The following is a 72,089-nucleotide window of genomic DNA, read 5'->3' on the forward strand; positions in this document are numbered from 1 at the left end:
CTCAGGGAAGGGAATTGTGAAGCTTGACTAGAGGGAGAGCGAGGAGTTGTAATTTTAAAAACATGAATAGTGTTAACCCAAGGAAAACTTGTTAGAAAAATAGTAGCATTGGAATAATTTTTTTTTAGCTATGATGAGATCAATACATTCAAAATTCAAAATCATTCCATAAGCAACGTATTCTTACATAACTAGTTTATTGTTGTATGTTAGCTTTTTAATATGTAAGGATTTAGGTTTATGCTTTAAAATGTGTAGGGTTGGTGGTGTAAAAATATCACGAGTTTACATCATCGAGTTTCTGGTAAATTTTATTTTGTAAATAGTCACAAATAAGATTCTTCTTTACTCCCTTCCAATTGACAAAGATTTCCAAAGGTTCCCAAGGGTTTGAGAAGCAATAATGATGATAATGTTAGGGCGTGGCTTCTTTAGAATATTTTATAAGTCAATTAGAGTCTTCGTCCACATTGAACTTCATTATTACAATCATTATTCAAAGTTTTTGGCTTTGGAATTTACATAAATTCATATTTTGTCCTTCCATGGAGGCTTGGCCCCTATATTCCATGCCACACCGAGAAAAGTTTTTTTTCCTGTAAACATTTCAATTCAAAAACTTTGCACACTTGAGTTACTACTATGGTGAGATTGTCACTGTGTAATTATATATTTTTAGAAGAATCTGGCCACACACTAATATATTCAACTTGACAATGCAGATAGCCTGAATGTAAATCTATATTCAATTTCATAATGTCCAACTATGTTGCTTGTGAACAAATTTAAGTTAAAATAAGTCTAAGAATTGAAATAATCTAGGCTTGAAGTAGATAGAGAGATTTATCAATGAATAAAGGGAATACTCCATATACTGGAATTATTTTTAATTGTTTGACGTTGAGGAAAGGGTGTCGTAGAAACATGAAGATAACTAACCTTATTTTTTGTTGTGTGCTAGGAAGAGAGACAAAATTCCTCTAATGCAGACCAATTGCACAACCTCTTCCAGAGGCTAACAATCTTTCAAAAATAAAACACAAATCACCAAAACAAATCATGATAGAAAAAATCGACAGGAAAAAAAGAAAACAAGAAATCGACTCACGATATACCTTCAAAAATTCCTCCAATGCAACAACTGCCAAAACAACTGCGAACAATTGTAGAACAACCGCTGAAAAGTCTGAGTACTCATGGTCTATATATATATATATATATATTTTCGAACCAAAAATTTGCTCGGCCGCGAAAAATCTAGTCATTGGATTTCCCCCACCAGCCAAAAATCCATTGCACCACTGTCATTAGTTTAAACAATCAATTTTTCATCCAAAAAACAAATTTAGTTTTTTGGCTAGAAAAATATTTAGTTTGGTCGAAAAAGTACAATTATGAATTTTTCATGAGCAATTCTCACAAAAGTGTAATCCAACTTCACATTTTCTCCCATATAATGCATACACATACTCTTTTCAAGTAACTAACATCATAGCTATTTTTTTTTGCACCTCAACAGATATTCTTTTCCAAAATAAATCATAATAGTTATTATTTCTTACATGCAAATGCATATCTTCTTTTTCCAAGAAATTAAAAGCATAGTAGTTATAACCTACGATATGCCAAAACATGTTACTTTTTCCAGATTCAAATGGGTGGAGCTAGTTTTTCTCTTGTGTGCAAACATATACATCTTTCCAAGAAATTCAAATGCATAGTAGTTAGTTTTCTTGCATTCAAACTTATATGTTATTTTTCAAGAAATCTATCTCAATATTTACTCTGTCAATGCATGCAAAATACATTTCTTTCCAAAAATATACACTATGATTTTATGCATACATATTCTGTTCAGAATTATATTATTTTTTTCGTGCAATGCAAGTGCTTATTCTTTTCCAAAATAATACTATTCATACTAGCTACTCTTTTATGCATTCAACTACATGTATATATATTTCCTTTCATGTAAAATCAACACAACAAATGCATATTCTTGTTCAATAAAATTGGAAAATAATACTTATCTTTTTTTCCCTATATCTTGGCCAGGATAAAGCTACAACGAAACTGAAAGTTGTTAAGAAAAAAGGATGTTCCATTCCCCTTCCTGTCTCCACCAATCTCAAAATGTTTGCAACACTTGATTGCATAATAATAATTCTTGCAAGAATGATATGAAATCTGCAACATCATCTTCTCTGTTATTTTCCCTTCTTATAAAACACAGGGTTTGTTTGGCCTCCATACCTCATTGTTTCCAATCACACTGACATTTCCCTTGCGAAAACAATCATAGTAGTGCTTACCTTCCCTAGGGAGACTATCCCTCACTTTCTTATAGTGAGTAACCTTATAAACAAAATTTCTCTTGGTCTTCTAAGTATTGACCATTGTGATCAAAGGAAATAAGCAACCCAAGTCTAAGGGAATGCCATTCTTTCCTTTCTCGCATTAATATACTCAGCTTCTCTAACTTTTCCCATAAGATGTTGGTAAAAATTTTGAACATTTTAACATTTTGTGATATCCCCAGACCATGTAAATATTTAAATTTACTGTAGATCAAACAAACTATTTATTATTTTAGTTATAAAAACTATTTCTAGAATTTATTTTTTTGAAAAGAGAAATAGCAGTTATCTGTAAATATTTTTTTACTTGCTAAGTAGTTAGAGAGACAATTACCTATCCCTAACTGATTTCTTGAGGATTTATTCAAGAAGATCAAGAGGATAGGGGTATCTAAGATTAGGAGGCAGGAAGCAAGAAAGGCAAGGAAGAAAATCTGTGCTGGTTTGTCAGACAATTTTCGGTGGCTACGTTTGGTTAGGACCAAATAGCTGAGATTATTGATACTAAAAGAAAGAAAGGTTCCTCTAATCAGGAACAGCTCAGGGGAAATTCATTGATACAATAATCTCAAGGTTTGGAGGCAAAATAGTGAGCAGGTCTATTGGTAGACCAAATCTGGAAAACAATGTAACCTAGATAAGTGAAAATTCTTGTATTAGTAAGGATAGAACATATACCTCTATACAAGTTTATGTTTGAAGCTTGCTAACAGATAATAGCACTGGACTAGTTAATTTATGGAAATTTGTAAGTATATCATTTTGTATATCTATAAGAAGTAGATTTACTCCGTCAGCATTCAGTAAGTAGTATAATTAAAAATTACAGTGGAAAACTGAAAAAAAAAAAAAAAACTAATAGAGCTATCTTTTATGCTCATGACTAGCATAGTTAAGATTCCATTAAAAGAAAACTGAAAACTGATAGCGCTTTTCGTTTATGACTCCGTAAAGTAGCATATTTAAAATTACAGTGGAAATTTGAAAGGTAAAAAATCTTACCAATGTATTCAGTATAATAGAAAACTGAATATTGACAAATACATAACATTTATACAGTATTAAGGAAAAACCCTAAATCCTGACAATATAGAGATATACATATAAATCATAGCGAGAACCCAAATTCTCAAGAGTGGAAATCTAGTCAAGAGTTCCACTTCATATAGATTTAATCATAAAAATATTGTACGACAAATCAACACTGTAAGAGAGAAAAAACCTGAACTAGGTTAAGCAGACAATCGAACACTGACAATCATTTAGCATTGTAATATATACCAAAACAAGAAATAAAATAGAGTCTCAGAATCATCGAGATTTCTAAAAGAGTTAAAAAATTCATAGGGCTGAGATAAATAAATCATCGACTTTCTCTTTAAAATTTTACATAGTCCAGACTATGCCCTCGCGGGACAGACTCAATTTAAACATCGACGCGTTTAATGAAACACAAGTAAATGAGATAAATATAGTCTTATCAAGGGACGCAGAATTTACAGAGTTGTTATTTCTTCTAGTAAAAATAGCTAAGTAACTTAGGAAAAATTCTTTACAACATCCATAGCCGTCCTTACAAAAGTATGCAAAAGAAAACATCGCAGTGGCGCGAGGCTGCCCAAAATCCTTGAAAGAATGGAGATGGGTTGAATCCTTGGACCCCATATTTCTTTACTTATACAAAACTACATACTGCCCTTAAGGCTTAACATAATACATATAGTTAAGACAAATACATGAACAATGTGTAAACAAAGTCTACCTCTGGGCTCTCAGACTCGAGAAACTCTCAACAAAACATAATAGAAAGATTTAAGTACCCGGTGGTGAGAGTGTTCTGCCTTTCCACATGTAGAGGACCAAATGAGCGTTTCCCCAGTGCATCACCTAAATATTCAGTACCTGTGAAACCCTCCATCCAAGCTGGATGGGTAACTGAAATTAAAACTCGTATAATGCACCTGTAATAAATTTCAAGAGTGATGGAAGGGAAGTTATCAACCGAACTTACCCAATGGGAGTCTCTGGTAGAAACCCTCTCCGAGAAATGTCGGAACTAGATTCCAATTAAGCTGACAAAGAAACCACAAGAAAACAGAAGTCATACATGCTGTGGGAGAACGAATAGACCTCAGCTAGAAATAAACCACTGGAAGAACCTCTGCAGGGAAAGGAAGCTTTGGCAGAGTAGGCAGCATTCCTTCCCTGAAAGAGCACAGTGACCGAACATTGTCGATACACCCCAGGCATAGAATCCCAAGGTTCACCATCGTCGTCTGATCCGAGCCACATTCATAGACCATCGATAAGGAGTCGATACTAATGATGAAAATGGAGTTGTACCGCAGCAAAGCCTCTAGACCGCCACCTAGGATGATAACATCGAGAGAAATTAAATACACATGCAAGGGTTGAGTGGTACAGCTGGAGTAACTTAAATACACATGCAAAAAATCAGATGGTAAGCAATGATATAGGCTCAGAGTTTGGAATTATTAAAGACCAACATTAATTGTAAACTCAAGACTGGTCCTGTTTTAATTAATACAAATCATAGCATAAATATCAAGGTTGGAAGTGCGTCTGTTGGCTCGTGTGACAAAACTATCCAAGGTTAAATTACCCTCAAAATTATTGCCATGAGATTACATACCTATAATATGGTTGATCCAAATAATCATGTAATAATAATAAAGAAATGTCAACTGTCTAAAGTTATGTTGTTGTCAAAGTTAGGATTCTCCATGGTAAATAATCTTAGTTTAATTAATTTTATTTTATTATGATTGTTTTAATATGTGGATGTGTGACATATGGTATCAGAGCACTTAGGTTGCCCAAGTGAGACCTGTGGAATAAAGGAAATAACAACCTTAGTGATGTGCACAGAGGAAGCAAGGAGCAGTTAGCATGAGGAGATCTGGGAATTTGCCACACAGGTTAATAATGGGAGCAGGACCGACATCATTTAAAGGAGGCAATCCAGAGGTATGGTTGCATTTGGGAGATGAGCCGCAAAACACCAATAAAACTACCATGGAAATTGTACAAGGATTGAAGGACAAGATGGCCCGACTATGGGCAAGTAATGAAAGGTTGATGTAGGAGCAGGAAACGATTATGAAGAGTCTATTCGATAGACATAATCATCGGCCCCTAGTCCCTAGCCCTGAGCACGGAAATATGACAGGAGAACAAGAGTTTCGAAGTAAGAATGTGGAAATGAAAGGTGGCGAAGAGAATCATGAAGAAGAATTAGATAATGTGTCAGATCACAAGACACAAAAAAGACAAAAAATGGAACTTCAAGGGGAGTTTCGAAAAATAAATCCTCCTCTCTTTGATGGTGAACAGGAAGAGGCAGTAGAAGCATGGCTCATCAATATGAACAAGTACTTCCAACTTTACGAGTATGACCATAATATAAAGGCTCGTTTGGCCATTTTCCAACTACCAGGAAAAGCCACGCTGTGGTGGGAGGAAGTAAAAATAGTTCACGGAGTAAATGAACAAAGTATAAATTGGGAAAAATTTTAAAGATATTTTAAAGAAAAATATCTAACAGAAAGATTTTATGACGAAAAAGAAAAAGAGTTTCATGATCTCCGACTAGGACAAATGACCATGGATGAGTTCATAACAAAGTTTACATCATTACTTTGTTACGTTCCTTACATACCCGAAGAAAAAAGCAAAAGTAAAGAAGTTTATCAGCAGTCTTCCATTGTTCATGAAAGAGCGATTGGAGTTTAGCAACCCAAAAACTATGGATGAAGTAATATGTAAGGCGCAGATATGCTACCAACAAAACAAACTGAAGGGAGATATGGGAAAGAGATGGGCCAACAAAAAGGGAAGTAAATTTACTCCCAATCACAAGGGTAATCAAGGTACAGGTACTAAAGTTGTGTATAGAGGTCAACCTAACCGAAATATGAGTAGGCATCAACCCAAATTTAAAGTACCAGGTGAAAACAGGATGAAGCAGAACTGAAACAGAATCAAACAATAGACCACCTATACAGTGTTAAGGATGTGGAGACCCACATTATGTCAAAAAATGCCCACACCATAAAGGAGTTGATTAGATCTCACAAATACAAGAAGCATCTACTGTGGGAGAAGTGGCTAGAAGCATTCCTAAAATTAATGATGCCCTTGAAGACCATCAGATAGAATTTCAGCCAAGCATGGTTGAATTCAAAGGTAAAATTTTTGATAGAACCATATTCATTTTAATTGATCTTGGAGCTATCTTGAGTTATATTAGCCCCAATATAGTGGAACAATGTAAATTTCAAGTTGTTAAGTTTAAAAATCCTTTGTTAGTACAACTAGCCACAAGAGCAAAACAAAGAGTTTTATCCAAAGTCAGTAATTTCCCTCTAATGTTAGCTAATCAGTCTATTATGGCATACCAGAATGTGTTACCCCTGGGGTCATATGACATCCTTATAGGTATGGACTGGTTGTAGAAACATGGGTCCCTCATTAACTGTAAAACCAAAACTATTAATTACCGGGATGAGAAAGAAGAAAGACAGGAAATTCAAGGTATTCAAAAACCTTTGCAATTAAGGCCTGTAACAGCTTCCCATAACAAAGTGCATCAGAAAAAGCTACCAAAATTATGCAATACAAGTAGGGTATGCTGACTCTAAAGAAAATATTGTTTCATTAGAGAATATACCAGTGGTACAAAATTTTCTAGATGTATTTCCTAAGGAAATCTCGGGCCTACACCCTAAAAGAGACATAGATTTCACCATTGAGTTAATTTTGGGTGCTGCCCCAGTTTCCCAAGCCCCTTACTGTATGAGCATAACAGAGCTAAAAAAATAAAAAATGCAACTATAAGAGCTGCTAGATAAAAAGTATATCCGTCCCAGTGCGTCCCCTTGGGGAGCTCCAGTGATTTTTGTTAAAAAGAAGGAAAAAACCTTATGAATGTGCATGGATTATCATCAGTTAAATAAGATGACCATTAAAAATAAATACCCCTTTCCCTGTATAGATGAGTTATTTGATCAGGTGAAGGGTGCAACCGTATTTTCAAAGATTAATCTCCGCTCGGGTTATCATCAGATCATAATAAAAGAAGAAGATATAGCAAAAACTGTGTTCAGGACCCGTTATGGACATTATGAGTTCATAGTGTTGCCTTTTGGACTAACCAATGCCCCAGCAACCTTCATGTGCCTCATGAATAATATATTTCATCAATTCTTGGACAAGTTTGTGTTAATATTTATTAATGATATACTGACCTACTTTAGAAGCATAGAAGAGCATAAGGAGCATCTCCATGTTGTTCTGCAAGTTCTAAGAGAACACCAGTTGTATGCTAAGTATAGTAAATGTGATTTATTTAAGAAGCAAATCGAGTACTTGGGACACGTCATCACCAAATATGGAAGCGCAGTGGACCTGGAGAAAATAATGACTATCTTGGAGTGGTTGCTACCAAAGGATGTAGCTGATATAAGATCGTTCATGGGTCTAGCCAGATATTATAGAAGATTTGTGGAAGGTTTTTTCTAAAGTGGCGTATCCTATTACCTCTCTACAAAAGAAAGGAAAAGCCTTTAGGTGGACCTCTGACCGTCAAAGGAGCTTTGATCAGCTCAAACATCTACTTACCACCGCGCCCATTTTGAGCCTTTCCTGTCCCAATAAAGAATATAAGGTTTGTATGGATGCTAGAAAAGAAGATGTAGGTGGCGTATTAATGCAAGAAGGAAAGGTTGTAGCTTATGAGTCAAGGAAGCTTAAGGAGTACAAACAAAAGTATTCGCCCTATGATTTAAAGCTGACGGCAGTTATCCATGCCTTAAAGATATGGCGACATTACTTGATGAGTAAGAAATTTCTTTTAATGACTGATCATCATAGTCTAACAAATTACTTCAAACAACCCACTTTGAATGCTAGGCAAGCTCGTTGGGCTGACTTCTTAAGAGAATTTGATTTCAAAATCAAACATTTGAAGGGAAAAGAGAACCAAGTTGCATATGCCTTAAGTCGAAAGGTAAATTGTTTGTATGAGATTTCTTTCAGTGAATCACGAACTACTTTTTATGAGCAGATTCGCAAAACAACCATGCAAGATTTAGCATATAAACATTTATGGTAGCAAGAAAAAATTTTGAATAGCCATGAACAACAATTTGGATACGAGGTAAACTCAGAAGGATCACTGATTTATAAGAAAAGGTTATATGTGTCTAACCAGAAACATCTTAAAGTTTTAATTTTAGATGAATATCATAAGATTCCTTATGCAAGCCACCTCGGATACCAGAAAATGATTTCTACCCTTATATAGGAGTTTTTCTATCCTAATATGAAGAAGGAGGTAGCAAAATATTTGGCCTGATGTCTGGAATGCTAACAAGTAAATATGGAGCACCAACACCTAGCGGGATTACTCCACGCACTACCTATTCCTGAATGGAAATGGGAAACCATATCTGTCGATTTCATTACTAGACTGCCTAAGTCTAAAAGGAAAAATGACTCAATCATGGTGGTAATGGAAAAATTGAGCAAATATGCTCATTTCATACCGCTACAGTCAACTTATAAAGCGGTACAAATTGCTAACATTTTTATGCGAAACATCTTTAAATTACATGGAATACCCAAAATGATCATTTCCAACTGTGATGTGAAATTTACATCAGCCTTCTAGAAAGCCCTTTCTGAATGATTGGGCACACAACTACACTTCAGCACTGCGTATCATCCTCAAATGGATGGACAAATGGCGCGAGTAAATCAAGTAGTTGAAGACATGTTGCGAACTTACATAATGCAACATCCATTTAAGTGGAAGGACTACCTGGACTTGGTAGAGTTTTCCTATAACAACAGATACCATACATCCTTACAGATGAGTCCCTTTGAAGTGTTATACGGGCATAAGTGCAAGACACCCTTGAGTTGGAGTGGCCCAGAAGATAAGTTGATGCTAGGATCAAATGTGTTATAGGAAATTGAGGAGATGGTGAAAAAGGTACGAGTCAAATTGAAAGCCGCTCAGGACCAGGAAAAGAACTTTGTTGATCGGAAGAGAAGCTTCCGAGAATTCCAAGTGGGGGATCATGTTTACATTTGGGTACGAGCCAAGAAAAGCACCTTTCAATGGATCGGATGTGCTAAACTAGCACCCCGATTCTGCGACCCTTTCCATATTTCAGCTCAAATTGGTCCAGTGACTTACTAGCTTGCCTTACCGAGCCATATTCATGTACACAATGTCTTTCATGTTTCTCTACTTAAGAAATACATATATGATGCTAACCACATAATCAATTGGTAAGACATTCAGGTAAAGTATATAATAAGCATTTTCTTTTTAATTCAAATTTATTAAACAAGCTGGTTGACGATTTAAAGTGTTTTATTGCTATTTATAGGTCGAACTAGAATGCAAGTTCTTGGTCTAGCCCCTGGTTATACCCAATTGGATAGAAGTAACGTTTCGGAAATGAGTTATCACCCAGGTTAAAGTGCAATGGCAACACTATGGGCCAGAAGAGGCTACCTAGGAAGATGAGCAGGTTATGAAGGAGACCTTTTCGAATTTATTTTCAGAAAAAAAAACATTGGGACAATTTTACATCTTGGGGGGCGGTGGTGTGATATTCCCAGACCATGTAAATATTTAAATTTACTGCAAACCAAACAAACTATTTATTATTTTAGTTTTAAAAAATATTTCTGGAATTTATTTTTTTTGAAAAAGTGAAATAAAAATTATCTGTAAATATTGTTTTACTTGCTAAGTAGATAGAGAGACAGTTACATATCCCTAACTGATTTCTTGAGGATTTATTCAAGAAGATCAAGAGGATAGGGGTATCTGAGATCAGGAGGCAGGAAGCAAGAAAGGAAAGGAAGAAAATCTGTGCTGGTTTGTCAGACAGTTTTCGGTGGCTACGTCTGGTTAGGACCAGATAACTGAGATTTTTGATACTAAAATAAAGAAAGGTTCCTGTAATCAGGAACAAATCGAGGGGAGATTCACTGATAGAGTAATCTCAAGGGTGGGAGGCAAAATAGTGAGCAAGTCTAGTGGTAGACCAAATCTGGAAAACAACGTAACCCGGATAAGTGAAAATTCTTGTATTAGTAAGGATAGAACATATACCTCTATACAAGTTTATTTTTGAAGCTTGCTAACAAATAGTAGCACTGGACTGGTTAATTTATGGAAATTTGTAAGTATATCATTTTGTATATCTATAAGAAGTAGATTTACTTTGCCAGCATTCAGTGAGTAGTATAATTAAAAATTATAGTGGAAAACTGGAAAAAAAACAAAAACAAAACAAAACAAAACAAAAAAAAAAAAAAAAAACAAATAATACAAAACAAAAACAAAAACACACACACACTCACATAGCTATCTTTTATACTCATGAATAGCATAGTTAAGATTCCATGGAAAGAAAATTGAAAACTGATAGCGCTTTTCGTTTATAACTCAGTGAATAGCATAGTTAAAATTATAGCGGAAAGATGAAAGCTAACAAATCTTACCAATGTATTCAGTATAATAGAAAACTGAATATTGACAAATACATAACATTTATACCCTGTGAACAGTATTAAGGAAAAACCCTAAATCTCGACAGTATCAAGATATACATATAAATCATAGCAAGAACCCAAATACTCAAGAGCGGAAATCTAGTCAGGGGTTCCACTTCGTATAGGTTTAATCATAAAATCATGTACACCAAATCAATACTGTAAGAGACCAAAACCCTAAACTAGGACAAGCAGACAGTCGAACACTGACAATCACTTAGCATTGTAATATATACCAGAACAAGAAATAAAATAGAGTCTCGGAATCATCGAGATTTCTAAAAGGTTTAAAAAATTCATAGGGTTGAGATAAATAAATCACCGACTTTCTCTTTAAAATTTTACATAGTCTAAATTGTGCCCTCGCAGGACAGACTCAGTTTAAACCAATAACTTGTTTAATGAAACACAGGCAAATGAGATAAATATAGTCTTATCAAGGGACATGAAATTTACAGAGTTGCTATTCCTTCCAGTAAAAATAGCTAAGTAACTTAGGAAAAATTCTTTATAGCATCCATAGCCGGCCATACAAAAGTATGCAAATGAAAACATTGCAGTGACGCGAGGCCGCCCAAAATCCTTGAAACAATGGAGCTGGGCTGATTCCTCGGACCCCATATTTTTGTACTTATACAAAACTACATATCACCCTTAGGGCTTAACATAATACAGATAATAAACACAAATAAGTTAACAGTTTGTAAACAAAGTCCACCTCTGGGCTCTCAGACCCGAGAAACTCTCAACAGAGCATAGTAGAAAGATTTAAGTACTTAGTGGTGAGAGGGTTCTGCCCTTTCCACATTTAGAGTTCCGAATGAGGGCTTCCCCCAGTCCATCACCTAAATCTTCAGTACCTGCGAAACCCTCTATCCAAGCTAGATGGGAAACTGAAATTAAAACTCGTATAATACAACTGTAATAAATTTAAAGAGTGACGGAAGGGAAGTATTCAACCGAACTTACCCAATGGCAATCGCTAGTAGAAACTCTCTCTGCGAAATGTCGGAACCAGATTCCAATTAAGCTTAAAGAGAAACCACAAGAAAAAAGTTGTCATACATGTTGTCAGAGAATGAGTATGGAGAACGAACAGACCTCAGCCACAAACAAAACCACTAGAAGAACCTATGCAAGGCAAGGAACCTTTGGCAGAGCAGGCGGCATTCCTTCCCTGGAAGAGCACAATGACTGAACGTTATCGATACGCCCCAGGCATAGAACCCCAAGGTTCACCATCGCCATCTGATCCGAGCCACATTCGTAGACCGTCGATAAGGAGTCGACCCCAATGATGACAATGGAGTTGTATCGTAGCAAAGCCTCCAGACCGCCACCTAAGCCGATAACAACCAGAGAAATTAAATACGCATGCAGAGGGCCGAGTGGTACAGCCAGAGTAACTTAAATACACATGCAGAAAATCAAATGGTAAGCAACGATATAGGCTCAAAGGTCAGAATTATTAAAGACCAACGTTAATTGTAAACTCAAACTTAGTTCTATTTTAATTAATACCAATCATAGCATAAATCTCGAAGTTGGAAATGGGTCTCTTGGCTCGTGTTACAAAACTATCCAAAATTAAATTACCCTCAAAATTATTACGGCCACACTACATACCTATAATATGGTCGATCCATATAATCATGTAATAATAATAATGAAACATCAACTATCTAAATTTATGCTGCTGTCATAAGTTATAGATTCTCTATAGTAAAAATCTCAGCTTAATTGATTTTTTTTATTATGATTGTTTTAATACGTGGATGGGTGACACTTTCCTTTTCTCGCATTAATATGCTCATCGTCTTTACCTTTTTCCATGAGACATTTGTAAAAATTTTGAACATTTTAACTTGTTTAAAATAAGATTCTACGTCAAATGGAAAAAAATTCACGCCTTGTGTATAATGATTAACCTAAACCCTCTTTACTTCAATTAAATTTTCAATTCGATAGGTTTTTTTTTACTCTTGGAAAATGCTTATAGTTCTGAAATATTTATATTATAATTTGATATTTTTAAACTATTTTAATTTCTGTTAGTAAATAATATATTTATATTATAACTTGAAAATATGTGATAACATGGTTTTTTTTTAACTATTTTAATTTTCTGTTAGTTAGTAAAAGGTATTGGGATGTGTTTAAGTTTAGTATATGGGTGAGTATATAGTTTTTAAAAATAGAATAAAAAATAAATTTAATTTGATATAATTGATTTTTTATTTTAATAAGAAATATATTATGATAATTTTTACTTTATTTTTAATAAAGTAAATGTAATTTTGGAATTATTTTATTAACATATTTTAATTATAAAAATAAAATTTTAAAAAATTAAAATCAATTTAATTTTTCTAAACATTATTTTTCTTCATCATGAAATATATTTCTAAAAATATTTAAAAATAAAAACGAAATTTACTATGTATATTTTATTATATTATTTTTTAAATATAACATGTTTTTATTATTATAATTAATTATTTTAATTTTTAATTATTAATTTTTTTATATTTCTAACTTACTTATATGGACTTAATTATTGCACCCTAAACGTATCTCAACCAATATTTTGACTTTTTGACTTTTTTAAATGGGTAAATGTATCTCCACCAATATTGAAGTTTTTAACTTTTTAAAATAAGATTCTAAGCCAAATGAAAAGTAAGTTGAATAAGTTGAAGACTTTTGTATACAGATTGACATAAATCTTTTTTACTTTTTAATTAAATTTTCAAACCTAAAAGTAAGATAAAAAATGCTTTAAGTTCAATATTGGTGGAGAGACATTTAGCATGTAACGGTGATAATTACGCCTATATAAACCTTAGGTAAATTGGAAAAAATTGAGATTTTAATATTTCAAAATTAAGATAATTAATTATAGTAATAAAAGGGTAAAACAAAATATGTAAATTTTATTTTACTTTTAGTTTTTTAAATATTTATAAAATATATTTTATTATAAAAAGGAATTGAACTGATTTTTTGGAAGGTTTTTTTTGGGTTTTTTTGGTCTAATTATTTAAAACTGTGTGAAATTTATTGAAATCATAGCTTGATGGGTAACCCCCACAATCCAAGTGTCTTAGGGATTTTTCAAGGTGTTGAATCCATATATACAATCAAAAAACTAGTTTAAATAACACAAATCAAAAAATCATACGCAAGACAACTCCAAAAAAAATAATATTTAAAAAAGTTATGTTAATTATTATTATTATTAAAATATATAAAAAAAGAAAAATTCAAAATTACACTAACTTTAATAAAAAATAAAAATAAAAAATTATCATAATAATTTCCGTATTAAATAAAAAATCAATTATATTAAATTAAATTTATTCTTCATTCGATTGGTGAAAAATAAAAATAAAAAATTATCATAATAATTGTAATGACCCTGGTAATTTGTAATTCTGGATAATTACTGTGGTGAAAACTGTATGAGTGGTACTTGTTATTATTAAAAGACATTGTTAATTTTGAAAGTGAATATAATAGACTATTTTGCACATGTGTATTGATGAAATGCTGGCAGCCTCCAAAAAGGAGGATTTTCTATTAAAAGAAAAAGTAATCAGTTATGAAACTGAAAAACAACTGCCTCTCACCCAGGGTAAAGTCCTGGGAGGAAAACCTCTGGGCTGTTGATGAACAGGCAGAGGAGAGATTTCCAGAGAGAGAGAGCAGAGTGGAAAAGAGGGTTAAGTCTGGTTGTGATCAGATAACCCAGCACAATAGTGCAGGAGTCTTGTTGACGGCTGCAGGCCTGCAAGACGGCTCGGGGGGAGAATCCAGTGCAAGTGGATCTCAAGGTTGGGAGGACAAGAGCAAAACGCTGCAGGTGACCTCTGGTAGAAAGGACATCAAGTAAGAACATCGATTGCAGGAATATCCAGGTATGCATACTTAATCTAGTTAGTGAAGAAAGAACAGGTAGTGAAGTGTTCCTATAGGACACAGAACCTGTATTAATTCCTGTAGATTTCTGGTTTATGTTTCCAAGTCAATGCATACAGATCTGGAAATGTGTATAAATGAAAGTTGTGTGACTGTGGTCACTTCTGCAGTTAGTGTTAATAGCCAATGGTTATTTGGTTACTTTATGCTCAGAACAGAGACAGATTTTTAGAACTGTTGAGAAACAACCAGAGTGCTAGGGTAAAATAGAACCCTTACACAAAGAATGATATCGAGCCGAGTGTTCTGTAAGTACTGGGTAGAAACCGAGTTAAACACTCATTCATTTAGTGCTTGTGCATAAGCGTATTCGCTTTAAAACCACTGACAGATGGGAGAGATAAACTGTGTAAACCTATCTATTAAGTTATTAGAGCATAAATGAGAGAGAACAGTAAACTGTGTAAAGCTATATACTGAGTTAATAAAGCTTGAACAAGAAGAAATGGCATAGTCGGAAACTGTACATTTTATAAACTTAACAGAACGGCATGAACGGAACGCTGTATATACAATGTATCGAGACAAGAACAAAGTACTGTATAAACCGGAAGCATTATATATGAATCCACACTGTATCGTTACCAACATTCACGGTATAGTGCTGTAAGGATAGTGAAATGCAGATATTATTACAATATTAGTCAAGCCATACTGATAACCCTGATGAGGGTTTGCATCTTCTGTAACAGACCCGGAAACAACTAATTATTTCGAAGCAAGAAAATAACGTATTGTTCCAAATAAACATTTAAGAAGTATCCATAGATTCTATAAACTGAAAGCGTGTTCCCATTAAAAGGGACTGAAAAACACAGTATAACTGTAAGAGTTATTGACATGGAAACAGCGGCAAGCCGCAATATAACATAACCAAATAGCACAATCAGTACAAAATCCGGGACTGCATAGAACTGTCAATAGCTCGAGAGAGCTTCCATTACTATTAACGATTCTTAAAAGTCTGAGACCCTATCACAAACAAATGTGCAGAAATACAAAGGTATGGTGGGACAGCTGTATGTAGAACCCATCTAAACCCTAAGGGTTCACGCGGATCAGGCCTGACATTGGAGAGGCCGCCTGTATGAGCCACCAGGGTTTCAAACAGGGTAATGGACCTGAGACAGGTAAGTAGGACAACATAAACCTTGACTCAGCCAACATTCAACGCATACAATATAACAGTAAATCAATAACCAGGAAGGACCTGTAGTCGGGTAACATACCTGTGAGTTTCGTTAGCTGCCCAAGTTCTTCAGTGCGTTGTGGAAAGAGCCGAGGATGGTAAGTCGTCCTGCACAAACCCTCGAAGTGAGCATTCAATCACAGTTAAATGACAGAGGGTTTCCATAAAATAACCGAGGAGATGACTGTAAATGTTTATCGAATGGCAAACAAACACCATTACCTGAAACGCAGAGCAGGAACCGGAAGATTGCAGAGAAGACTGACGGAGTAAGGGAGGAGCTCGGCCGCAGCAGTGGTAGCAAATGAGCCAAATCCGATGAACCCGGTGGTCTTATATCCTTTGTCAAACCCTGAGTAAACCTGAACCGTCCGATTAAATGGAATGATCTCCATCGTTGCTTTAGGCGGGATCATCTGGCGCGAAACCCCGTGTGGGTCAGCCCTCCGCTTGGCACATGACTTCACGTGAAGTTGGCCACTGTAGGGGTGAGTTGGGTTCTCATTCATCCGCCACTTGGCACCTAAACCACGTTTCATAAGTCGGGTATGACCACAGGACGTCCACACATCAAACAGTGCCACCGTAACCTTAAGGAAGAGGAGAACCATGCTCAATGGGTATGGGATGATAATAAGGTTCTTATAAATATTATTATTTATGTGTAATAGTTGAACCGGGTGGGTAAGGTAGGTGCATATGGGTATATGCGTATAGAGTTAAGTGAGCCTACAGATATCCAAATGAACGTGTTAGTTAGGAAGGGTATTAAGAGTTGACCCATTAAATTTTTTTTTAATTATGCATTTAAGATTAATGAGATCGTGACAATGTGGTATCAAAGCAGAGGTTTCAAAACTGTGGCCTCTGGAACAATAAAGATTACCTTATAATGTATATATGAGAAGACGATAATGAAGCTAAATGATTTTTCTTGTGTACCAATTAGGAGGTCATACAGAAACAGTCAACTGTTAACAGTCAATAAACAAGATGGAGGAAATGCAGGGAGCTGGCGGCATCCCTCAAGAAAATGCTGAGCTGTGGGTACAGCTTGGTGCTGAGACACGCAGTACCAATTTGGCGATACTGCAAACTGTCCAGGAGCTGAAGAGTGAAATGGCGCGTCTGCGAGAGGACAACGCGCGATTAACAATGGAGCAAGAAAGAATATTGAAAAGCTTGTCAGACAAACAGAATCCACCCTTAGCTAACCCCAGCGCAGAACAGCAGAGGGGAACTGAAGAACGGAATTATGCACCTGAAATTTCAGAAGAACAGGAAGACCATTCTGATAATGTGCAAGAACAGCAAACCTCAAAGAGACAGAAAATGGAATTACAGGGAGAATTCCGAAAAATCAAACCTCCCCTCTTTGATGGAGAGCAGGAAGAAGCAGCAGAAGCTTGGTTGATCAACATTAACAAATATTTTCAACTGTACGAATATGACCAAAATTTGAAGGCACGGCTGGCTATTTTTCAGTTGCAAGGCAAAGCCACCTTGTGGTGGGAAGAGATTAAAATTGTGAAGGGAGTAAGTGAGCAAAGCATAACCTGGGAAAATTTTCAGAAATATTTTAAGGAGAGGTATTTAACTGAGCACTTTTATGATGAGAAGGCGCGAAAATTCCACGATTTACGACTAGGACAGCAGTCCATGGACGAATTCATAAATCGCTTCACTTCTCTGCTGCGTTATGTGCCATACATAAAAGAGGAGAAGGCCAAGGTGCAGAGGTTTGTGAGTAGCTTACCAGCTTATATAAGGGAACGAATTGAGTTTGACAACCCCCGAACTATGGATGAGGCAATTCGGAAGGCTAGAATTTGCTACCAGCAGAACAAACAAAAGGGAGAAATTCCAAACAGGAAATGGAATGAAAGAAAAGGTAGCAGGAATGCTGGAAACAACAAAGGCAGCCGCGGAAATGGTGGTAAAGGAGCTGGGAAGGGGCAGTTTAACAGAAGCACAAACAAGGGTACCTTCCGGCCTAAGCCAAGCGAGAGCAGGATTAGTGAACTCCCTGCTAAATCGGAGATTGAGGGAACCAGACCTCCAGTTCAGTGCTGGGTGTGTGAAGGACCGCACTATGCTAGAAACTGTCCACAGCGTAAAAGAACTGATCAAATATCTCAAGTCCATGAAGCTTCAACTGTTGGGGATGTGGCGCGCAGCGTACCAAGGATCAATGCAGCATTAGAGGACCGGCAGGCAGAATACCAACCTTCCATGGTGGAATTCGAAGGTAAGATTTCAAACCTTTCTGTAGCTGTACTTATTGATCCAGGAGCTACTTTAAGTTATGTTAGTCCAAAAGTAGTGGAACACTGTAAGCTACCACCAGAAAAGTTCAAAAACCCATGGTTGGTCCAGTTAGCTACGGGAGCCAAAAGGCGGGTTCTAGCTAAAGTTAATAACTGTTCTTTCAGTATAGCTGGACAGCCCGTAACAGCAGACCTGAATGTACTTCCGTTGGGCTCCTATGATATTCTTATTGGCATGGATTGGCTGGAAAAGCACTGGTCGTTGGTGAATTGCAAAACCAAGACCATATACTACAAAGATGATTTGGGACAGCAGCAGGAATTACAGGGAATTAAACATCCTGTTCAGATCCGACCTATCACTGCAACTCAGTTAGCCAAATGTATAAGAAAGAAATGCCAGATCTATGCCATACAGGTTGGCTATGCGAATCAGAAAGATAAGATGTCTGCATTAAACGACATTCCAGTGGTACAGGAATTTACAGATGTCTTTCCTGAAGAGGTACCGGGTTTGCCTCCAAGAAGGGACATAGACTTCACTATAGAACTAATACCAGGGGCAGCACCAGTATCGAGGGCACCGTACCGGATGAGCATACCAGAGTTAACGGAATTGAAAATGCAGCTCCAGGAACTGTTGGAGAAACAGTACATTCGACCCAGTGTGTCACCCTGGGGAGCTCCAGTATTGTTCGTGAAGAAGAAGGATGGGACCCTTCGCATGTGCATAGATTACCGGCAGCTGAATAAGCTCACGGTCAAAAACAAGTACCCTCTACCCAGAATAGATGAACTCTTTGATCAAGTGAAAGGGGCAAAAGTGTTCTCCAAAATTGATCTGCGATCTGGTTATCATCAGATCAGGATCAAGGATGAGGACATTGCCAAAACTGCTTTCCGAACACGCTATGGGCACTACGAATTTGTAGTGCTACCTTTTGGTTTAACCAATGCACCTGCTACTTTTATGTGCATGATGAATAGCGTGTTTCACAGGTTTTTGGACAAGTTTGTACTGATATTCATTGATGACATATTGATATATTCTCGTTCCCAACAGGAACATGAGGAGCACCTTAGATTGGTGTTGCAAACTCTTCGGGAGCATCAGCTATATGCTAAGTTTAGCAAATGCGATTTCTTTAAAGAGGAAATTCAGTATTTGGGTCATGTGATTACGAAAGAGGGAATTGCAGTTGACCCCGAGAAGATAAAATCTATTATGGAATGGCCTATACCCAAGGACGTTGCTGATATCAGATCCTTTATGGGGTTAGCTGGCTATTACAGGAGGTTTGTGGAAGGCTTTTCAAGGATAGCCTATCCTATTACCTCATTGCAAAAGAAAGGAAGGGCATTCAAATGGACAGCAGAGTGTCAGCAGAGTTTTGACCGCTTGAAACACCTACTCACCACCGCACCCATCCTGAGGATCGCGGATCCTAATAAGGATTACGTGGTGTGCACCGATGCAAGCAAGGAGGGCGTGGGAGGAGTACTAATGCAGGAAGGAAAAGTAATAGCATATGAATCAAGGAAATTAAAAGAGCATGAGCAGAGATACTCTGCTTACGATCTAGAGTTAACTGCTGTGATTCATGCACTTAAGATGTGGCGACATTACCTTCTCGGAAAGAAATTTCTGTTGTTAACAGATCATCACAGTTTGACGCATTATTTCAGCCAACCCACCTTGAATGCGAGACAAGGCCGTTGGGCAGATTTTCTAAGTGGGTTTGACTTTGAAATAAAGCATTTAAAGGGAAAAGAAAATCGGGTGGCAGATGCCTTAAGTCGAAAGGTTCATTGTTTATGTGAACTTTCAGCCAGCAGGTGGCGGAGTTCGCTGGTTGAACAAATAAAAGCAGCAGCCAGTAACGACTTTGATTATCAGCATTTAAAACAGCAGGTACAGCAATCTGATAATGGAAGATTACAGCAAGGGTACACATTAGATAGTGCTGGAATGCTGTGTTTTAATAAGAAAATGTATGTACCTTACCCAAATGACCTTAAGAGGCTGATTCTAGATGAGTTCCATATCAGCCACTACACTGGCCACCCAGGGTACCAAAAGATGGTCACGGCACTCAAGAAAGAGTATTACTGGCCAGGAATGAAGAAGCAGGTAGTGGAGTACTTGGCAAGGTGTCTGGAATGCCAGCAAATTAAGGCTGAACATCAACACCCAGCGGGACTGTTGCAGCCTTTGCCTATTCCGGAATGGAAATGGGAAACCATTTCCATGGATTTTGTAACCGGATTACCACGAACAAAGAAGGGTAATGATTCTATTATGGTCGTGGTTGATAAACTGAGTAAAGCAGCGCACTTTATACCTGTGCAGTCTACTTACAAGGCGGTACAAATCGCGCATCTCTTTATGCAAAATGTGTTCCGCTTGCATGGAATGCCAAAGGTAATCATATCGGACCGTGATGTGAAATTCACTTCCACCTTCTGGAGAACATTGTTTGCCGAGTTGGGCACTCAGCTGAATTTTAGCACAGCTTATCACCCACAAACCGATGGTCAAACTGAGCGAGTCAATCAGGTATTGGAAGATATGTTGAGGGCGAATGTGATGCTAAAGCCTAGTCAATGGGAAGAGTATTTGCATCTGGTCGAATTTGCCTATAATAATGGGTATCATACCTCAACCCAGTTAAGTCCCTTTGAGGTTCTGTATGGGCGAAAGTGCCGCACACCCTCAAGTTGGAGTGGGCTGGAGGATAAGCTGAGTTTGGGTCCGGAAATGTTAAAAGACATGGAAGATATGGTGAAGAGAGTGCGAGCAAATTTAAAGGCTGCACAAGACAGACAGAAAAGTTTCGCAGACAGGAAAAGAAGATTTGCAGAATACAATGTGGGTGACCATGTGTTTGTAAGGATTCAAACCAGAAGGAGCACACTGCAGTGGAGTGGGTGCGCCAAGCTGGCTCCCCGCTACTTTGGACCGTTTCAGATTCTAGCTAGAGTGGGGCCAGTGGCCTACCAACTTGCTTTGCCCAGTCATATTAAGATTCACAATGTGTTCCATGTTTCTGTCCTAAAGAAATATGTATATGACCCTAGACATGTTATTCAATGGCAAGATGTGCGGGTAAGAATTGATCCGGTTGGTTTAATTATACAACTATATTCAATAGGAAATTGATTAAGTACTGGTTGTTTGTAGGTCGAACCGGAAGGCGGGGTCCTAGTCGAACCACAGAGCATTCTCGACCGGAGAGAAGTGCGGTTGCGGAAACGGGTTATTACCCAAATTAAGGTGCTGTGGCAGCACTATGGCCCTGAGGAGGCTACATGGGAAGAAGAGGAACTTTTCAGAAAGGCTTACCCGAATTTATTTAACGAGAATAGACATCGGGACGATGTCCAATCTCAGGGGGGGAAGATGTAATGACCCTGGTAATTTGTAATTCTGGATAATTACTGTGGTGAAAACTGTATGAGTGGTACTTGTTATTATTAAAAGACATTGTTAATTTTGAAAGTGAATATAATAGACTATTTTGCACATGTGTATTGATGAAATGCTGGCAGCCTCCAAAAAGGAGGATTTTCTATTAAAAGAAAAAGTAATCAGTTATGAAACTGAAAAACAACTGCCTCTCACCCAGGGAAAAGTCCTGGGAGGAAAACCTCTGGGCTGTTGATGAACAGGCAGAGGAGAGATTTCCAGAGAGAGAGAGCAGAGTGGAAAAGAGGGTTAAGTCTGGTTGTGATCAGATAACCCAGCACAATAGTGCAGGAGTCTTGTTGACGGCTGCAGGCCTGCAAGACGGCTCGGGGGGAGAATCCAGTGCAAGTGGATCTCAAGGTTGGGAGGACAAGAGCAAAACGCTGCAGGTGACCTCTGGTAGAAAGGACATCAAGTAAGAACATCGATTGCAGGAATATCCAGGTATGCATACTTAATCTAGTTAGTGAAGAAAGAACAGGTAGTGAAGTGTTCCTATAGGACACAGAACCTGTATTAATTCCTGTAGATTTCTGGTTTATGTTTCCAAGTCAATGCATACAGATCTGGAAATGCGTATAAATGAAAGTTGTGTGACTGTGGTCACTTCTGCAGTTAGTGTTAATAGCCAATGGTTATTTGGTTACTTTATGCTCAGAACAGAGACAAATTTTTAGAACTGTTGAGAAACAACCAGAGTGCTAGGGTAAAATAGAACCCTTACACAAAGAATGATATCGAGCCGAGTGTTCTGTAAGTACTGGGTAGAAACCGAGTTAAACACTCAGTCATTTAGTGCTTGTGCATAAGCGTATTCGCTTTAAAACCACTGACAGATGGGAGAGATAAACTGTGTAAACCTATCTATTAAGTTATTAGAGCATAAATGAGAGAGAACAGTAAACTGTGTAAAGCTATATACTGAGTTAATAAAGCTTGAACAAGAAGAAATGGCATAGTCGGAAACTGTACATTTTATAAACTTAACAGAACGGCATGAACGGAATGCTGTATATACAATGTATCGAGACAAGAACAAAGTACTGTATAAACCGGAAGCATTATATATGAATCCACACTGTATCGTTACCAACATTCACGGTATAGTGCTGTAAGGATAGTGAAATGCAGATATTATTACAATATTAGTCAAGCCATATTGATAACCCTGATGAGGGTTTGCATCTTCTGTAACAGACCCGGAAACAACTAATTATTTCGAAGCAAGAAAATAACGTATTGTTCCAAATAAACATTTAAGAAGTATCCATAGATTCTATAAACTGAAAGCGTGTTCCCATTAAAAGGGACTGAAAAACACAGTATAACTGTAAGAGTTATTGACATGGAAACAGCGGCAAGCCGCAATATAACATAACCAAATAGCACAATCAGTACAAAATCCGGGACTGCATAGAACTGTCAATAGCTCGAGAGAGCTTCCATTACTGTTAACGATTCTTAAAAGTCTGAGACCCTATCACAAACAAATGTGCAGAAATACAAAGGTATGGTGGGACAGCTGTATGTAGAACCCATCTAAACCCTAAGGGTTCACGCGGATCAGGCCTGACATTGGAGAGGCCGCCTGTATGAGCCACCAGGGTTTCAAACAGGGTAATGGACCTGAGACAGGTAAGTAGGACAACATAAACCTTGACTCAGCCAACATTCAACGCATACAATATAACAGTAAATCAATAACCAGGAAGGACCTGTAGTCGGGTAACATACCTGTGAGTTTCGTTAGCTGCCCAAGTTCTTCGGTGCGTTGTGGAAAGAGCCGAGGATGGTAAGTCGTCCTGCACAAACCCTCGAAGTGAGCATTCAATCACAGTTAAATGACAGAGGGTTTCCATAAAATAACCGAGGAGATCACTGTAAATGTTTATCGAATGGCAAACAAACACCATTACCTGAAACGCAGAGCAGGAACCGGAAGATTGCAGAGAAGACTGACGGAGTAAGGGAGGAGCTCGGCCGCAGCAGTGGTAGCAAATGAGCCAAATCCGATGAACCCGGTGGTCTTATATCCTTTGTCAAACCCTGAGTAAACCTGAACCGTCCGATTAAATGGAATGATCTCCATCGTTGCTTTAGGCGGGATCATCTGGCGCGAAACCCCGTGTGGGTCAGCCCTCCGCTTGGCACATGACTTCACGTGAAGTTGGCCACTGTAGGGGTGAGCTGGGTTCTCATTCATCCGCCACTTGGCACCTAAACCACGTTTCATAAGTCGGGTATGACCACAGGACGTCCACACATCAAACAGTGCCACCGTAACCTTAAGGAAGAGGAGAACCATGCTCAATGGGTATGGGATGATAATAAGGTTCTTATAAATATTATTATTTATGTGTAATAGTTGAACCGGGTGGGTAAGGTAGGTGCATATGGGTATATGCGTATAGAGTTAAGTGAGCCTACAGATATCCAAATGAACGTGTTAGTTAGGAAGGGTATTAAGAGTTGACCCATTAAATTTTTTTTTAATTATGCATTTAAGATTAATGAGATCGTGACAATAATTTCCGTATTAAATAAAAAATCAATTATATTAAATTAAATTTATTCTTCATTCGATTGGTGAAAACTATATAGCTCACCCATTTACCAAACTTAAACACATCCAAACAGCTTTTAACAACCAACAGAAAAATATAATAGTTAAAAATAGCTTTATTAACTAACTGTAAATTAAAATAGTTAAAAAAATTAATAATAATTAAAATAGTTTGAAAAATTACAATTGAAAAAGGAAATTATCATTTTTAAAATGTTATAAAATATTTTTAAAATATAATACAAATATTTACATAATTTTATCTAATTATTTTCTACGCTTTGTGATTTTTGTTTAGTTTATTACAGCTGTGTTTCGTAAGTTCCATTCGCTTCGCAGAGTGGCCATTGCCCTATTATTTTGGCATCGGCCATTTTGCCTGGTTTTCCTAGTTATTAATTGACAAAATGTATTGAAGCAGAACCACAAAACAAATATGGTGCGCCAGATTCCTCCTTCACATTTGATTCTGGTAGAAGCGTCTACTCTTTTGTATTAGGCTATAAACCGTGTTTTTCAACTATATTCAAATGTTTTAAAAAAAAAATTATTATCAATATATTTTTCTCTAATTTGTAAAAATATAATGTGTTATTTTTTATTATTTAAATTATATTTTTGAATGTTAAATAAAATATATATAATATTAAATAAATAATTTAACCATTAAAATTTATTTTTTGTGATATATACATCATTTTTTAAAACGATATATAATATATATGTAATCTACATTTAAATATTTTAAAATAGTTTTTTTATTGTTAATATATTTTTAAGTATATGTCAATATTAATCTGTATTAAAATATTTTATGATAACCTATTTTGAATATTTTTTCATATAACATTAAAATATTTTATTTTAACAATTTTTTTTCTATATATAGATATATATGAAGTTCATGTGGACAAAAATATTTTTGAAAAATATAAGATTTAAACATCTTATTTATACATTTTTTTGCTTTTAATTATTTAGAGCATATTCATTTTTTATTATGATGGACATTATTTTTCAATTTAGAATATAATTTTTAATTTTAATTTTTATGTTAAAGCCCAAGAAATAGATAAACAAACTTATACATCCCCTTATACTAGATTGTAAAATAAATCTTTGAATTCAAAAAAAAGTTAAATAATAATTCAATTATCAAACTATTCAAACATTCTTCGAAATCATTTAAAAAACTCAAGAGACTCTTTCATCATTTTTAGGCTTTTTAGAAAAACACATTATATTCCATATTTTTTGGATTTTTTAAGCTCAATATGAAGTGAACATAGCAATAGCGAGTACACACTCTATGGCTTCTTCATGAACACCCTTGTAAATCAACTCATAGTGAAGTAAACATTAGTATCAAAGAAATTTGTCACCATCTAATCATCATTCATAAATACCATACATTACAGCATTAAATAGTAATCTATTTTCACTTGAGATAGAATGCATGGACCCTCCCTAAATTGCAGCATTTTTTCCTTGTAATTCAAGGAATGCAAATTGTCATGCTAAACATCATATGTTAAAATTTCATCTAGCTTCCAGCTCCCCTCGAGATTAGACTTTAACAAAAACGTCATATATTTTGCAAAGTAGGTTCCAGTTCCATTTTGGAGCCTTCAAGGACCTGTTTGAGCGCCTGCAGAAGCAGTCCCTGCGCAGTGAGCTGGGGTAAATGCCCTCCGCATCAAGTATGTTAACTGAATTCATCTTCCCTCCAAGGTTTTCTTGCATGTGGTATGTGACGGCTCTGGGGACGACTATATCCTTAGCAGTCTGGATAATGCTACATGGGGTCTTCACATCACATAAAATGTTTCTCACATCACTCTGGAAGATGGTTTTGGCCACTGCAACTGCAATTTCAGGCTTCATATTCATCATTGTTCTCCTGAACTCTTCCACTGCAGAGGGCTCATCGACTCCAACTGCTAGAGGAGCAAAACCAGAAACCCACCCTCTATAGTCAGATTTCATGGCACAGTGAAAACTATCAACTTCCCCACTTTCAAATCCTCCATGGTAGGATTAATCATTCAGATATCTGCCGAAATAAGAGACAACTTATCAGACTAAGCACTCATTAGGTAAATGGCAACCACTTATTTAGTAAATGATAACTTATATTTACAAGTCTATGGGACAGTAGAAATAAGAGACAATTTATTAGGAGTACTCATTAAGTAAATTGCAATTAATATTGGGCAGTAGAAATAAGAGACAATTTATTAGAAGAAGTACTCATTAAGTAAATTGCAATTAATATTAGTCTATTAAACCATAAATATTATAAATATGTGGTAGTATATGCTCACAATTAGATTTAAACAAATACATTATCTAGCAATAATTAGAGACAACTTATTAGACGAAATATTCATTAAGTAAACTGCAACAAATATTTACAAATCTGTTAAGCCATAAGGGTGGCAGTATATGCCCACAATTAGATTTAAAAGCACATTTTCTAGCAGAAATAAGAGACAACTTATTAGGCTAAACAAGCATTAGGTAAACTGCCACTAATATTTACCATTCTATTGAGCCATAAATAAGCCTGGCAATATATGCCTACAATTAAATTTAAACGAGTACATATACTTCCCCGCTTATTAAGACATGTTGACACCTAATCTTCATGATTGGGGAATTTGTAAATAAATAAATCAGGAATGTGAACAGTCATCGGAAGATGAACTGAACAATCACTCCTAATGTATATCACAATAACCTACCTATGCAATAATCAGACGAATCAGTTTTTTCTGCCTTTGGAGAGTTACTGCCTGGCCTGACATGGTATCATAAACGTTTCAAAAAAAAAGGGGCGCTATTCCTCTGATTATTCTGTGTACATTCCGTTGGAGAAACGATTTGTTGCACTACGTGAATGAATCGATTGGGTTAATTTTCCAGACATTGGCTCTCTGGAAACTGCAGCTGTAGACCTAAGCATTTCCTTGGAATGCAAAGATCGATATTCTATCCTTCTTCGTTCTGCATGTTGATGGCGTCTCTCTGCCTCACCGGTGGTGAATCATGATCTATGGAACGACTTGTAGCTGCGTGAAGACTTGAAGCGGATGAGGGCGACGGTATTTCAATATGCATAAACCATGGTCGTGATCTATGGAACGAGTTGTAGCTGCATGAAGATTTGAAGCGGATGAGGGCGATGGTATTTCAATGTGCATAAACCGTGGACTATATTAATGTGCATAAACCGTGGACTGTATATTGTGCATAAACCGTGGACTGACATGGTATCTAGTAATGCATGTGTGTTGGCATCCATTATAATTACCCGCAAACCCATGTGCCCACGAATGAAGCCTGGTAAGTAAGTTATAACCTTGTCCTTTACATCAGTTTGGATTTGGCGATCATCGTTTCTAGCGGTGTATGGAAAGATTCGTATCGTCTGTTCAGTCCTATAACTAGGAGCTACAGTCGATAATTGCAACATCGATTTTGGTTTTTTTTTCAAAATTGTAAAAGGAAGTTTTTACTATCCGCTGCATATATAGTAAACGATTTTCTGCGCCTCTTGAATAAGCAGGGCCGAGGCTGGGGCTCCACTGCATGGTATCATTGTAATAAGTATAAGGTGAAACCGAGTTTGTATCATTGTAATAAGTATAAGGTGAAACCGAGTTTGCATCAATGTAACAAGTATTCAGATAATCTTGTAAGTATTGAAGTTATGTATGGATGAACAGCTGGTATTATTCTGGATTCTTTTATCTAACAGGAGAGGGATTTGAAGAAAATATAGTGCATAAAGTTGTAGCGTAAGGAAGAGATTTGAAATCCTTTGAGAATGCCTTTTTTAGTGCAATTTCACTTTTTTATCAGCAGAAGTTTTTTTATTAGCAGAAGTAATTTTTTACAGAATGCATTCAATCATCTCTATGGTAGGAATAGTTCTCACTGGCAAGGAGAACTATCCTGAATGGTCCCGGATGATAAAACACACCCTCATCTTCAATGAGTTGTGGAAAGGAGTGTGTGTCGGAGAAGGAGACAATGACCCAGTGCAGCCTACATCAGACAAAGAGCTCATCATTTGGGAAAACAAGAACAGCAAAGCCTATGCATTAATCGCAGCATTTGTAAATGAAGAGGTGAGTCGCCATATTTCATCATATTCAACTGCCTTTGAAGCTTTACAAAAGCTGAAAGAACTCTATGACTCACATTCTCCACTTGAAGTTGTTCAGCTCATGATTAAACTCTTCACTCTTGAACTGAAAAATAATGATCCTCTTGCTCTTGCATCTGAAGTAAAGTCTATAATGCATGATATCAAATCCACTAAGGTTGAGCTGGATATCCCTCTTATTGCTTTTCTCAAGGCACTCTATCCTACCTACTCCAATTATCTTGAGTCTTTACAAGCAAATGGAAATCTTAAAGATATAACCTTTGACTCTCTTGTGAAAAAGTTTGTTGAAAGAGAGAAAACCTTTGGAAAGAAGACAGTCCCTAAATCTTCTGAAGAGACTGTGTGCCTTGCTCATAAAGAAAAGCATCCTGCTCAAGACTCTACAAGAGGAAGAGGTGGATGAATAGGAAGAGGAAGATACTTCAGAGGCAAGGGGGGCAGACATTCTCAAGGAGAAAAGGCAGATCTGCATTGCATTCGCTGTAAACAAAATGGATCACATGATGCTTCTACATGCAAGCTACCATGGGACAAAATTGAGAAGAAAAGAAACCAGCAGAAAGGTAAAACTGATGATACAGACAAAGGTAAAGCACCTGAATCCGCTCACTATATTGAGGCACAATGTAACATTGGAGTAAATGAAGATTTGTTTAATGCTTCACTTGCTTCTTCGAAAAATGATTGGTTTCTTGATTTATGAGCAACTTGTCATATGACTCATAGAAAAGATTTTTTTGAAGATTTCACTGACAATGTTGATGGAGCAGTATACTTTACAGATCAGTCAAAAATCAAGACATCAGGGCTTGGCACAATCAGGCTTAAACTGCCTGGTCTTCCAGACTTTCTTCTGGATCATGTTCTATATCTCCCACAACTCAAGAGAAACTTGTTGTTCTTGGTCCACATCCGCCAGCAATGTCACTCCATTCATATGTTTGATGGCAAGCTTGAGGTAAGAAAATCATCTGACCACTCACTTGTCATGAGGGGAATAGAAGAAGAAAGACTTCTCAAACTGCAAGGAACCTCTCCTCATGCACAACATTTCTCATATATTTCTCATCATGAAGAAGGTACACTTCCATCAAGTTTATTATGGCATGCTAGATTTGGACATTTAAACTATGACAGTCTCCGCTTATTGAAGAAAAATGGTGTTGCTGGTTTGCCTACAATTCCTAGGAAACATAAGCAATGTGATGCTTGCATTCTAGGAAAGCATAGAAAACAGTCTTTTCATGATTCACATTCAAGAGCACATAGGAAGCTTGAACTCATTCATTCAGATTTATGTGGTCCAATGCCTATTCCTTCTGCAAATGGAAATAAATATATCATGACATTTATTGATGATTACACCAGAATGTGTTGGGTTTATTTATTGAAGAACAAATCTGATGCCTTTCAAACATTCAAGAATTTTCATAAATGGATTGAAAATGATGCACAATCTGTTATGAAACCAGCTCAAGAAAAGATAGAAAAGATAGATCAACGCCTTAGAATTCAGCCTCTTCGAGGGGGCAACCTCCTTTACATTACATAAATGAACAATTCTTGGATGATACAAATGACAAAACCTCCTTTCTATATATAGGAGTCTAGGGAGTCACAATATAATCCAGCCGACCTAACAATAATAATATAAAGCCACAAAAATAACAATAGAGGGATTCTATGGGGCACAGAAATAACAATATGGGGGTAATAGGGGCACAACAATATAAATAAGGGGTATAACTACAATAGTAATGGGGTAATCACTAGTATTATAGGGACCCCAACATGCCCCTCTCCTTCAAAAAAGTGTTGTCCTCAACGCTTGAGTAGTTTTGGATACTTCTGCATAAAATTCTCATCCTCCCATGTGGAATCTTCAGCGGATAAGTTCTTCCACTTGATAAGATACTCTGAAATTGATCGATTTCGTAGCTGTTGAGTTCTTGTTTCTGTGACTGCTTCCGTTCCAATATAATTTTTCCTTCCTCGTCAAGTTCTGGCAATATTGTTTGAATTTGGAGCTTGTCACCTATAACCTTCTTTAAACATGAAACATGGAAAACTGGGTGCAATCGAGAAGCTGCAGGAAGCTCCAATTTGTATGCCATAGTACCAATCTTTTGCAACACTTTGTACGGACCATAATACTTTGGTGATAATTTATTATCCTTCTTAGCTTGCTTTAGGGACATTTGCTTATATGGTTGTAGCCGTAGGAATACCCAATCACCTACATCAAAACTTCTTTCACTGCGATGTTGATCTGCCTGTTGTTTCATTCTATTTTGTGCCAACACGAGGTTATCCTTTAAGAGTTGGAGGACTTGTTGTTGATGTTCGATGTGATGTTCCACTGCCTGAACCTTAGAATTTTCTCTTAAATATGATGTGATGGATGGTGGTTGATACCCATAAAGTGCCATAAATGGGGTCATTTTTCTTGCTATATGGAAGGAAGTGTTATACCACCATTCAGCGAGAGGCAACCATTTGACCCATTGTGTTTGTTTATCATATACAAAGCAACGAAGATATCCTTCCAAACATTTATTTACTATCTCAGTTTGCCCATCAGATTGAGGATGATAAGATGAGCTATGAGCTAACTGAGTACCAAGACAAGAAAATAATTCTGTCCAAAAATTTCCAGTGAAAATGGGATCTCTGTCACTTACAATAATCTTTGGGTTTCCATGTAGCTTTTGAACTATTTCCATAAATGCGGTAGAAACTGTACTGGCTTTAAATGGATGTGATAATGCACACAAGTGTGCATACTTGGTAAGTCTGTCAACTACCACCATGATGACACTCTTTCCCTCAGACTTGGGTAAACCTGTGATAAAATCCATTGAAACCTCCTCCCAACGTTGGCTTGGAATGGATAAAGGTTGTAATAGACCCGGTGTCTTAATTGTTTCAACTTTATTTTGCTGGCAAACCAAACATTCCGCCACAAACTTTTGAATATCTGATGTAAGGCCATCCCAAAAAAATTCCTTCTTAATCCTGTGGTAATTTTTTAAAAATCCTGAGTGCCCTCCTAAGAGAGAAGTGTGCAATTCCATAAGAATCTTTTGTTTTAGCTGGGAATTCTTATAGAGGTATAAGCGATCTTTGTACCATAACGAATCATTTTGCCAGCTAAATGTATCAGAAGTACTAGAATCTTGTTGTAGCTTTCGAATAAGTGCCCACACTTCTTCGTCATTCTTCCATTCCTCCCTTGCTTCGTTTATCCAATCTGGTTGGATATTAGAAATGGCACACAACAATGCTTCCACATCCTCATCCTTTCTTGAGAGTGCATCTGCCACCACATTTTGCTTCCCTTTTTTGTAGATGATTTCAAAGTCATAACCCAACATCTTTGTGACCCACTTTTGTTGCTCTTCAGAGGATAATCTTTGTTCTAAAAAGTATTTAAGGCTATCATGATCCGTTTTTACCTTGAAGTGTCTTCCCATTAGGTAGGGTCGCCATTTCTTAAGTGCATGGAGTATTGCCAACATTTCCTTCTCATAAATAGCTTTGCTTAAAAACTTTCCCTTGATTGGACGACTTTCAAAAGCAATGGGTCTTTCATCTTGCATTAGAACAGCACCAATTCCATTTCCTGAAGCATCACATTCCACAATAAAGGTTTTTGTGAAGTCCGGTGTAGCTAAGACCGGTGCTTGGCACATTGCCTCTTTAAGATGTTCAAAGGCCTTTGTTGCTTCCGGAGTCCATGAAAATGAATCTTTCTTCAATAATGTTGTTAGAGGTGCTGCTATTCTCCCATAATTCTTAACAAACTTGCGATAATACCATGTCAACCCAAGAAATCCTTGCAGATGCTTTATGGATGTGGGGATTTTCCATTCCTTAATGGCTTTAATTTTGCTAGGGTCTACCTTAACTCCATGAGATACAATATGACCCAAATATTCCACCTCCTGGACTCCAAAGAAACATTTGGATCTTTTTGCATATAATTGTTTCTCCTCCAATAGTTGTAGCACCCTGTCAACATGTTCAACATGATCCTTCCAAGACTTGCTGTAGATTAGTATATCATCAAAAAATACTAACACAAATTTTCTAAGGAATGGTTTGAAAATTGAATTCATCAAACCTTGAAATGTTGAAGGTGCATTGGTAAGGCCAAAAGGCATGACCAAAAATTCATAATGACCCTCATGAGTTCTAAATGCTGTTTTCGGAATGTCTTCAATCTTCATTCTGATTTGATGATATCCCGAACAAAGATCCAACTTGGTGAAGTAAATTGATCCATGCAATTCATCCAGTAATTCATCAATAACAGGAATGGGGAACTTATCTTTAATAGTGAGCTTGTTGAGCTCCCTATAATCTGGACACATGCGCCATGATCCATCCTTCTTGTGCACCAATACTACTGGAGCTGAGAAAGAACTTTGACTCGGTTGAATTATACCAGCCTCTAGCATTTCTGCAACCATACGTTCAATTTCACTTTTTTGGACATAGGGATATCTGTACGGCCTGATGTTTGGAGGAACACTTCCTAGAATCAGATGAATAGCATGATCATGATCACGCATAGGTGGGAGACCCTTGGGAGTCTCAAATAACTTGGAATGATTGTCCAGGACTTTTTGGGGATCTGGAGAAATAGATGATTCCAATGTGGAAACATCTAGCGAGCATAATTGTGCAATTACACCTCTTTGCTCCTTTTTTAGAAGCTTTGTCATACCATGAGAGCTGATTATCTTTCCTGGTTTCCCTGCAATACCCCTTAATTCAACTTCCTTTCCTTCCGTGAAAAATTTGATGAAAAGTTCTTGAAAATTAAAAGCTATTGTACCCAAGGATTGTAGCCATTGGACTCCTAGTACAACATCGGCACCTCCCATTGGAATGGAAAGCATTGGGCTAGTCAATACATATTCTCCCATGGATAGCTTGATATTATGGCACTTTCCAGAGCAATTTATTGTTCCTCCATTTGCAATCATCACTTGACACTCTGGTGCTGGATATAGGAAGCAATTCAATTCTTTTTCTACCCTACAATGAATAAAATTGTGGGTGCTTCTTGAATCAATCAACACTATTACCTTTTTCTTCTTGATTTGTCCTTCTATCTTGATGGTTTGAGGAGTGGTAATTCCCGCCAATGCATTACAAGATATGGTCGGATTTATTTGTTCTTCATCTAGACTTTGTTCCTGGAGTATATCTTCTTCTTTTGACCTTTCTTGCTCCTTTTCTTCTTCCTCTTCACAATCTATGTAGAATAATTTCTTCTCGGCACACTTATGACCTTTAGTGTATTTGCTATAACAACTGTAACAAAGCCCTTTTGCTCTTTTTTCTTCCAATTGTTGTGGTGTCAACCTTATAGGTTGTGGAAGACTAGGGGCAACAACACTTCCGTCTTTATAGTTGTGAGTGGTATGCTTCCTGGTTGCCATAATTTTGCTTTCCATTTTTCTTGCTAACCTGAATGCCTTCTCTAATGAATCAGGTTCCCAAAGGCGAACATCATGTTGGATATTATCCTTTAAATACCCTATGAACACATCAATCCTATGCTCCTCTAGAATATCTTTTACCCTTATGTTCAATTTTTGGAACTCCTCAATGTGCTCTATTACTGAACCCTTTTGTTTGAGACTTATCAATTGGCTAAAAAAAGTGTTGCTTTTTGTATCTTCATAATGTGCTATCAATTCTTCCGTAAAAATTGCCCAAGTGATAAATTGTTTACGAAAGCAAATCCATTGATACCATACAAACTAATTTGGTTCCAAATATACAGTTTCCATACGTACCTTTTGTGCGTTTTTCACATTATTGAGATCGAAGAATTGCTCCATCTGTAATATCTATGTGGCGTGATCCTTGCCATCAAACTTCCTCATATCGATTTTTGGAATATGGTGATTCTTCGATCCAACATTAGCGTCTATGGAATCATGATTAACATTTCTTTTGTTCTCATCACGAGTTTCCTTTACTACCTTTTCACCATTAGTGACCCTTTCTTGTAGCAATTTCTTCAATTCTTCCATGTCTGTCTTCAAATCTATCTTCAAATCTGCCATGTCTCTCTTCAAATCTGTCTTCGAATCATCCATCTTAGCTTCCATGCCCTTTATCTTAGATTCCACGCCATTTATCTTAGATTCCACGCCACTTATCTTAGCTTCTATTAGCTTTTGTGAGCGTGACATTTGTTGCACTTGTTCTTGTAATTTTGATATATCATGTAGCATTTCTTCCTCTTCTTCATGAGTCATGCTAGAGCTTTCAGGTTCCTTACTAGGTGTTTGCATTTTCTTTCCTCAGGGCATCAATTACCTATAATAATGCTTTACTATTCCCTTTGAATTCCGTTAAACCAAGCTTACACAAAAATTTAAAAAAAAACTACACACCTTTTTTCACTTTATAGAAGCCTGATATTGAATTTGATGTATCTCTGTAATTTCAGATCATCCAGTTCTGAAATTGCTACTTGTAGTAGTCTTCTGCGTCCTCTTTCCAATGCCACAAGTCTGAGCCAAATTGGATTCTCCAAGGAAGAGTTATGTGAAATCTCCCACAGTGGCTTGCTTTTAGATTAGTTCGGTAGAGCGAACTTGTACGACATGCCACGAGTCACTGTTTCAACCTTTGAATCTGAAACACACATACAAGAAACTACAGTCTGTCATCTTTCTGTACCTTCTTACGAATATTCAATCCGATCCCCAGAAAGAAAGTTATGACGATTTTCCCCAGGTCACCTGTTTTGAATGTAATTCAGGAGTCTGCAAAAAGACCAAATTCCTCAGATCATATCTCCGCAAATATCGCGCGAAAAGCGCTGAAATTCGGACCCAAGGTTCAGCGCCAGTTCTTCTCAAATGGGTTTTTTTTGCTACTTCTGAAACGTCACAGAAAAAAATTTATAGCGAAAATGCCACGATGACCTGTTTGGAGCAGCGAAACCCTAGAATCCAAAGCTCTGATACCAAATGTTATGAAACCAGCTCAAGAAAAGATAGAAAAGATAGATCAACGCCTTAGAATTCAACCTCTTCGAGGGGGCAACCTCCTTTACATTACATAAATGAACAATTCTTGGATGATACAAATGACAAAACCTCATTTCTATATATAGGAGTCTAGGGAGTCACAATATAATCCAGCCGCCCTAACAATAATAATATAAAGCCACAAAAATAACAATAGAGGGATTCTATGGGGCACAAAAATAACAATATGGGGGTAATAGGGGCACAACAATATAAATAAGGGGTATAACTACAATAGTAATGGGGTAATCACTAGTATTATAGGGACCCCAACACAATCTCATATTTGGTCTATTTGCACTGATAATGGAAAAGAATATACATCAAATGAATTTGAAAACCATCTTCGCCAACATGGGATCAAACATCAAACAACTGTGCCTTATAATCCCCAACAGAATGGTGTAGCTGAAAGAATGAATAGAACAATCTTGAATATGGTACGATCCATGCTTTTCTTCAAAAATGTAAAGATAATGTTTTGGGCAGATGTTGTTCTATGTGCTGCATATATAAAGAATAGATGTCCATCTAATGCTATAAGAAACAAGACTCCTTATGAATTGTGGTATGGACATGTTCCTTCGATAAAACATCTCAGGGTCTTTGGTTCCACCTGTTATGCTTTGATACCAAAGGTACATAGAAACAAACTTGGTGCTAGAAGTCGTAAGTGTATCTTCCTCGGGTATTCAAACACCTCCAAAGCATACCGTCTCTATGATGAAGTAAATAAAAAGTTTGTTGTATCTAGAGATGTAATTTTTCTTGAATCATCCAAATCTGACAATGTTGTTGAGCAGCAACTTGATCGCTTGGATAGATTCGCAAAAACAAAATCATTTCAAGAGTTTGATAATCAAATTCCACATCTTGAAGGGGGGATTCCTATACTAGAACAACATGTGGAATCTTCTTCTGAAGAACAATCTCCTCTGCATGAAACTCCAACAACGGATGATGCTTTAAGTGATGTAATTGATAGAATTGGGAGACTCAATCTTGATTCAGTCCCAACTCAATCAACAGAGCAACCTGGACCATCTCAGAAAGGTCCCCCAAAGTGGCTGACAAAGACACTTGAAAGTGTTCATCCTGATGAAATTGGAAAAACAGGAACCAGAAATTCAAACCGACAAAATGGAGGTGATGTAGATGACTCTAATTCACCTGTTGATATGGATGTTACTTATGATTGTGAATTGAACTTGTCTACAGATTTTGAACCAACTTCCTTCAAAGAAGCTGCTTCTCATGATGAATGAAAAGAAGCGATGCAAAAGGAGTATGATGCCCTCATAAAGAATGGCACTTGCAAGCTGGTTGATCCTCCATTTGGAACCAAACCAATTGGCTGCAAGTGGGTCTACAAGAACAAGTACAAAGCTGATGGCTCACTTGACAAGCACAAAGCTAGGCTTGTGGCAAAAGGTTTTGCACAGAAGGAAGGGGTTGATTATGAAGAAACTTTTGCCCCCACAGCAAAATGGGCCACCATCCGGACACTCTTTGCATTAGCAGCTCAGAACGGTTGGAAAGTCCATCAAATGGATGTAAAAACTGCATTCTTGAATGGAGATCTAAAAGAGAATGTTTTTATGTCCCAGCCTGATGGATTTGCTGTGAAAGGCCATGAACATAAAGTATGCAAACTTGTGAAGTCCTTGTATGGCCTCAAACAAGCACCGCGAGCCTGGTATGAAAAACTAACTGAGCATCTTCTGAAACTCAACTTCAATCATTTTGATCTTGATGATGCAACTTTATTTGTCAAGAAAGTTGGCAAAACAGTTGTGTATCTTGTTGTATATGTAGATGATCTTTTAATGACAGGTAACAATGAAAGCTACATTGCATCCATAAAGAAGGAATTGGGGAAAAGTTTTGAAATGACTGATTTGGGCTATGTTCATTACTATCTTGGCATTGAAGTAACCCAACATCCAAAATCTATATTTCTTTCTCAAAAGAAATACATTGGAGATTTGTTAAACAGATTTGGCATGACAGAGTGCAATCCTCTTTCTACTCCAATGGAACAAAACTTAAAGCTCACATCTCTTGAAGGAAAGGAATTTGAGGATGCAACAAAGTATAGAAAGCTTGTAGGAAGTCTCATCTACCTCACTACTACCAGACCAAACATTTCATTTACTGTTGGAATCCTCTCCAGGTTCATGCAAAAGCCTTGTGAGGGACATTGGTCTGCTGCAAAAAGAGTTCTAAGGTACTTGAAGGGAACTCAAGACCTTGGAATCAAGTATACACAGGTGGACGACTTCAGCTTGATTGGATACTCTGATTCAGACTTCGATGGAGACAAAGAAACTGGGGTATCTACTTCAGGATATGCTATGAGTCTTGGATCAGGAGCTGTCTCCTGGAGATCACACAAACAATCAGTTCCAGCAGATTCCACAACTAAAGCAGAATACGTGGCAACAACTGAAGCAACGAATGAAATTGTGTGGCTCAGGAAAATTCTTGAAGATTTGTAGGTAAAACAAGTACAATCAACTCCACTCATGATTGATAACACCTCTGCAATAAAGTTGGCCAAGAATCCAAAGTTCCATGATCGAACAAAGCATATCAATACTAAATATCATCTGATTCGACATCATGTTGAGGCCAAAACAATCCATCTCTGTCATTGTTCCACAAATGAGCAAATTGCAGACATCTTCACCAAAGCACTTGGAAAGGAAAAGCTTGAACGATTCAGAATGATGCTTGGACTCACCAACATCCCTTCAGATTAAGGGGGGAGAATGTTGACACCTAATCTTCATGATTGGGGAATTTGTAAATAAATAAATTAGGAATGTGAACAGTCATCGGAAGATGAACTGAACAATCACTCCTAATGTATATAACAATAACCTACCTATGGAATAATCAGACGAATCGGTTTTTTTTGCCTTTGGAGAGTTACTGCCTGGCCTGACAAGACAAATTTGTAAATATGCATTACCTAAATAAACCACATGTTCAGGCCAGTACTACAGAGCAAGATTAATCTTTCAAACAGTTCTGGTCTTTTGATGGAGGCAAGATAGCCAACCATTCCAAAGACAGAATGACCAACATACAAGCACTTGTCCACTTTAAGCTCATCCAAAATGGAGAACAAATCGGCTGCATAAGCAGACAGCGAAGTATATCGATCGAAATCGAAATTCTTGGGATCAACTTTGCCAGAGAATACCATATCGAATACAATGACCTTATGATGAGGGACTAGGTATGGCAGAATATGTTGCCATACCGATTGGTCTGCTCCAAATCCATGTGCAAGCACTAGAGTACGCTGGCCAGATCCTAAAACTTTCACATTCAAGACACCCAACAGTTCATATTCCACACCCATCTTACGTTTCTGAGTACTGTAACTTCTACAAAAGCCCTGGTGTACCCAAAATATAAAGCCAACAAAGTCCTAACTGTTTGTAAAAGCACCAACGACCTGGAAGTGCAATTTATAAGGATTTAGTTACTGGAAATCCTACACTCTAGCCTGAGATGAGCACCTAATTGCAATGAAGCATAAACATAGCTTAGTGAGTTTCTAAGGAGAAGGGCACCTGGTTTTATATTGACATTGCCTACACATTTATTTATATACTTCGTTTGCCAAGAAAGATACAAAAAAATGCTTTTTGAAGTAGTAACGCGATTTGAAATGAGTGGTTCTTATGCCGTATGATAGTAAATAGGTTGCCTCATTTATTCAATATGGCATATAGGACGTGCTCTTGAATAATACAATTCCACTGGCGGGATATTCGCAAAAGATACCGCGATGACCATGGCGAGGCAGTAAAGTCAATGGTCACGATAAAATCTCTATCTCTCCTGCCCTCTTGTGCATATCTCGGTAACCCACCAAGATATATAAAATATATATTTGATTCAAAGTAACCCCACACATATATATTTAAATAATTTTTATATATGGAAAATAAAATGTGGATTAGTCTTAATCTACATAATATTATTCTTTTAGGTTCATAATACTTCGAGGTTTTAGTATTAATTTTTTGGGATTATTATTTTTTTAGGTCTATAATGTCAACCACTAAGGTTTATTAATTTAAAGGATAATTTAATAGTTCATATTCCTAGAGTTTAATATTATTCACTTGGATTTATTAATCTAAGGGTTGATATTTTTAGGATTTTATATTATTTCTTTGGGTTTATAATTCTTTGAGTTTGTAGTATTAATCTCTTGGATTTATAATATCATGGAAAATCATGGTCAAACATGTTTTGTAAAAACATGGTCCAACATCACATTGTTACAAAGATTATCTCAATAGGAAAATTAAACATGATTAACCATAATAATAATAAATAGTTTTTATTATTATTATTTATTTATTAATTATCAATTAATTAATTATTTACATTAATTAATTAATAATTTATAATTAATTAACTATTAATTATAAATTAAATAAATTTTAATTTATTATTAATTGATTATTGTTAAATTATTTATTAATTAATTATTAATTATTAAAAATAATTATTTACATTAACCATAATTAATATAAATATAATCTAATTAAATATTATAATAATAATATTTTTATTAAAATAATTATTTTTGTAATATTATTATTATTATTTTTAATATGTGGTTGTGTATATTTGCCCGAGCAGGTAAGGCTATTATTTGTTTCATTTATGCATTTTATCGTCTATCTGATCCACATAACGGCAAGTTTCGGCCTTAAATCACCGAATCAGGAGTGACGTATTGCGGGCCTACATGATTAGACTGCCTGACTGCAAACGACGGGAGAATTTAATATAACCTGACAAGTCGAAGCCTTTTGGAATTAAAAGCAGAAAGCCCCAATGGGTGCTTTTCTGTCCATATGTTCACATATTTCAGTCAAATTCACATTTGGTCGAATGGAATAATCTTCCTCTCTATAGGATGAAAGCGATGCATGTACATAGTGCGAGCAGGTTAAGGGTCAGTTGGAATTTGACGGGCAAAATGCCCGTCACAAGGCATTTTTGACCGTATTTTATGTTTAAAAAATTTAAAAACCTTTTTCTGTGATGGGTTTTGAAAGTTATAAAGCTTATTTTTTACTGTTCACTTTTTCACAAAAACGTCATCACTACCCTCACAAACAACAGTCTTGGAATCTGATCCTCGTGAATATATTTTATTGACCGGTCAATAAAGAAGTGCGGTAATATTTGGAATTGCTTCTATAATATTTGTTTTTATGGAAATAAATTAATTTCATGTTATTTAAAGTTATAGGTGTATATTTGGTAGTACGTATTTAGTGGTAATATATTATATTGAGTGATTAATAATTAAGTAGTTTAATATTTGGAATTTATATTATAATATTTATTTTTATTTAAATAAATTAAATTTATGTGGTTTATATTTAAATAAATTAAATTTGTTGGGTTTACTAAAAACTTGAACTTTATCTACATTCCATGATATTGTGATGGTGGAGAGGATGGCAGTGTGGAGAATAGCTTTTACTCAACTCCAAAGTTTTTGAGATGGAAATTTATTTTTGGGAATTTTTTTGTTTACATTCATGGAACAAATCTGTTTGTTTTTATTGAAATTGCAACATTTAAATTATCTAATAGAAATCCAAATTGAGAAATTAAAATAGAAGTAGATTGATTGCAATAACAATGAGTTGGGTGTGACTAAAATAGATTTCTAGATTTACTCATAATTTTTGTATCATGTGTTTGGGAGAAGCATTGAATCTCGATGGTTTGGGAGTTGTGGATCCCATCCATGAGTAAAACAACTTTTATGATTCAACAAATCATTTAGTTATAGTCACATTGTTTTTTTCTTATTATAAATATGTGAGAAAAATTAACATAATTGTGTGATTGAAAAGTATTTTTTAATTAAACCTTTATCGATGAAAGTTCGATTTATTATCAAAATATTTTGATTGGAGGGTAAAATTTTAAACATAACTTTCCTTAAAAGTCAACATAAAAACCTAAAACATCAAAAATTAATTATCTGATTAATAATAAAAAATCCAAATTCCAACCATGAAGGCCACTATTTGTTCATCTCTATTTTATAAGTTTCCTTGTGATTCACACCACAACGGTACGCATTTTCCATTAGCCCTCGAAGCAACTCTCTGTTTTGTAAACGACGCAAGAGTTGTAATATAACCTACGAAATCGCTGAATTTTGGAATTAGAATTACAAAATTCCAATGGGGTGACCTTTCTGTCCATATGTTCAGATATTTTAGTTAATGCACATTAAAGTGGGCATATTAGTCCTGAGTAATAATATATAGCGTTTTAGTTAATGCACATTAAAGTGGGCATACTAGTTATGAGTAATAATATATATATCGTTACATTAATGGATTAGGCAGTATATGCCGTCAGTGATCAGTCAAATAATGTATTTGGTTAAATAAGACAAGTAACATAAGACAAGTAACATATATAAGACAAGTAACATATATTTCTCAGCTCATTAATCAAACGATAGTTCTATATATATTGGTTGCCATTAGTGATACTGAAAGCTATACGCAACAAAGTAAGGAAGTTTTGGGCATTATTTGTGTGTAATCTCTCACAGTTTATCGTTTCCTTGTGAGCACTGAGAACACACAACGGAAGGTTTGTTCCTATAGTCCTTCGATCACGGGTGACGGCGTCCGGACGTAAATGAAACGACGGAAGATGTGTAGCATAATCTTCCAAATCGCAGCTTTTGGAATTAAAATTGAAAATGCCCATGAAGTGCACTTTTTGTCTACATTTTCAGATATTTCAGTGAATGTGAGAGTTATTGCGGTAGTCGCTACTTGAAACGGGCGCCACTTCACCGTTAGAATATTGGAAGCTTAAGGCCGTAGTTTAATTAGTCACAGGAATTGCTTGGAAAGTTATGGAAATTCCGGTTATATTTAGAGAAAATCAGTGAAGGATTTTTGTAAATCTAAGCTATAGTTGTTAAACTTCAAAATTTTAGGTGTCTTAGACGTTTTTGATGGTGCTGAATTCATTTCCACCATCAAAAACACGATTCAAACACTGCCTCTACAAGATTTTTTGAAAATTTTTTGCCAGATTTGACCCCGGGCAATTCCTCTACCAAGGTAGACAACTCCAAGGCTAAGTCCTGTCTTATCTGCTGCTCTGTCATTTAACTTGCCACTTCACTGTCAAAATATTGAAAGGCTAAGCCCTGTCTTATCTGTTGTTCTGTCATTTAACTTGGCAGTAGAGGAATTGTACGGACGATCAAAAGTGAATGGAATTTGCCTAAAATACAATTTTTGAATCAAATTTTTGATCGTGGAAATGGATTGAGCACCATAAAAAAACGACCTCAAATTATGAATTTTGATAGCTTTTACCTTGGATTTACAAAAATCCCTGCAGGATTTTTTCAAAATATGATCAGAATTTCCATAACTTTCAAAACAAAAAAACATTATTTTTAAACTACAGCTTTAACTTAACCAATTTCACAATGAGTTTTTTAATTAAATAATATATTTTTATTATTTAAAATTTATTTTTAACTATATAAATAAATAAATCACTTCCTAAAAAAATACCAAACTTAAATTTAAAAATAAAAATAAAAAATCACCATTATATCTAACAATTAAACTACACCCTGTGGACATATTATGATTATTCCTCCCTTTTTTATGATAAACCTCGAACCCTAATCAGATTGCTGTTAACACCATCATCATTCATAAACCCAGAACCCTAGTTAGACACCTGGTTAACACCGTCATCATTCATAGTTGAATTCCGTCGACTACCCAACCTTCTTATCGCTACATGTTCCGCTAGCTATATAAGTCAAAGATTTCATCGTGTTTAAAGATTTTAATGTTCATTGGTTACAAAGAGAGTAAGTTGAGGTTGGGTAGGACTTGATAGTCAAAATTCGTTGTGAAGGATAAAATTTGTTTACCGGAATATCTAAATTCAATTTATCTGAACTATTGAATCTAAAAAAGCCAAGCTTGGTTTTATCATCTAATCTAGACCAGCTACACGACCTCTTACGATTGACCAACAGTCCTGCAAAAACCAAACACAAATCACCGAAAGAAATCATGACAGAAAAAATCAACAAAACACAAGAAAACCAGAAAATGACTCACGCTATACCTTCAAAAATTCCTCCAGCGCAGAACAATTGTGGAACAACTCTCGAATCTCTGAGAGGAACCGACGGTCGATATATTTATATATATATTGGCCGAACAACTTGTTCAACCAAAAAAAATTGCTTAGCCCAAAATTCTAGTAGCCAGATTTTTCCCCCACCTGCCAAAAATCCATTCCACGGTTGTCGTTAGTTAAACGACCAATTTTCATCCAAAAAAAATTTACTTGTTCTGCTGAAAAATATTAAATAGTTCGAAACCCAATTTTACATTTTCGCCCATATAACACATACTCTTTCAAATAACTAACATCATAGCTATTGTTTTGTGCACCTCAACGGCTATTCTTTTCCAAAATAAATCATAATAGTTATTATTTCTGGCATAAAAATGCATATTTATTTTTCTCCAAAAAAAATTAAAAACATAGTAGTTATACCCTACAACATACAAACACATGTTATTTTTTCCATAATTCAAATAAGGAGTAGCTAGTTTTTCTCATGCATGCAAACATATACTTCTTTTAAGAAATTCAAATGCATAGAAGCTAGATTTTTTGGCGTACAAACTTATATTTTATTTTCAAGAAATCTATTTCAATATTTATTCTTTCCATGCATGCAAAATACATTTCTTTCCCAAAAAAATCTACGTTATGATTTTATGCATACATACTCTTTTCAAATTTCTAACTTCGGTTCTTTTTTCGTGCAATGCGAGTGCTTATTCTTTTCCATATAATGCTATTCATACTAGCTACTCTTCTATGCATGTATGTATAATTTTTTCAAGTAAAATCAGCACAACAAATGTATATTCTTGTTCAATAAAATTAAAAAAGATTAGTTATCTTTCTTTCCCTGGATCTGGGCCATAACAAAGTGCAACGAAACTGAAAGTTTTTAGGAAAAAAGATGTTCCTTTCCCTGTTTTGTCCCCACCAATCTCAAAATGTTTGCAACGCTTGATTGCATATTAAGAATCGTTCTTGCAAGAATGATATGGCAGCTTCAACATAATCTTCTTTGTTATTTTCCCTTCTTATAAAATAAAACACAGGTTTTGTTTGGCCTCCATAACTGATTGTTTTCGATCACACGGGCATTTCCCTTGCGAAAACAATCATACTAGTGCTTACCTGTTGCGCAGGGAGACTTTCTACTTATACTGAGTAACCTTATGCACAATAGTTCTCTTGGTCTTCCGAACATTGACCATTGTGATCGAAGGAAATACGCAACCCAAATCTGAGGGAATGCCCTTCTTTCCATTCTCGCATTAATACGCTCAGCTTCTCTACCTCGAATATGGTCGTTTCCACCAATTGATGGCGGCTCAGATGGCAAAGTAGCTTAAGGCGGAGGCACCTGGCTGCAATAGTTGGGGTTTCTGGCTCTGCCCTCTAAAAACCTAACGCAATCTCCAGTATTCTATAATCAATCCATCTGCAAGAACCATCACCTGAATAAATTCAAGATGGAACAAACATAGCCTTTCCAATATACGTAGCATAGTTAGCAGTCACCATTTCTAGGTTTGAAGCTAATTTGCAACGATTTTCAGTGGCCAACCTATCATCAATCTTAATACATGGTAATTAACACGGTAATTAACAATATTTCACGAGTGTCGAAGGGTTATTACAGACTAATTAATTTGGATTGAAGGTTTATTAATTAATTATTAGGAAATTTAGAAGGTTAAATTGATTTAGCTAGTGGCTGTTAGGGTGATCTTGAATAGTATATGGATTTTGAATTTTCAGTGACACCACCATGTTTCAATAGTATATGGATTTTGAATTTTCAGTGACACTTAACCATGTTTCAACTATATGGACTTGCTAATAAGATACTCATTCAAAAATTTTGAGTATGAGTACTTTATACTCTAAATTTAAATGGAAATATAATTTATATTATAGAAAAAAATTAAATTTAAATAGAAATATAATTTATATTATAGAAAAAAATTAAATAACAAAAGGTAATAAAAATATCAAAAATAAATTTAAATTAAATATATTAAACAAACTTTTTATAGTTTATAATGAGATTGTCTTTAGTATTAATCATATTATTGAGTTTTGGTCCATGTTTGGAATCAACTAATGTAATTCAAACAAAAGTGAACTAGTTGGAATCTGGTTCATCCTCAAATAATTTGATTAATCTTAAACACAATTTCATTATCAATATTTATATTATAGTTTTAAAATATTTAATAATATGATTTTTTAAACTATTTTAATTTATGTTAATTAATAAAAGATATTGGGATGTGTTTAAGTCTAGTAAATAGGTGAAATGTATAGTTTTAATAAATAAAATGAAAATTAAATTTAACTTAATATAATTAATTTTTTTATTTAAATTTAAAAAATATTATGATAATTTTTGTTATTATTTTTAATAAAATAAATGTAATTTTCCAATATTTAATTACTTTTAATAAAATAAATGTAATTTTTCAATATTTTCATTAATATATTTTAATTATAAAATTAAAATTTAAAAAAAAAATCATTTTAATTTTCCTAAACATTATTTTTCTTCATCATAAAATATTTTTTTAAAATATTTAAAAAATAAAAATAAAATAAGATATATATATTTTATTATACTATTTTAAAGAATATAACATGTTTTTATTATTATAATTAATTATTTTAATTTTTAATTATTAAAATTTTTAATTTTTCTAATTTACTTTAGTTTTATATGGACCTTTATGAATCTCCAAATGTCATGGATAAATTTGAAACCCTGCTCACAACGAAAGAAGTTTTCTCATTAGAAGACATTGATTTTGGGGTTAATCGCTTGACTAATGGGAAAGCTAAGGACATTGAAGGTTACCAAGCGGAAATCTTAAAAATTGGAGGTCCTCTCCTCATCCCCCACATTCACAAGCTTTTCAATCAAGCGGTCAAGCAAGGGTTCCCTAAACCATGGACTCAAAGCCTCATTATCCATATTTTCAAAAGTGGGGATACAAATAACCCCTCTAATTATCCGGCAATTATAATAAGCCCTCTCCTAGCCAAGTTATATGGTATTATTTTGGAAAGGAAGTTGAGCATATGGCTTGAAAGTGAAGGTAAGTGGGCTAAAGGCCAAGCGGGTTTTAAAAAGCAGCACTCAACAATAGACTACCTCGTTACACTTAGGATCATTATGGAGGAATGTCGCAACGATAAATCCAATCTCTTTTTTTGTTTTGTGGACTTTAGAAAGGCTTTCGATACAGTTCCTAGAAACAACCTTTGGAACATATTAGAAGAGCTAAAGGTTCCTTTTGAGTTGAGAGTTGTCGCTATAAGGTTATACGAGAATGTAATTGCAAAGTTAAAAAGCAATGAGAGGTGGTTGAAAGATATTAAGTGTAATATCAAAATTAAACAAGGTTGCCCCCTCTCCCCTACCCTATTTGGCATTTACATTGAAAAGCTAGAAGGTTGTTTAGAGGAAGCAGGGTGTGTTGGCATGATCTTCACTGGGATAGTCATCATCCTTCTTCTCTACGCTGACGATATTGTTCTTCTCGCAAGGTGCCCATCTGATCTTGATAAGCAACTTATACTTCTTAAGGATTTCTGTTCTACCATGGGTATGATTGTTAACAGTGACAAAACAAAAGTTATGATTATCAAATCCAAGAAGGACACTTACGCTGATTTTATGTATGATAATAGTAACTTAGAGGAAGTGTCTTCCTACAAGTACCTAGGAATTGATATTCATCACAAGCTCAACTGGAACTATAGCAATGAGAAAAGGATTAATGGGGGATGGAAAGCTTATTTTGGTCTTGAAAATAATTGTAAAACGACAAACCTCGTAATGTGGGATAGAAAGAAGTTCCTCTTTGAAACTTTAGTCACTCCGGTTGTGAGGTTTGGGGTTGTAGCATCTCTAGAGAATCCTGGAGAAAGATTGAGCAAATCCAGAAGTGTTTTATAACATATAGCCTCAAAATTAAAAGCAACACACCCTATCATGTTCTCCTTATAGAAGTGGGTCTTTCCCCTATCGAGAGCCTAGCTATGACTAGGCTTTTGTTGTACAAGCACAAACTCAATAACATAGGAGACCATAGACTTCCTAAGCTAGCTTTAAATTCCAGCCAAAACCACCTAAGGCTCAAACGAGGTTGGTATAAAGACACCAAGGCCTAGTTAAACCATTGGGAGATTGACGAAAATGATGCATTGCAAAACATTAATAACATTTAAAATATTGTTACTTCTAAGTTCAAAGAAAAAATGTGCGTGAGAAAGATTTAGCAGCTAAAAGAAAATTAAGATATTATAAGGAGGTCATCAACAACACCCTAGAAGATCAAAAGTATATCTCTCTTTTAACTAGCTCAAAGAAGAAAATTAATATAACCAAGATTAGAATGAACTCTCATGAGCTCCATAGTGAAACGGGTTGTTGGGCAGTTCCTAAAACACCATGGATGGAAAGGTTCTGCTATCTCTGTGAGAATACAAACATCGAGGATGAAAATCACTTCCTCTTAGAGTGCCCCGCGTACAACCACATTAGATCTCAGTTTCAAAATCTTTGTTGCAATACTAACCTTCCTAGCCTTTTACGTTGTCAAAATTACAGTGAGTTCAGGAGGCTTCTCTCCAAGCTTTTTGAGCATAGGAATAAAATCTTAAATCAAACTAAATAATTCGTTTCTTTAGGTCCGATAGACCAAAGTTTGGTCTCAGTGGACGTTAACCATCATCATCATCATCATGACAAACTAGTATATCCACCAATATTAAGCCTTTGACTTTTTTAAATACCTAACTGTATCTCCACCCATATTAAACATTTTAACTTTTTTAAATAAGATTCTAACTCAAATGAAAAATTGAAATAAACCTTCTTTACTCTTCCTATTAAATTTTCAAGTCAAAAGTACCTTTATATCTCTACTAAAATGCTCTAAGTTGAATATTGGTGGAGAGACATTCAGCGTGTAACGAGGATAAGGACTTTTTTTTATCTTTACTAAAATGCTTTAAGTTGAATAGTGGTGGAGAGACATTTAGCATGTAACAATGATAATTAGGGTCATATAAAATTTAAGTAAATTGGAAAAATTAGAGATTTTAATATTTCAAAATTACGATAATTAATTATAATAATAAAATAGTTAAATAAAATATATAGATTATATTATAATAATTATTTTTAATATTATTAAAAATATTTTTCGTATAAAAATGTTTAAAAAATAACACTAATTATTTTATTTTTTATTAAACAATATTTTATTAATTTTTTTATAATTAACAATATTTTATTTTTAATTCTTCCCCCGATGGGGGTGATAATGGCGGTGATCAGGGCAATTAATATGAAACGGGCAAGGGATGATGACGAGGCAAATGGGATTTGGGTAATGATGAAGGCGAACAGAAAGATCAGCAGAAAGGATATTATTCCAAGAAGGAGCTGCGATGAAGTAATGAAAGACGAAGTTGGTGGAGATAGTGCTGCAGAGATTGGACGTGGGTACGATGGCACATGAGGAGGACGTAGAGAGGTGGGCGGTCATGAAAACGGAAGGTGGCAGAATAATCTGGAGAAGAGAAATGAGGAGAAATGGCGGAGGAGAAATCATAAAGGAGGGAGGAGGGGCAAAGGAAGGAGTCCGTTTAACGAAATTTCAGAGAGTTCGCAAAGAGACAGGGTGGTGAAAACTCCAGTTAGGTCCACAGAAAGGCAGAGGAGGCAGAGAGAACAACCAAGCAGCGCCGAAAGGAGGAAACGAATGGCTACAAGGAGAAGAATGAGAAACGAAGCGGATGAGGAGAGCAGAGGCAGGAAAAGTCCGGAAAAGAAAGGGAAAAGAATCGATGCTGGGGAAACTACAGAGCAGTATCAGACAGTTCAGGACGAGATCGAGGACGAAGTGGAAATGTTTGATTCCGACCAAGACAGATCTGAGCAACCAAGAAAGAGTGTATGGAAGGACGAGAGGCAATCAAAGGACAAACCACAGGAAGAAAGGAAGTATGGAGATAGGAGAGGCAAAGGGCGAGAGGACGGAGGCGACCTCGGGAGCACTTCGGGTATGAAAGGTCTGGGAGGTAGAGGAAATTATGTGACTAGAGGAAGAACAGGACGGGGACAAGGCCGACGCAGTAGAGGAAGAGGATGGTTGGAAGGGAAACGGGAGAAATGTGAATCATTACCAACAAGAAGATATAGAAAAACGTTGAAGAAAAGGATACAGTCCGCAGAGCAAGCCTACAGTGAAAACACTAATGAGGATATCAGAAGAATAATACAGCAATTGGAGGAAGAAGCTACTCAGGGTCAGTCAGAATCAGAAATGGGAGATTGAGAATACCTGCTACCGGGTCCAGGGAATACCAGAGGGCACATGACACTGTATAAACAAGTCTTGCATGTATACTGGGTTATGAAAAGGTTGTTGGCTAAGGCTATGGAGCAGGTTTCCATGGAGATGGCTGAACTGGCCCAGGGAATTGCTAATTTGAAGAAAGAAATGCAGAACATTCAGGTCACCCTGATTATGCAGGACAACAAACTAGAAGAGGTACAGCAGCAGATAAAGAAGATCAATCCGGGAATAAAGAAAGAAGATGATCAGCAGGAAGCCATGGCTGGTTAATATCTGGAGATATGTATATTCTTTCCATAGTTTTTTGAATGCCGGTGGATAGTTTTTGGTTTCAGTGTGAGTTTATAATGCAAATAAGAACCAGTAGTAATCTTTTTGAATGTTTAGTATACTTAGCCTGGACAAAAAGACTTTGTATTTTTTGTTTTTGGATGGCTGTCAAAAACTTAAGATGGCCAACAGACCCGGTTTCCCTTCGGGACGGGTTCAGGCCACCATGAAAATGTACTGATTTCAATTCGAATTAATGGAAAACGTATGGTCCCTCCTTAACTTACAAAAAATATTTTATTTTTAATTCTTTAAAGTTCAATTTAATTGTTTTTTCTTTCAATTTTATTTTCTGATTGATGTACAGCGCTATAGTGTATATCAGTTTATATGGATCAAAATATTTATAAAAAAAACTAATAATAAACCACACTTAATGATGAGAAACGCTTAAAAATCTATACCAAAACAATTATCTTAAAAAATTAAAATAATTAAAAAAACACAATTGAAAAAAGAATTGTCATTTTTCAAATGTTTTAAAAATATAATACAAATATTTTAAAACTATAATATACACATAATTTTATGTGATTATTTTCCTAGGCTTTGTAAATTTTATTTAGCTGTAGTTTTGTAAGTTCCATTCTCTTAGCATAGTGGCCATTGCCCTGTCATAGTGTTCAAGGCGTAGACCACTTTGCCTGGTTTTCCTAGTTATACTTATTTTTTCGAGTATACCTAGTTATACTGATTTTTTTCAGAGTATAAGAGGTACTCCGCTTCAGTGGATAATTGAAAAAATGGATTGAAGTAGAACCAATCGATAATTGACAAAACAAATATGGTGCGCCAGATTGCTCCTTCACATTTGATTCTGGTAGAAGCGTCTGCTATTTTGTATTATGCTATTAATGGCGTCCTCCAACTATTACCCAAATGTTTCAAAAAGGATTGTGACACAATTTATCATGAAAAAGCAAAACTCTGGTTCAGTTATCAAACGATCCAAACAATTTTCGAAAGCATTTTAAAAGCGCAGTATCATTTTTAGGCTTTTAGAAAAGCACATTATATTCCAACATTTCTTGGATTTTTTTAAGCGCAATATGTAATTAACATAGCAATAGCGAGTACACACTATATGGTTTCTTCATGAATACCCTTGTAAATCAACTTATACTGTAGTAAACATAAATATCAATGAAGTTTGTAGCCACCTAACTATCATTCATAAATACCATACATTACAGCGTTAAATAGTAATCTATTTTCACTCGAGATAGAATGCATGCACTCTCCCTAAACTGCACCATATTTTCCTTGTAATTCAAGGAATGCAAATTGACATGCTAAACATCATATATTAAAATTTCATCTAGGTTCCAGCTCCCCCTCAGATTAGACTTTAACAAAAACGTCATATATTTTGCAAAGTAGGCTCCAGTTCAATTTTGGAGCCCTCAAGGACCTGTTTGAGCGCCTGCAGAAGCAGTCCCTTCGCAGTGAGCTGGGGTAAATGGCCCTCCGCATCAAGTATGTTAACTGAATTCATCTTCCCTCCAAGGTTTTCTTGCATGTGGTATGCGACGGCCATGGGGACGACTATATCCTTAGCAGTCTGGATAATGCTACATGGGGTCTTCACATCACATAAAATGTTTCTCATATCACTCTCAAAGATGGTCGTGGCCACTGCAACTGCAATTTCAGGCTTCATATTCATCATCGTTCTCCTGAACTCTTCCACTGCAGAGGGCTCATCGACTCCAACTGCTAGAGGAGCAAAACCAGAAACCCACCCTCCATAGTCAGATTTCATGGCACAGTAAAAACTATCAACTTCCCCACGTTCGAATCCTCCATGGTAGGATTCATCATTCAGATACCTGCAGAAATAAGAGACAACTCATCAGACGAAGCAGTCATTATAAGGTAAACGGCAACCATTAGCCTATTGAGTCATAGGCGGGGCAGTATATGCTCGCTCACAGTTGGATTTAAACAAGTACACCACAGTTAGATTTAAACAGGTATATTATTCAGCCATGAGCATATACTGCCTAACATATTAATAACTCAATAGACTTGTAAATATACCTTTGCGTAGGTAAACCACATGTACTACTGAAAATTTCGTACCTTGGCGAAGCGCAGAGCAAGATTAATCTTTCAAACAACTCTGGTTTTTCGATGGAAGCAAGACAACCCACCATTCCAGAGACAGAATGACCAACATACAAGCACTTGTCCACTTTAAGCTCATCCAAAATGGCGAGAATATCTGCTGCATAAGAAGAAAGAGAAATATATCGATCGAAATCGAAATTCTTGGGATCAACATTGCCAGAGAATACCATATCGAATACAATGACCTTATAATGAGGGACCAGGTATGGCAGAATATGTTGCCATGCCGATTGGTCTGCTCCAAATCCATGTGCAAGCACTAGAGTACGCTGGCCAGATCCTAAAACTTTCACATTCAAGACACCCAACAGTTCAGATTCCACACCCATCTTACGTTTCTGAGTACTGTAACTTCTACAAAAGCCCTGCTGTACCCAAAATAAAAAGCAAACAAAGTCCCAAATGTTTGTAAAAGCACTAAGGACCTGGGACTAGGGCAACTTATAAGGATTTACTTACTGAAGAGATCCTACACTCTAGCCTGAGATGAGCACCTAATTGCAATGAAGCATAGCATAGCTTAATGAGTTTCTAAGGAGAAGGGCACCTGGTTTTATATTGACAATGCCTACACATTTATTTATATACTTCGTTTGCCAAGAAAGATACAAAGAAATCCTTTTTGAAGTAGCAACGCGATTTGAAATGAGTGGTTATTATGCAGTTAGACAGTAAATAAGTTGCCTGATTCATTGAATATGGCATATAGGACGCGCTCTTTAATAATACAATTGCACCGGCGGGATTTTCGCAAAACATATCGCGATGACCATGATATTAAATTACTTATTAATTATTAAAAATAATTAATTGCATTAACAATAATTCATATAAATGTAATTTAATTAAATATTTTAATAATAATATTTTTATTAAAAAAATTATTTTTTTAATATTATTATTATTATATATTTATTACTAATAATATTATTATTATTATTTAGGTTTTTAATACCATTTATTTATGTGGTTGTGTATATTTTTAATATAAATTTATATCAACCTCATTTAATAATGTATAATAATATAGATTAAAATGAATGGATTAGTCTTAGTCCGCATAAAACAAAGCGCGAGCAGGCTAAGGCTACTATTTGTTTCATCTGTACATTTTAGCGTCTATCTGATCCACATAACGGCAAGATTCGGCCTTAGATCACCGAATCAGGAGTGACGTATTCCGGGCCTACATGATTAGACTGCCTGCCTGCAAACGACGGGAGAATTTAATATAACCTGACAAGTCGAAGCCTTTTGGAATTAAAAGCAGAAAGCCCCAATTGGTGCTTTTCTGTCCATATGTTCAGATATTTCAGTCAAATGCACATTAGGTCGAATGGAATAGTCTTACTCTCTATAGAATGAAAGCGATGCATGCACAGAGTGCGAGAAGGTTAAGGCCACTATTTGTTTCATCTCTATTTTATCGGTTTCTGTCCATATGTTCAGATATTTCAGTCAAATGCACATTAGGTCTAATGGAATAGTCTTAATCTCTATAGAATGAAAGCGATGCATGCACAGAGTGCGACCAGATTAAGGCCACTATTTGTTTCATCTCTATTTTATCGGTTTCCTTGTGATTCACACCACAACGGTACCCATTTTCCATTAGCCCTCGAAGCAACTATCTGTTTTGTAAATGACGGAAGAGTTGTAATATAACCTACGAAATCGCTGCATTTTGGAATTAGAATTACGAAATTTCAATGGGGTGACCTTTCTGTCCGTATGTTCAGATATTTCAGTTATGCACATTAAAGTGGGGTATTAGTCATGGCTAAAAATATAGATGTCGTTCAATTAATGGGTGGACAGTATATGCCATCGGTTGAATAATGTATTTGGTTAAATCAGAGGAGTAATATATATCTTGCATCGCTCATTAATGGAACGATAGCTCCATACATACCCTACAAAAAATGAAAGCTATACGCAGGCAAAGTAAGGAAGTAAGGAAGTTGTGGGCATTATTTGTGTGTAATCTCTCACAGTTTATCGTTTCGTTTCCTTGTGAATCACACAACGGAAGGTTGGTTCCTATAGCCCTTCGATCACGGGTGACGGCGTCCGGACGTACATGAAACGACGGAAGAGTTGTAGCATAAACATCCAAGTCGCAAATTTTGTCCATATGTTGAGATATTTCAGTGAATGTGAGCGTTATTGCGGCAGTCAGCACTGGAAACGGACGCCACTTCACCGTCAGAATATTGAAAGGCTAAGTCTTGTCTTGTCTGCTGTTCTGTCATTGAACTTGACCTGTTTCACCATGAGGTTTCTTTTTTCAATTAGATGATTTTATTATTTAAAATTTATTTTTAACTATATAAATAAATCACTTCATAGAAAAACACCATATTTAAACTTAAAAATAAAAATAAAAAATCACCATTATAGCTAACAATTAAACTACACCCTGTGGACAGACTATGATTATTGCTTCCTTTTATGATAAACCTCGAACCCTAATCAGATTCCTGTTAACACCATATCATTCATAAACCTAGAACCCTAATTAGACACCTGGTTAACACCGTTATCATTCATAGTTAAATTCCGTCGACTACCCACCATTCTTATCGCTACATGTTCCGCCAGCCATATAAGTCAAAGATTTCGTCGTGTTTAAAGATTTTATTGTTCACTGTTTTCAAAGAGAGTAAGTTGAGGATGGGGAGGACTTGATAGTCAAAATTCGTTGTGAAGGATAAAATTTGTTTACTAGAGTATCTATATTCAATTTATCTGAACTATTGAATCTAAAAAAGCCAAGCTCGGATTTATCATCGTGAATGACCATGGATGGTATGAAATGAATAATATATTATTTTTATTTGGTTAAAGTTACTATACCAACCAGGTACTACCAAAATCTAATCTTAATGGAAGCTCAAAATTCTAGAAAACCTCAACTCATACTAGCTCACTGTTGGTCCTGTGTAGTCAATTCTACACTGTAAATATTTGTGCCACTTCAGCCAAGGCAAAATCCCCGCACTTGGTATTAATTAATCTCGGTGCAATTATTACAAACAACTTAAATGCAATATCCAACTCCGAATATCATGTGTAACCTAATTAATGAGTAACATACAAATTAAAGAATACACAACACAAAGAAATATTATGTTCATCATCACCAAACCCTAATTAGGGTTGTATACATAATCATATAGACAAATGCATCACATGGTACTCAATAAATACAACAAATACCCAAATTAGGTTTTATTCTTAGGACACATAAAATATCAATATATACTGTAAACATTTATATGAATAAAATGGCTAACTAGTTGTGGGATCTAAATGTTCCACCCAACTATAGACTATGTGGTTCATAAATCTCAACCACAAGTCACCCCCAAGCTAGGGCTACAACTCCACATGCAATGGTATAAACAAGATAACTGTCATCACATCATCAACCAAGGTACCAACTCAATAGCCATTGTTTCAACCACATGCGCATGCTCCCCCAAACCTGCATCCAAGTGGCATATCGCTTCTCTGCACCCAACAGGCCCTCGATAGTGTTCACCTTCTAGGGCACCTAACAGCGAGCCAGTGGCAATCTTAGCTTTGGGCCTCCAAGAGTTCATGCTACTTTATGGGCTTCTAGGTACACTTCCAAGCCAAACCGAACCAATTACTAATCAGTTACAGATCCTAAGAAAAGGGTTCATTGTTTGATCACCAAAGCCAAAACAAATCCTATTCAGTTACAAAGTCCAAGCCTAGGACTCACCAACTAGTCATTAAGAACCAAGTTCACTAGAACTCTAACCACATATAGAGTCTAAACCCAGGCCTCACTGACTAATCCATAACCCTCCTTCAATTCATTGAATGAATGCCTTGATTAACTACCTCACAGGCAAGATATTCCTCCTTTAAATATGCATGGCCTCTCTCTGCCATGCAGCACTTCCTAAGGCCACGTGGGCCCCAACTTTCCTTATCACCAACACCTATCACCTCATCCTATTGTCTTTTCCACCGTGGAGTGTTCTTTGCATCCAACTTATTTCATTAATTAGAATATATGTACAAATGTTTACATCGTTACAATTTTGGCACTTTGTCCACATAGCCAAAATGAAATATATATTTATATATGGGCACAATGGTACCAAAATATATAAACATAAATACGTAAGCACGCAGGCACACAAAATAACTCTAGCTCACTATCCTAAATATCATGGTCCTCAAACCCATTACATAGGCACTTTGGCCTTAACATGTCATAACTCGGCTCATCAGTCTAATCATGTGGATACTTCCAGAGGCACCCCAACTTCCATATCCATATGTGTACATGTACAACACAGGGGTCAAGTAGGGGTATTACATCTGCCCCCCCCCCCCCCCCCCCCCCCCCCCCTTAATGATGCACTTTCCTCAGTGCATCATATCTCCATACTCTGAATTTGTTGTTGCAAAGTGACTTTAGCTCGTAATCTATAGTTTCAAGTCCATATGCTCGTCCATGGCTTCATCTTTTGGCATTAGCTATGCTTCTAGTTCCATCTACACATCAATAGGGTCTGGAGGTCCTTGCCTTACATTGACGAGCATGCAAACCCAACTCCATCATCATCACACCTAGAGGACATCAAACATATGAGACTAATATTTGCAACAATTAACTCTCACACATATAATCATATATAAGGACATACACATATACATTATTTCCTTAAGAGGGAAACAACAACCACACACATGCAACATTCATAAAACATGGAATACAATTTTTATGCAATGCAACAACTATGCAAAAATCGTGTAATGCTGACTTTCATGTGCTTCAACCATGAAGCAATATCCCTACAAGAAAATGTTGTATACCATCCTTGTGGACAACCTCTCAATATAATGCATGCATACAATTCCATTGCAATCTCAATAACTATTGTTTCTATATACATTTCCTACATGCAATAAATGTATTTAATTATTGTTTTTGCTTCTCTAGCTACCATTTCTCTTGTTGTCAAATAACATTTAACATGTTCAAATTGTGTTAACCTGTTCTTGTAAGGATTCTTTTCCATGCTGTAAAAAGAAAGAACCCAATATCGACGGCAATTATTAATATCAGTACTCCGGTATTATTAACTTGACACACTATTATAGATCTTTTCATGTCACTTTCTTCCCAAATAATCTTCCACTTGAGAAATTGTTAAGTTGTTAGTATAGTTAATGGTAAGGGCTCCAATGGCCAGACATAAATATGAATTTCATGGTGGCACCACTATTCCATGCCTCACTAAAACAAAGTATATGCAACCTACCACTTCTTTTTATTGCATCCAGCTTAGACAAAATTTCTAAGTTGCATCCCATGTCTCACAGGCTATGGACAACCTCATGCCCCATGTTTTCATTGCATTCTCATAAAAAGAGAATAAAAAATCTAGAGTCAGCTTAACTTACAATTATAAACATCCACTAGAAACTTGGCATGCTACTAGTTGTTATGTTGAGCCCATTCCAATGCTAAGTAATGTGCTACTAATTCTCCCTATGCTCCATTTTATGGCAGCACAAAATCATTGCGTACTACCTTTTGAGTCACGATGACAATCACATACACATGTTCAATATACCACGTACACACACTACACACTTCCTCAATGTACATGTCAACAAATGAATATTTTAGCCACATTAGTCTTGAGCATTTCAAACATTCGTTTACTGGAAAATACATCACATTGAACATTCATAATTTTCAGCGTGAGAAGGGTTTAATGTGTTTTCCTTCTCATCCCCCTACATGTCATAGAACTCAAAAGCATAGTTTTTATGTCTCCTGACTTCACCGCTTCTTTATGAGGTATCTTTATCTCACATTGTTGTCACCATTCCTTGGCATATTTGCAACATATAGATACCTTAACTATATTGCATTAATCATGAGGGTTTATATCACATATCCTCATTTTATACTTAAAGATACCTCTTTAGAAAAAATTGTATCCATACATCCTTTCTTACTCTACTCCTATTACTCATAACATGAGTTATATCAATAATGAGCCTATAGCTCTTTTCTTTCATCATTTCTTGCAAATAAACTACATAAAATAGTTTAAACTCTCCTATACCTATTTGTCTACCTATTTTTCTCCTTTTCAGAACGAACTTACAACACTAGGCCTGCATGGGCCAGAGATAAAGTACACGGGAAAGATTCTAAGAATGTTTACCAATTTTTCAACAAAATATCTAAAAGGGAACATGGAGTTTCAAGTCAATTACACTTTTAAATTCACCAACAGGGGACTGCACTTCAACTCGGTCTACTTTGAATTAGAAAAAATCAGTTTTATAGAATATTTTTCAATATTCAATGTAGGTAGTGTTTCTAGACAGTATGACTTGGATGCTAATTGATTTGTTTACAAATTGCATGAGAAAATTCCTAGGTGAAGATGCATAGAAGTACCCCCCAACAACAGATTTCAATTACTAGTATAATGAGACTATTATGATTATTAAGATATTTGAATACTGTTGTTGGTATTGTAGCTTTTGAGTTTTTCTTTTAATCACTTGCAGTAGTCAAAGATGGCCAAAGGGCTTTATTTTAGGTATATAATTGCATATTTTGTGGTATTATGTTGGAAACTAGTAGAAAGAAACTTGTAATTTTAAGTGAAGGTGGCTTTTTAGGGTTTTGCTCATGGTTTTGAGGAAATTCATATATATCTCGAGGTCAAAACCTCCAAGGGTACTTCCAGAAGAATTACAATCACAATCATAATATGATTAAATTTTACCAAAATGGTAACAATAATTAATATAAATGTAATGTAATTAAATATAATAATAATAATAATAATATTTTTATTAAAATAGTTATTTTTGTAATATTATTATTATTTTTATTATAATATATTTATTAATATTAATATTAATATTAATATTAATATTATCATTATCATTATTGTTAGATTTATACAATTAAGTTTTATTGGGATTTTTCAATAGCATTTATTTATGTGATTGTGCATGTGATTAATATAAGTGTATATCAACTATATTAACTATATTTACTAAGTGCTAGTTATATATAAGAATTAATATATAAAAATTAAAATGAGTAGATTAGTCTTAGTCTACATAAAACAAAGTGTGAGCAGGCTAAGGCCATTATTTGTTTCATCTCATACATTTTATCATTTATTTATGATCCACATAACGGTAAATTTCGACCTTAGATCATCAAACCACGAGTGACATATTCCAAACCTACATGATTAGATTGTGTGCCTGCAAACGACGGGAGAATTTAATATAACCTGACAAGTTGTAGCCTTTTGGAATTAAAAGCAGAAAGCCCTAATGGGGTGTTTTTTTGTCCATGTGTTCAAATATTTTAGTTAAATACACATTAGGTCGAATGGAATAGTATTACTCTCTATAGAATGAAAGTGATGAATATACAGAGTGCGAGCAAGTTATGGCCACTATTTGTTTCATCTCTATTTTATCAGTTTCCTTGTAATTCACACAACAACAATATGCATTTTCCATTAGCCCTCGAAGCAACTCTCTGTTTTGTAAACAACGGAAGAGTTGCAATATAACCTACGAAATCACTACATTTTTTATTTAGAATTATAAAAGTCTGATGGGGTGACCTTTCTGTCCATATGTTCAGATATTTTAGTTAATGCACATTAAAGTGGGGTATTAGTCCTCTCTAATAATATATATGTTTGTTTTATTAATGGGTGGGGTAGTATATGTCACTAATCTGATAATATATTTGGTTAATAGGTGAGGTAGTATATGTCACTAATCTGATAATGTATTTAATTTGGTTAAATTAGATGAATCATATATACTGCCCATGCATAATGGAATCATATATTAATGGCCATTAGTCATAAAATGAAAGCTACACACAGACAAAGTAAGGAAGTTGTGGGCATTATTTGTGTGTAATCTCTCACAGTTTATCGTTTCCTTGTGAATCACACAACGGAAGGTTTGTTGCTATAGTCCTTCGATCACAAGTGACGATGTCCAAACATACATGAAACAACGGAAGATGTGTAGCATAAGCTTCCAAGTCCCAGCTTTTGGGAATTAAAATTGAAATGCCAATGAAGTGCACTTTGTGAGCATTATTGTGGCAGTCGGTACTTGAAACAGATGCCACTTCACCGTCAAAATATTGAAAAGCTAAGTCTTGTATTATCTGTTTTTTTGTCATTTAACTTGACCAATTTCACGATGAGGTTTTTGTTTGTTGATTAGATGATATATTTTTATTGTTTAAAATTTATTTGTAACTATATAAGTAAATTAATTCATAGAAAAATACCAAACTTCAATTTAAAAAAGAAAAAGAAAAAAAAAGCATTGTTATATCTAACAATTAAACTACACCCTTTGGATAGATTATGATTATTGCTCCCTTTTTATGATAAACCTCGAACCCTAATTAGATTCTTGTTAACGCCATCATCATTCATAAACCTAGAACCCTAATTATACACCAGGTTAAATCCGTCATCATTCATAGTTGAATTTCATCTTCTACCTAACATTCTTATCGTGACATGTTCCACTAGCCATATAAGTCAAAGATTTCATCGTGTTTAAAGATTTTATTGTTCATTGTTTTCAAAGAGAGTAAGTTGAGGTTGGGGAGGACTTCATAGTCAAAATTTGTTGTGAAGGATCAAATTTGTTTACTAGAGTATCTAAATTCAATTTATCTGAACTATTGAATCTAGAAAAGCCAAGCTTGGTTTCACCATCATGAATGAACATGGATGGTACGAAATGAATAGTATGTTATTCTTATTGGGGAAAAGTTACAGTACCAACCAGGTACTACCAAAATCCTATCTTAATGGAAGCTCAAAATTCTAGAAAATCTCGACATGTTTCCAAAGCTTCTAGTACCATACTTGCTCACCGTGGGTCCTTTGTAGTCAATTCAACACTGTAAATTTGTCATCATATTTGTGCCAACTCAACCAAGCCAAAATCCCAACACTTGGTATTAATTAATCTCGGCACAATTATTACAAACAGCTTACGTGCAATATCCAACTCTAAATACCATGTGTAATTTAAATATAAATTAGGGTTGCATACATAATTATATAGACAAATGCATCACATGGTTCTCAATAAATACAAAAAATATCCAAATTAGGGTTTATTATCACGACACATAAATACACATAAAATATCATCATATACAGTAAACACTTATATGAATAAAATGTCTAACTAGTTGTTGGATCTACATGTTCCACCTAGACAATGTGGTTCATAAATCTCAACCACGGATCACCCCCAAGCCAGGGCTACAACTCCACATGTAATGGTATAAACAAGATAACCATCATCACATCATCAACCAAGGTACCAACCCAATAGCCACTGCTTCAACCAAATGCACGCGCTCCCCCAAACCTGTACCCAAGTGGCACTTCTCTACACCCAACAGGCCCTCGACAGTGCCCACCTTCTAGGGCACCTAACGGCTAGCTGGTGACAATCTTAGCTTTGGGCTTCCAAGAGTTCATGCTACTTTATGGGCTTCTAGGTACACTTCCAAGCCAAACCAAATCAATGACTAGTCAGTTACAGAACCCAAGCAAAGGGTTCATTGTTTGGTCATGACAACCAAAAAAACTCCCATTCAGTTACAAAGTCCAGGCATAGGACTCACTAACTAGTCACTAAGAACCAAGTTCACTAGAACTCTAGTCAGATACAAAGTCTAAACACAGGACTCACTGACTAATCCATAACCCTCCTTCAATTCACTGAATGAATGCCTTGATTAACTACCTCACAGGCAAGATATTCATCCTTTAAATATGCATGGCCTCTCTCTACCATGTAGCACCTTCTAAGGCAACGTGGTCCCCAGCTATCTTTGTCACCAACACCTGTCACATCATCTCGTTTCCTTTTCCACTGTGGAGTGTTGTTAGCATCCAACTTATTTCATTAATTAAAATATATGTACAAATGTTTACATCATTACAATCTTGGCACTTTGTCCACATAGCCAAAATGATATATATATATATATATATATGCACACTGGTACCTGTTATCACTCTGATAATTCTTTTGAAGTATAAAAAAAAGAAAAGCCAAAGGTAACCACAAACCGGTTTTGGAGATCAAGACCTCGCCTTCCTGATGCTGAGAGAGGGCTCTCTCTTTAAAATTTAACTTTGTTTTAGTTAAGATGTTTTTAGGCTAGTTATGATTGTTCAAGGGGGTTTTGATTTGTATTTGAGATTAGGTGGTGGGATCTACTTAGGCAAATGGATAAAATGATGTCTTTTAGACCATTGGGCTATGGATTCAAATAATAAGGAAGCAAAACTGGATTAACTCACTAAAGGAATGTTCCAAGGGAAAGATAGCAGAGTGTTTTTTCAAATCTTTGAGACAGAGGGGTGAAAGGGTTTCACTAGGGGTGAGACAACAATTAAGGGTTCTCCGACCGAGATAATGAATGGGGAATGAAGGGATAATCAATATCAAAAGGCAATTAAAAATCATTTAACTTGGACATTCAAGAAATCAATCTAAACCAAAGAGCAATTAAGAATTCTTTAATTTAGATATCAGCAGAAAACATTTAAATGTATAACTGTTAAGACAGAGTGTAATTAAACAAGTTCTGAAGTATTATTCCAGTTATAACATTTAGATTGAGAAACACATTAAAGATTATGAATAACTTTGAGAAAAATAACAATAACACATGAAAATACTTGTTTGAAATTCGCTCAACACATGAATCCTTGGAAATATCTGATCTTTATTTATCAATCCAACTTGCTGGCTCAGCAAATGATACAATAACCTTTTGGGTCTTCTGATAAAAAAGTCTATAGAAATGTCTAATAGAATCCACCCAAAATACTTCAAATGAAGAAGTATTTATACAAATTCTAAACTGAAATATCTTGAAAAAATATCAAGATTGGTTTTACAAATATCTCAAACTGTTTTACATTAATAGAACTTAAATAAAGGACACTCAAAACTAATGAATCTATTTGGCACTATATTTATGGATTGATGGTGAAAAAGAAGAGAAATTTGAATTTAATAGCAACTCTTAATTGATGATGAGGCTTCCAAGTCACTAACTACCTCCTTCCTTTGTGCATTATGCCCCAAAAATTCTGCAAACTTAGGGTCCAGTGATACCTTTGTATATCTCAATTCGAGATAGATATCTAAAATGAGAAATAGGTTATTGTCGATAAGTATGTTATTGAGATAATATTCTTTCAGTTTCCAAAAATTCAACACCATCTGTTCACAATATTCTTGGCAAAAAGATGTCAAAAACAGGACTTTGCACAGTTCGAAAAATAGGTTGTGAAGATATGTATTTATCTACCTTTTTGTCATATCTATGTAAATAGTGAGATAGCGTTTTGTAGATTGGCCTTTTAGGAACACAAACCTCCTCCAGTTTCTCAAAATGCATCTTGGATTGGCCACAATAGGTTCTGCAAAAGTATGACTTAAACAGGAAATTTCTGGAAAATGTACCATTCCTGCTCTAATTTCATCCTTTAACCTTGATTTTATTTTAACTGTTTTTACCTTTACTCTGGATAAACTTCATTGTTGCTGGTGAAAGTGTCTTCATCTTTGTTTAACCCTTACTACCTCCATGTTTACTTTTACTATTTACCTTGATTTCTTTGTTTTTTCATCTATCTTCACTTTGATATGAATTTATTTTATTTGTATCCTTTGTAATTGTCTTCCATGTTGTTTGTCTTCCCGCTGGCTGTGTTTATTCTCTTTGATTTTTCAATATGATACACTTGTACTAATACTCTTTCATCTGGATGATTTATCTTTTTTCTTTTACTATGCTTTTTTTATTTTCACTGTAACCTTTTTAACTTTTACAGTACATCTCAAAATGAGAGGGTCATTCTGGTTTTTTCTCAAAATACCTAGAATTTGGGTGAAATAAGTTCAAATTGGTGTTCTCGGAAACTACAGAAGGTTGAAAGGGCTCTGGTACGAACTGAGAGCTTGATTGGGTTCTTTGCAACTTCTTCAAGACTGAAATTGAGGTCAACTGGTGATTTCAGGGTTTGAAGGTGTTGCAATGGCTTGCAGAGGTTTTACAAAGAAATTGATCGAAAAAGGCCGAATAGGGCTTCTCGTAATTTTTATTGAACAATGGTTATATTTTGGCGGGTGAATTACAAATGAATAGTGGGCAGTTTTTCGGGTTGGGCAAGCAAGTGGTTTCCCAAGCCATCACACCGCTTTATCGAGGAGGCAGTATTTTGGTGAGGTCACCCGATCTACCTTAATGCTTGACACGTAGCAGACGGGGGTCCGGGAAATACCACTTTATCGAGCGGGTAAAGGTCGGATATCGGGTGAACCCGATATGGCTGTGAATCGTTAGATTCGGGTGCTACTAATCAGATGGCAGTCGGGTGATAGATTAGCATAGATGAAATGGGCAAAGGTTTTGGTGGGGGGGGCGGGCTTTAATTAATGGTAGTTTGTGATTATTCTGGAGTTAAACACAGGATTAAATGATCGGACGAGGTTAATGGAAGGATTATTTTAGCTTTACAGAGAATTGGTGAGTTAAGAGGGTTTTGTCAAGGGGATAGGGTAAAAATATAGTTCATAGTTAAACTAAGGGTAGGGGTAATATATATGGGGATTTATTTATGTACGAGGAAATAGGGTATATTAGGAGATATATTATTAAGTTAGATATTAATATGAATTGAAATGAGCGGAATGAAAATAATACTAAGTATAATATAATATTTGCGCTATTCCTTTACATACACTTATACTTAGGATAAAATCTTTTTGTCGGTATTTTGAGTTAAATGGAATTTAACATGGGGTTTTTTACTTGTCATAGGTAAATGGAGTTTAACCTTAGGAAAAGGGGTTTTATTAGGGTAATGAAGGGAAATGAATTTTATGAAGGGAATTCTAACACTTGATGTCCATAAGTCATTAAGTCGTGGGTCCAGTCCCACCAAAACTCAGAGAAATGCTTTGAGCCTTTATGAATTAAAGGATTTTTAGTACTAGAACTTACTTGTGGATAGGAAAATTAGTAAGTATAGGGATGAAATGAAAGAGGGGGAGTTAATTAAATCAACTTGTAAACCTCTGTTTTTGCTTTCTTAATTTCTCATGCACATTGAAACATATTATTAAGCATGATAAATGTTCTTTTTTCCAATCAACTTTATACTTCAGCAACCTTTCTTCTACTTACGCATTACTTACCCTAACAATTTTTTCTTCAATTATTTGGGTGCATTTTAGGCTAGCAAACCCTTATCTTTCCTTTTCTTTTATAAAACAAATTATCTACTTCTAACCTTATATCTTCCAAGGGCTTAGATTAAGTTGATGAGCTCCCTATCATTCTCTATTTTAATTATTGATCTACCAAGATTAAACTATTTGGCTAGATATTTATTCTCTTTCTATCAACATTAAATTTAAAGCATGAAAAGTCAAGATTAAGTTGTTTGACTTATCATGGATTATGGTATTTTAAACAAGCTAGACGTAATCATTATTTGCAAAAAAAGTAAAATAGTAGTGGCATTTGAATTTGCACACTTTCATGATCTATTTTTATCTCTTTTTTATGGGGTTCATATTTTTCACTTTTTTGATCTTTGTTTCTTCTTTTCCTTTGATTATTATTTTAGGACTTACCCTCTTTACATTTTTTAATTTGGGAATACATTTGCAGAAAGCAAAGGTATGTACAATATTACAATACTGACCATAGTCAATTCAAAATTATGAATCCTATTATTATAGGAAACTAACAATGTCTCCACATGGGGATGGCATCTCCTTGTGAGATGTCAAGAACACCATCGACTAGTATCCTGATCCATTGGGCCAATCCTAAACATGTATATGCTTTGTTGTATAATCTCTATGACTGAAACTCTTGAACTAAAAATAAACCCTTTTCTGCAAACTGAAGTATGATCTAAAATTGAAAGAAGGTACTGCAATTCTCAAACCAAACTAATAGATCATCAAGATCTTTAGGACCTTCTTTCTAGGCTTCAATTTCTAATGAATTATTTCATAACTTGCTAAAAACTGAAAACTAAAATAAATTGAATTCCTACCTACTTACTCTAATCAGTTGTTCAACTGTTGATTAGGTAAAATGAAACAGCCAATGCAACCATTCAAGCATTATGTAATTTGATGTATTTCGCTGCATTTGCTTCTTTGTGATAAAAATGAGATTCTAAAACTAATTATAACCTTGTTAACAAATGAGAATAGAAGGATATACTTGATTTCCTTTGTTGACTCTAGAAACTGTACAAAAAGATCTTCCAAGATATATACACCAATGTTTAACTGATCTAAGCAATTGTACAATTGTTCTGGATTGTCTCCATGCCATGAAAGTGAAATGTCATTTTCATCTTTATTACCCTACGAATTTTCAGATAAGCTTTGTGATGATATTTCTACCCTGTGGAAGGATTGCTACAACCTATTACATATGGGTTTTAATGGGACTTCATGGATTTCTACATGCTGTTCTTCCTTTTCTTTGGAGATATTATACCATATTTCCTTTAAAAACTGAAATGATTTAAAACATAGTGGTATAGAACTTTCCTGTGTCATCTGATCAGATGTCTCAATAAAATTTGATCACTACACTTGTCAAACTGAAGAATCTTAATTAAGATTTTCATTGTCTTCTTTGTTGTCAATATCAATACCTAAAGACTGTTGATTTTTGATTGCTTTAAAGTTTTCTCTGTTGAACCAAAATGAAGCAAAACAAAGAGGCAAAGAAGCTTCACTTATTTCCAAATTTTTTGCACTTTCTTCCTCACTTTCATAGCTGATATGAATAAGATGATTACTGTTTTCAAGCTGTTGAAATTGGATTTCTTTATTTCCCAAACTAGTTTCTGATTGCTCTATAAAGTTAGTTTGGATTTGAAGAACATAATTATCATCATACTGATCATATTTAGGCAAATCATTAAAAGAAGTAATGTCATCAAACATACACATTAGATCAGTAGATTGCCTCTCCACATATTGCTCTATAAATCTATCTTTTGATCTATGGTAGTTGGAATTAGCAGGAATTTTTTCATGGCTATCAACCTCTTCTTTTTGTGAAATAAATGTGTCATGGTGATTTTGAACAAAAATTTTATCTTTCATGGAGATCTTATGTATCCTTTCCTCTATTTTTGTTAGAAAAATGTCGAATTTTACCTCTGTAATGTTGTTCTTCTCCGCTCCTGCTTTCAAATTTTCTCTTCTAATTTGCAGATTAACTTCTACATCTACTACAATGTTCTACATCTGTTCCAGTGTTGAGGGTTTTCTTTCTCTTAGCTGAAATTCTATCTCTGGATAAAATGCTTTTGGATAATGCAAGAGAGCTGAATCAGGAGGAGGTCTTATATTTGATGACATTGAATAATAGATTTGATTAATCTGTCAGAAAATTGTTGTATTGTTTCATTTGGTTATTTTTTAACTGATTATATTCTTCTATGATCACAAAAAGATTGACTTTGATTATCCATCTATCAAGGAAAATTTTGACAAATTGTTGGAAATTTGAGATGCTTGCAATAGGTAGATTCTTGAACCAACTCTTTACTCTACTTTGCAAAGAGAGAGCAAACAGTCTAATTCTAACATCATCTTCATCAATCTCAAATAAGTACAGATAATTCTCAAAACCTTGAATATGTGTTTGGGCAGTGGTTTTACCATCTTCTCCATCAAACCTAGGGAGATACTTGTAATAATTGTTAGGGAAAACATGGAGTGTAGGAGGTAAGATGAGTGATTTATACCTATCAGGAACTTTCCAAGGTACAATAATATGTACAGGGATTGCAGGATCATTCTTGATTATTTGAGATTTCTTGATTGGAAAATGATCATCATAAGATTCAAAAGAATTTTGCTCAAATGCGTAAAGAGATTTTATATTTACAATTTTCAAAGGAAAATAATTAAAAACTAATCTAAGATCTTCTCTAAAATACAATATACATTGAAAAACCTTCTTGATGAGAAAAAACATGATGTCTTGGATAACAATCAAAGTTAAAAACCTGATCTTCCCATATTGTTCTTTCAGGTTCATTCCTCCAATGGAGTCTTGATTGTGAAATTGAGTTGGAGTCGCGAGGTGGATGATTGTAACCTTTGTGTGTCTGATCACTGTCCATCATCATAGATTAGATCTGAACCTGTAAAATATTTTTGAGGAAAATGTTAGTCGTCCCCAGTATGGTCACCAAAAATGTTATCACTCTGATAATTCTTTTGAAGTAAAAAGAAAGAAAAACCAAAGGTAACCACAAACCACTTTTGGAGATCAGGACCAAACCTTCTTGATGCTCAGAGAGGGCTCTCTCTTTAAAATTTAACTTTGTTTTAGTTAAGATGTTTTTAGGCTAGTTATGATAGTTCAAGGGGTTTTTGATTTGTATTTGAGATTGGGTGGTGGGATATGCTTAGATAGATGGATAAAATGATGTCTTTTAGACCATTAGGCTATGGAGTCAAACAATAAGGAATAAAAACTAGATTAACTCACTAAAGGGAATGTTGCAAGGGTAAGATAGCAGAGTATTTTTTCAGATCTTTGAGACAAAGGGGTGAAAGGGTTTCACTAGGGTGAGAGAGTAGTTAACGGTTCTCAGACCCAGATAATGAATGACGAATTAAGGGATAATCAAGATCAAAGGGCAATTAAAAATCCTTTAACTTGGATATTAAAGAAATCAATCTAAGCCAAAGAGAAATTAAGAATTCCTTAATTTAGATATCAGCAGAAAATATTTAAATGTATAACTATAAACAGAGTGTAATTAAACAAGTTCTGAAGTATTATTCTAGTTATAACATTTAGATTGAGAAACACATTAAAGATTATGAATAACTTTGAGAAAAATAACAATAACACATGAAAATACTTGTCTGAAATTCGCTCAACACATGAATCCTTGGAAATATCTGATTTTTATTTATTAATCCAGCTTGTTGGCTTAGCAAATGATGCAATAACCTTCTGGGTCTTCTGGTAAAAAAGTATATATAAATTTCTAATAGAATCCACCCAAAATACTTCAAATGAAGAAGTATTTATACGAATTCTAAACTAAAATATCTTGAAAAAATATCAAGATTGGTTTTACAAATATCTGAAACTGTCTTACATTAATAGAACTTAAATAAAGGACACTCAAAACTAATGAATCTATTTGGCACTATATTTATGTATTGATGGTGAAAAAGAAGATAAATTAGAATTTTATAGAAACTCTTAATTGATGATGAGGCTTCCAAGTCACTATCTACCTCCTTCCTTTGTGCATTCTGCCCAAAAATTCTACAAAATTAGGGTCCCGTGATACCTTTTTATATCTCAATCCGAGATACATATGTAAAAATTGAACGAGGTTATTGTAGATAAGTATGTTATTGAGATAAACCTCTTTCAGTTTCCAAAAATTTAGCTCCAACGGTTTACAATATTCTCTGCAAAAAGATGTCAAAAACAAGACTTTGCACAGTCCGAAAAATAGGCTACGAAGATATGCATTTATCTCTCTTTTTGTAATACTTGTTCAAACAGTGAGATAGTTTTTTGTATATTTGCCTGTTAGGAACACAAACCTCCTCCAGTTTCTCAAAATTCATCTTGGATTGGCCACAATAGTTTCTATAAAATTATGGTTTAAATAGGAGATTTCTGGAAAATGTACCATTCCTGCTCTGATTTCATCTTTTAACCTTAATTTACTTTTTAACTATTTATACCTTTACTTTGTGTAAACTTCATTGTTGCTGGTGAAAGTGTCTTCATCTTTGTTTAACCCTTACTGCCTCCATGTTTACTTTTATTGTTTACCTTGATTGCTCTATTTTTTCATTTATCTTCACTTTGACATGAATTTATTTTATCTGTATGCTTTGTAACTGTCTTCCATGCTATTTGTCTTCCCACTGGCTGTGCTTATTCTATTTGATTTTTCAATTTGATACACTTTTATTGATACTCTTTCATCTCGTTGATTTATATTTTTCCTTTTACTGTGCTTTTTTCACTTTCACTGCATAAACTTTTTAACTTTTACTGTACATCTCCAAATGGTAGGGTCGTTCTAGTTTTTTCTCAAAATACCTAGAATTTGGGTGAAATAACTCCAAATTGGTGTTCTTGGCAACTACAAAAGGTTGAAAGTGCTCTAGTACGAACTAAGAGCTTGATTGGGGTCTCTGCAAGTTCTTCAGGAGTGAAATTGAGGTCAACTTGTAATTTCAGGGTTTGAAGGTATCGCAATGGCTTTTAGAGGTTTTACAAAGAAATTGATAGAAAAAGGTCGAATAGGGAGTCTTGGCATTTTTATTGAACAACAGTTATTTTTTGGCGGGTGAATTATGAACAAACAGTGGGTGGTTTTCAAGGATAATTTTAGGGGCGAATGTTCGCCCTTTGGCGAAATTAAGGGGTTTTAAATTTTTAGTGGGCAAATATTTTGTATCATAGCACATTTTTACAAATCACATCAAATAGTCCACCTTATTTTAAGGGAGAGGGTAAAAAAGGTAAATTTAGCCCTTGAAATTAGGACTTACAACCTTCCATTCGCCCATTTTCAAGAATAGGTTTTATTTATGTGAATCCATTCGCCCATTTTCAAGAATAGGTTTTATTTAAGTGAATCCTATGGGCCAAATACCATATTTATAAAAGAGGTATGGTAAATTAATTAAAATATAAATAAATGAGAGGTATGGTAAATAAATAAAACATTTTTATATTTACTCCATAAGTCACCTTATATACATGTAAGAGTGTAAACAAATAAAAATATAAGTAAAGTGGAGGTATGGTAAATAAATAAAACATCTTTTTATACTTACTCAAAAGGTATGGTAAATAAATAAAAATATAAATACTCAAAAGGTATGATAAATAAATAAAAATATAAATAAACTAGACGTATCGTAAATAAATAAAACCTCTTTTTATATTTAGTCCATAACCCTCGTTCTATTTATGAAGGCTTAAGAAAGAGGTTTTGTTTAAGTGAATACTATGGGCCAAATACCATATTTGTAAAAGTGGTATGGTAAATTAATAAAAATATAAATAAACGAGAGGTATGGTAAACAAATAAAGCATTTTTTTATATTTACTCCATAAGTCACCTTATATTTACGAACACTCAAAAAAAGGGTTATATTTAGGTGAAACTTATGGCCAAAATACTATGGGACAAATACCATGGACTAAATACTATGGGACAAATACCATGGACTAGATTGTTATTAGTACCATGCAAAAAACCATTATTAACCCTAAT

General features: G+C 35.2%; 3 protein-coding genes and 1 pseudogene across 3 annotated transcripts; all 4 read right to left on the reverse strand.

The window, feature by feature from the left end:
* Nucleotides 1-15,819: 15,819 nt before the first annotated feature.
* Nucleotides 15,820-16,526, reverse strand: LOC149187390 (uncharacterized). The gene is made up of 3 exons (XM_089412794.1): nt 16,342-16,526; nt 16,160-16,227; nt 15,820-16,051 (listed from the first exon to the last, which is right to left on the reverse strand). The coding sequence occupies exons 1-3, from the start codon at nt 16,512-16,514 to the stop codon at nt 15,972-15,974; spliced, it is 321 nt and encodes a 106-aa protein (XP_089268920.1). The 5' UTR covers nt 16,515-16,526; the 3' UTR covers nt 15,820-15,971.
* Nucleotides 16,527-23,177: 6,651 nt separating this feature from the next.
* On the reverse strand, nt 23,178-24,113 carry LOC149187391 (uncharacterized). Its single transcript, XM_089412795.1, has 3 exons — nt 23,769-24,113; nt 23,587-23,654; nt 23,178-23,478 (listed from the first exon to the last, which is right to left on the reverse strand). The coding sequence occupies exons 1-3, from the start codon at nt 24,083-24,085 to the stop codon at nt 23,399-23,401; spliced, it is 465 nt and encodes a 154-aa protein (XP_089268921.1). The 5' UTR covers nt 24,086-24,113; the 3' UTR covers nt 23,178-23,398.
* Nucleotides 24,114-26,000: 1,887 nt separating this feature from the next.
* On the reverse strand, nt 26,001-39,017 carry LOC149187392 (putative strigolactone esterase DAD2 pseudogene; annotated as a pseudogene).
* Nucleotides 39,018-51,573: 12,556 nt separating this feature from the next.
* Nucleotides 51,574-53,246, reverse strand: LOC149187393 (putative strigolactone esterase DAD2). The gene is made up of 2 exons (XM_089412796.1): nt 52,612-53,246; nt 51,574-52,358 (listed from the first exon to the last, which is right to left on the reverse strand). Exons 1-2 carry the CDS (start codon nt 52,986-52,988, stop codon nt 51,890-51,892), a joined length of 846 nt encoding a protein of 281 aa, XP_089268922.1. The 5' UTR covers nt 52,989-53,246; the 3' UTR covers nt 51,574-51,889.
* Between the last annotated feature and the right edge of the window lie 18,843 nt (nt 53,247-72,089).

This window comes from Pinus tabuliformis, chromosome 3_1, assembly GCF_031772625.1.
Source record: "Pinus tabuliformis cultivar Carrire ecotype Pingquan chromosome 3_1, CPIR1, whole genome shotgun sequence".
Classification (NCBI taxonomy): Eukaryota; Viridiplantae; Streptophyta; class Pinopsida; order Pinales; family Pinaceae; genus Pinus; species Pinus tabuliformis.

What these genes read in the sequence shown, in the direction of transcription:
- LOC149187390 (XM_089412794.1), bottom strand. Translation starts at nt 16,514, where the DNA reads ATGGAGATCATTCCATTTAATCGGACGGTTCAGGTTTACTCAGGGTTT. An exon ending in GTTCCTGCTCTGCGTTTCAG is followed by an intron (nt 16,228 to 16,341) that starts GTAATGGTGTTT and finishes GGGTTTGTGCAG; the next exon opens with GACGACTTACCATCCTCGGC. An exon ending in GCAGCTAACGAAACTCACAG is followed by an intron (nt 16,052 to 16,159) that starts GTATGTTACCCG and finishes TACCTGTCTCAG; the next exon opens with GTCCATTACCCTGTTTGAAA.
- LOC149187393 (XM_089412796.1), bottom strand. Translation starts at nt 52,988, where the DNA reads ATGGGTGTGGAATCTGAACTGTTGGGTGTCTTGAATGTGAAAGTTTTA. An exon ending in TTGCTCTGCGCTTCGCCAAG is followed by an intron (nt 52,359 to 52,611) that starts GTACGAAATTTT and finishes TTATTTCTGCAG; the next exon opens with GTATCTGAATGATGAATCCT.
- LOC149187391 (XM_089412795.1), bottom strand. Translation starts at nt 24,085, where the DNA reads ATGAAACGTGGTTTAGGTGCCAAGTGGCGGATGAATGAGAACCCAGCT. An exon ending in GTTCCTGCTCTGCGTTTCAG is followed by an intron (nt 23,655 to 23,768) that starts GTAATGGTGTTT and finishes GGGTTTGTGCAG; the next exon opens with GACGACTTACCATCCTCGGC. An exon ending in GCAGCTAACGAAACTCACAG is followed by an intron (nt 23,479 to 23,586) that starts GTATGTTACCCG and finishes TACCTGTCTCAG; the next exon opens with GTCCATTACCCTGTTTGAAA.